The sequence below is a fragment of the Tamandua tetradactyla genome, chromosome 12 (assembly GCF_023851605.1).
Source record: "Tamandua tetradactyla isolate mTamTet1 chromosome 12, mTamTet1.pri, whole genome shotgun sequence".
NCBI classification, from domain to species: domain Eukaryota; kingdom Metazoa; phylum Chordata; class Mammalia; order Pilosa; family Myrmecophagidae; genus Tamandua; species Tamandua tetradactyla.
In genome coordinates, this window is record NC_135338.1 from 15,661,441 (window position 1) to 15,733,529 (window position 72,089).

Sequence of the window (72,089 nt, forward strand, 5' to 3'; positions counted from 1 at the left end):
TAGGCAAGAAAAAGAAATACAAGGCATCAAAATTGGAAAGGAAGAAGTAAAACTATCACTGTTTGCAGACAATATGATACTATACGTAGAAAACCCAGAAAAATCCACAACAAAATTACTAGAGCTAATAAATGAGTACAGCAAAGTAGCAGGCTACAAGATCAACATTCAAAAATCTGTAGCATTTCTATACACTAGTAATGAACAAGCTGAGGCGGAAATCAAGAAACGAATCCCATTTACAATCGCAACTAAAAGAATAAAATACCTAGGAATAAATTTAACCAAAGAGACAAAAAACCTATATAAAGAAAACTACAAAAAATGGCTAAAAGAAATCACAGAAGACCTAAATAGATGGAAGGGCATACCGTGTTCATGGATTGGAAGACTAAATATAATTAAGATGTCAATCCTACCTAAACTCATCTACAGATTCAATGCAATACCAATCAAAATCCCAACAACTTATTTTTCAGAATTAGAAAAACCAATAAGCAAATTTATCTGGAAGGGCAGGTTGCCCCGAATTGCTAAAAACATCTTGAGGGAAAAAAAACGAAGCTCGAGGTCTAGCGATGCCGGACTTTAAGGCATATTATGAAGCCACAGTGGTCAAAACAGCATGGTATTGGCATAAAGATAGATATATCGACCAATGGAATCGAATAGAGTGCTCAGATATAGACCCTCTCATCTATGGACATTTGATCTTTGATAAGGCAGTCAAGCCAACTCACCTGGGACAGAACAGTCTCTTCAATAAATGGTGCCTAGAGAACTGGATATCCATAAGTAAAAGAATGAAAGAAGACCCGTATCTCACACCTTATACAAAAATTAACTCAAAATGGATCAAAGATCTAAACATTAGGTCTAAGACCATAGAACAGTTAGAGGAAAATGTAGGGAGATATCTTACGAATCTTACAACTGGAGGCGGTTTTATGGACCTTAAACCTAAAGCAAGAGCACTGAAGAGAGAAATAAATAAATGGGAGCTCCTCAAAATTAAACACTTTTGTGCATCAAAGAACTTCATCAAGAAAGTAGAAAGACAGCCTACACAATGGGAGACAATATTTGGAAACGACATATCAGATAAAGGTCTAGTATCCAGAATTTATAAAGAGATTGTTCAACTCAACAACAAAAAGACAGCCAACCCAATTACAAAATGGGAAAAAGACTTGAACAGACACCTACCAGAAGAAGAAATACGGATGGCCACGAGGCACATGAAGAGATGCTCAATGTCCCTGGCCATTAGAGAAATGCAAATCAAAACCACAATGAGATATCATCTCACACCCACCAGAATGGCCATTATCAGTGGAGCGGAAAATGACAAGTGCTGGAGAGGATGCGGAGAAAGAGGCACACTTGTCCACTGTTGGTGGGAATGTCAAAGGGTGCAACCACTGTGGAAGGCAGTTTGGCGGTTCCTCAAAAAGCTGAATATAGAATTGCCATACAACCCAGCAATACCATTGCTAGGTATCTACTCAAAGGACTTAAGGGCAAAGACACAAACGGACATTTGCACACCAATGTTTATAGCAGCATTATTTACAATTGCAAAGAGATGGAAACAGCCAAAATCTCCATCAACAGAAGAGTGGCTAAACAAACTGTGGTATATACATATGATGGAATATTATGCAGCTTTAAGACAAGATAAACTTATGAAGCATGTAATAACATGGATGGACCTAGAGAATATTATGCTGAGTGAATCCAGCCAAAAACTAAAGGACAAATACTGTATGGTCCCACTGATGTGAACGGACATTCGAGAATAAACTTGAAATATGTCATTGGTAACAGAGTTCAGCAGGAGTTAGAAACAGGGTAAGACAATGGGTAATGAAGCTGAAGGGATACAGACTGTGCAACAGGACTAGATACAAAAACTCAAAAATGGACAGCACAATAATACCTAATTGTAAAGTAATCATGTTAAAATACTGAATGAAGCTGCATCTGAGCTATAGGGTTTTTTTTGTTTTTGTTTGCTTGTTGGTTTGTTTGTTGTTGTTGTTTTTACTATTACTACTACTTTTATTTCTTTTCTTTATATTAACATTTTATATCTCTTTCTGTTGTGTTGCTAGTTCCTCTAAACCGAAGCAAATGTACTAAGAAACAATGATCATGCATCTATGTGATGATGTTAAGAATTACTGAGTGCATATGTAGAATGGTATGATTTCTAAATGTTGTGTTAATTTCTTTGTTTTTTTTCTTTCCGTTAATAAAAAAAAAGAAAAAACAAACAAACAAACAAAAAAAGAATCAACAAAACGAAAAGTTGGTTATTTGAGAAAATTGATAAAATTGATAGACACCTACTTAGACTAACAAAGAAAAACAGAGAGGATGCAAAACAAAATCAGTAATGAAAAGGGGGTCATAACCACAGATCCTGAAGAAATTTTTAAAATTATAAGAGAATCCCTATGAGTACCTCCATGCCAACAAACTGGACATCTGAAATGAAATTGGAAAATTCCTAGAAACACATGAATTACCTATACAGACTTGAGAAGAAATAGAAGATCCCAACGAACCAATTACAAGAAAAGAGATTCAGCCAGTCATTAAACACTCTTTCCACAAAGAAAAGCCCAGACCAGATGGGTTTCCCTGAAGAATTTTAACAAGCATTCCAAAAAGAACTAATGCCAATCCTACTCAAACTCTTCCAAACAACTGAAGAAAAGGAACACTGACTAACTCATTTTATGAAGATACCATCACTGTTATACAAAATCAGACAAAGATGATACAAGAACAGAATGCAAAATTTCTTAGCAAAATACTAGCAAATCAAATACAATGCCACATCAAAAGAATTATAGTGGCCAAGTGGGATTCACACCAGGAATGCAAGGATGGTTCAACATAAGGAAACTGAGCAATGTAATATAGAACATTAACAAAAAAAAATAGGAAAAAAATCACAGGATCAGTTCAATTCACGTGGAAAAAGCACTGGACAAAATCCAGCATACTTTCCTGATAAAAACATTTCACAAGTTAGGAATTGAAGGAAACTTTCTGAAAATCATAGAAGGCATATATGAAAACCCCATAACCAGCATCATACTTAATGGTGAGAAGCTGAAAGCATTCACCCTAAGATAAGGAAAAAGATGAGGATGTCCATTGTCACCAGTTACTCAATACTGTATTAGAAGTCCTAGCTGGAGCATCTAGACAGGAGAAAGAAATAAAATGTATCTAAATAGGGATGGAAGAAGTATAAATTTCACTCTTTGCAGATGACATGATCCTATACTTAGAACACCCTGAGAAATTTACAGCAAAGCTACACGAGCTAAAAACAAATTCAACAAAGTGGTAGGAAACAAGATGACTTACAAAAGTCAGTAATGTTTCTACACGCAAGTAGAGACCTATCTGACGTGACAACTAAGGAAAAAATTCCATTCAGAAAACTGACCACAAGAATCGGTGGCTCAGTGACAGAGTTCTCTTCTGCCATGCCGGAGACCAGGGTTCAATTCCTGGGGCCTGCCCATGTGATAAAAATATATAACAAAATGGGCAAAGGACTTGAATAGACATATCTCTTAAAAAGGTAGACAAACACACAAGACACCCATGAAAAGATTGGCGCACCATGGTCATCTAGGGAACGCAAGCCAAACCCAGAATAGGATGCCACCTCACACACACTAGGATGGCGAGGATGGAAAAGAAGGGCAGGAGCATGTAGTGGAGAGGGTGAGAGGAAGCCGGGGCCCCCAGGCTTTGCTGGGGGGAGAGGAAAACCAAGCAGCCACTGGAGGACAGTGTGACCATTCTTCAAAAAGTGAACAGAGTTACACATGACACGGCACTCCCAGTCCTGCGGAAAACCTACATCCACACAAAGCGTTCGCAGCACAAATCTCTGTAGCAGCATTACTCAGACAGCCAAATGTCCTCTGACAGACAAACGGATAAACAAACTGTGTGTCTCTGTGCGATGGAATATTACTCAGCCCAAAGAAGGAACGCCACTCTGAGGCATGCTACAGCCTGGATAGACCCTGAAACTGTTAGGCTGTGTGAAAGGAACCAGCACAAAGGGCCACATACTGGATGTCCATGGAGACGGAAGGCATGTGAGTGGGTGCCGGGGGCTGGTGTGGGTGGGGAGAGGGGCAGATACTACTATTGGGTCTGGGGTGCTAAAAACATCTGGAACCAAAACCAGGCCTTGTGAACATCCTGAAAACCAGTGAACTGTGCACTGAAATGGGTGAATGCCACGGCCTCCGAACTCTGTCCCATTTAAACTAGCAATGGCACTTCATCCCAAGTGAAACGGCTGACCCCTGATGGACTGCAGCACGTGTGCCAGCCGGGCATAGGCCAGCTGGTGGAAGCAGTGCCTGCGGGAGGATGCAGGTGAGAGGCCACGCACAGCCCACAGCAGGGGTGCCTGCATCCAGATGCATACTCAGAGCTATCCACCGGAGGTCACGCGCATTGTGCCATCCCCCAGGACCCACGAGATGGACACTGGGGGCTCAAGGGCACCGGCCCCACAGCAGCTCAGAGCTCAACGGGAGGACAGGGACTTACTAGGAAGTATGAGGGCCAAATACTTGGGTGGCTCCCGGGTCTGGTAGGGTGGGGCGGAGTGGGGCGGAAAGCACCCGAGGAGGATCTGGAAAAGAGCCAGGAGCTCAGCTGTGCCCAGCAGATACCCAAAAGCCCTGGGAGAAATGGGAGCCCACTCACAGGGGAAATTAAGGCCACCTCTGCATGTTTCAGTCCCATCCTGAAGAAGAAGCCCAGGCAGAGAAGGCCGGGAGGCTTTGGGGACAGCAGGCACACAGAGTCCCTGAGACTGAATTCACCTACCTCATCCTTCCCTTGCTGCAGTCCTTTCTCATGTCCTTTCCCCACCCTCCCCACACTGGGCGGCTGCCATACTGTTCACTGCTGAGGAGCTGACACCAGAGCCGGGAGCTGATAGCAAAGGCAGAGGGGCCCCACACATGACACCCCCCCCCACAGAGTGGCCAGGCCAAACACCGGCTCCTGAGTCGGGGCACATACGTCAGGAATCAGGTCTCGGGGACCCTAGGAGACCACTGGGATGACAGGCAGGGGACACCACAGGGGACTGAGAGCCTTAGCCAGTCTCGTGCGGGCGGCAACAGGGGCGACAATGGGGCCGATGTCACGGGGCGTCCGAGAGCCCGAGAACACCCCCGGGGATGCATGGGGCACGTGAAAGCTCTGCTGAGGCCTCTGGCCCCACAGCCATCCATCACCGGGCTACAAGGACAGTGTAGCGAGGGCTCACAGATGTTCCTTTCCCGGGACACCAGCAGAGCCTCCTACCTGCTGAAGAAATGCATCCAACACAGCCCCGCCTCTTGGCCACAGCATCTCACATAAGCCACCACGTTGGCTCCACGTTTGCTTAAGTGGTGGCAACAGCAGAGCTCACGGCTGTGGTGAGGAAACAGCACTTTTGCCAGTACCAACCAATAAGTGAGAGAGGAGACAAGACTCCCAGACAGGAAGCTGCCTGCACAGGGATGCAACAGGGCTGTGCTGGACATCAAGGGACACAGCGGGGCCAAGGCAAACGCCGAGGGGATACCCTGGGGCTGTGCTGGACACCGAGGGAGACGATGGGGCTGTGCTGAACACCAAAGAACCATAACAAGGCCGTGCTGGACAGCAAAGGGACATGACGGGACTGTGCTGGACACCAAGGGACGATGGGGCCATGCCACACACCAAAGGACACAACAAGGTCATACCAGGCACCAAAGGGCATGATGGCACGATGCCAGACACAGACAGAGATGAGGGATGGATGCTGAGGGACCTGAGAGATGGACACCAAGGGACATGGGGCTGTGTTGGACGCTGAGGCAACAGACACGTGGCGGGGAGCATGCTACCACATCTAGGAACTGAAGTTTCCCCATGAAAGCATCAGGCTGCTGGCAGGAGGTGCTTAGTCTCTTACACACGTTTGAAACTGTTCTCCGTAGCACAGCTTGTATAGTAAAAGTGTAGTAAAACCTCCTGTGATATACTCAGAGCTGCTGAGGAATGCACCCGAACAAACCCATCCCTGCAAAAGGATGAGATGGAGGCAGGAAGGAGGGCGGAGAGAAAGGAATTTGAAAAAATGGGACAGAAAATATCAAAGAACAAAGCCAGGATTTCCAGAAAGATAAACAAATAGGGTAGGTCGAGTTCACTCCTGCTCCATGGAAAAGTTAGAGAACGGACAGGAGGGCGGCTGAGGTGGCGAGTCAAGAGTACAACTGAAAACATATGGAACAAAAATAAATAACACGGGGAACAAATGTTAAAATAAATTTAGATTGAAATGCTAATAATCAGTGAAAGGGAGGGATAAGGTGTATGATATGTATGAATTTTTTTCTGTTGTCCTTTTACTTCTTTTTCTGAATTGATGCAAATGTTCTAAGAAATGATCATGATGATGAGTATGCAATTACTGATTATATATGCAGAATGCAATGATCATTAAAAAAAAAGAAAGGGAGTGCAACTGACATGGGAGAGCCTTTTGCACCACCTATGGAGGACCCTGGTTGCAGAGGCCGAGGAGCTGAGCGGCAGAAAGCTGGAGCATGGCAAAGTGGCATGGAGCCCACAGGAGTGCATGGAAGGGAGCGAGGGAGAAGGAAGTAAGCTGGGGATTTTGCTCGGATGCGTTACCCTCACCAGAACAGCCCGTGACCCCATGACTCATGCCACACCCCATGCGTGAGAACCCCATCACCGCCTCCCATTCCCCACACTCCAAGCAACCCCTCTCCAGCAAGCCCCAGCACCTTCATACCAGGGCTACACCTGCCTCCCTGCCCATTGTGTTGCAGAGCCTCACCCCACAGCCCCTGAGCTCTGCGCATCAGTTTACGGCTCTCCTATACCTGTGCACGCACACAGCCCTCTGTCATGCTCCCCAGCTCTGTGAAAGCACAGACAGCACAGCCTGGTCGCACCTACACTCAGCCCACAAAAGCATAATGCAGTCCTTGTGCCACAGCTCTACACATGCACGCAAATGGCACCACGTCCTCGACAACTGCCCACCAGGGTATTGCCCCCCAGATCTGTGCACCCACACAGTTACATCTGCCCTGGATGCTGGGCACCCACGTTTGCAAGCATCAGCTGAACATCCACACACTGTACCTATACCTGCCCTGAAACAAATCACCACACTGACTGCTCCACCCCATACCCTGCTCCCTGCTCTACAACCATCCTGCAAACACAGACTACTGAAAAAATTCAAGTCCCAAAGTAAATCAAGGTATCTACATGCAAGGAAAACAGCAGAGGGTCACTAAGAATACCACAAGGCAGACAGATACAGGCCAACCTGACGACCCGATGAAAACACCAGAAGAGACACAGACATTCGAACAACTAATCAGAGATGTTCATATGACTCTACTTAATAAATGCAACAGCGAATGACATAAAGGACAGCAAGAAGACAGTAGAAGACCATAGAGCGGAATCTGAAAGATACATACAAAAATAGCAGAGATGACAGAGATTAAAGGCTCTCTTGACCAAATAAAAAACATAGTAGAGGCACACAGCACCAGATCTGAAGAGACGGAAGAAGGGATAAGTCATCTAGAGGACAGGATAACTGATTTCAAACACTCAAAACAGCAAATGGCAAAACGATGGAAAAATCTGAATTGGATCACAGGAAAATGATGGACAAAACAAAGCACTCAAATATAAGAATCATTGCTTTCGAGAAGGAGAAGAGAGGGGTAAAGGGCTAGGAAGAGTAGCTGAGAACAGAATGGGGGAAAACCTCCCAACCCTTATAAATGACATAAATATAGAAGTCAAAGCAGCCCAATGAACTCCAAACAGAATTAATCCGAATAAGCCTTCCCCATGATATACACTAATCATGATATACACTGTCAAATGTGGAAGAGAAGCAGAAAATCCTGAAAGTCGCAAGAAACAATCTACTACATACGAGGGAAATCACTTAAGACTGAGTTCAGACTACTCAGCTAGCACCACGGAGGCAGGAACGCAGTGGTAGGATATACTTAAGATCCGGAAAGAGATCATTCAGGGGGCTGTGTCCTGCCTGGTGTGGGCAGGGGACTGTGTCCTACCGGGTGTGGGTAGGGGGCTGTATCTGGGGTTTCTGCACCTCCTCCCTGCCAGGAAAGCCAGCATCAGTGTGTAAGTCACAGGAGGAGGGCGGGGACGGTCCACCTTACCGTCCTGGGTGGCAGGACCAATGTCCACACCCAGCTGCCCATTCCCACCTCACCAGGATGGAGCCCGCGTGCCTAGAACTGTGTCTACTTGTCTGCACCCACATGCCCTGGAAAGCATCCCCGCCAGCTGTGCCGACCTGCTCCAGTCCACAGCATGAAAAGGTCAAACTCCTGTGCCGAGGTCATGGCAAACCATCCACACCCAACGCAGGGCCCACCAGGTCCCCACCTCCCAGACCTCGACGCCATTCAGGGAAGCCCAAGGCCACATGGCCGGCATGTGGAAGGCCACCCCTGCACTGGTCACCGCAGCAGGTCAGCCAGAGCTGGAGCCCAAAGACCTAGAACCATCAACAGTTTACTAACAGAAACAAGAGAATCAGTCTGCAGATACATAAATACAACATTAAATATGGGCTTTCATAACTGTTACGTACTTTTTTTTTTGAGAAAAAAGTAGCTGACATCCAGTGGGGGCGGAGCAGCCACAGGGCTGGGGAGGCTGCCCTTGGGTGCATCCCTGGCGCTCATTCTTTTCCAGCTGCTGCTTTCCAGCCACGACCCTGCACGGCTGGACACTGAGCACTGTGGGGTAACTGCGTGGCGGGGGATGCCGGGGGCTCCGACTCCCTCCAGTTCCAACAACCAGCCCTTTGTGGCAGTGAAAATATTTCTTTATTAGGGGTTCCTGCCTTAAGAAACAAACCAGCACAAATGCCAAGGCTGGGGTCGGCTTTGAAGGCCGGCCTTCCTCCTAGCACTTTTCCGTTAAGAAGCTAAACCCAGAGGTCTGCCCAGGCTGGGGCAGGAACAATGGGACCAGAAGCCACGGTGCACCCTGCACTCCTGCCTGCCCCCACACCTAGCTTGGGAGAATCCACAGCCACGAGCTCCCATGGGGAACCCAGAAGCCAGTCAACCTGTTCTCCCTGCACACAGAGGCCCCTGAGCTGGTTGGTGCCCAGAGCCTATCATGCCCCTCTGCCTACAGAGGCCCATAGGCCTAGGAGTGCCCAGATGGGGAGGCAGGGATGGGGCAGTGAGCAACGCTGAGCCACATCACAACCCACTGAGTGCCAGGCCCAGCCCCGCTAATGACATAAAGGAGAGCAAGAAGACACTAGAAGAGCATAAAGTAGAGTTTGAAAGAATAAATAGAAAAACAACAGCTCTCACAGAGATAAAAGATACTGTTGACTAAATTAAAAATATCCTGGAGACACACAACAGCAGCTTTGAAGAGGCAGAAGAAAAAGCCAGCTAGAAGAAAGGACCATTGACCTCAAATGCACAAAAGAACAAGTGGCCAAAAAGACGGAAACACTGGAACTGGATCGCAAGGAAATGAACAGCACAAAGCATGTAAATATAAGAATCACTGGTGTCCCAGAAGGAGAAGAGTTGAGTAAAGGGCTAGAGGATTTTGTTGAGGAGGTAATGGGGGAAAGCACTCCAGCCCTTATAAAGCACATACATATGCAAAGAAAAGAAGCCCAATGAACCACAAACAGGATAAATCCAAATAAGCCTACTCCAAGACATATATTAGCCAGACTGTCAAATGCTGAAGAGAGGCAGAAAGGCCTGAAAGCAGCAAGAGAAAAGTGACTTGTCACATAAACGTATGTGACAGTTGTCACATACAAGGGAAGACACAGAAGACTGAGTTCAGACTACTCAAGAGGCACCATGGAGGTGAGAAGGCAATGGTATAACATATTTATGATCCTAAAAGAGAAGGACTTTCCAGCCAAGAAGTCTTTACCCAGCTAAGCTGCACTTTAAAAGAAGAGCAGATAAACGAAACATGGTACATACATTTGATGGAATATTATGAAGCAGTTAGATAAAATGATGTCCCAAGACATACGACAGGGTAGGCCACGGTGACTCAGTGGCGGAGTTCTCATCAGCCATGCCAGAGACCCGGGTTGGATTCCCAGCGCCTGCCCCTGCAAAAAGGAAAAACAACAACATGAAAACATATGACAATGTGGATGAAACTTGAGGACATAATGTTGAGTGAAAGAAGTCTGAGACAAAAGGACAGATACCATATGATTTTCTCATTATGCCTTTCATAAAGCCACCAGTGTTTTGGAGCAGCTAGAAGGAAAACTCCGAGATGAGGGCATGGTGGCACATGACAAACTCTGGGATCTGTTCTACAGCTGCTTGTTGAAGGGAATAATCAAAGATGGGTTTGTTTGAAGCCCCCTGACCTAGAATTCCCCATTAATGGGGTATTACCGAAGTGTAATTGTACCACAATATATCCCTCTATTAATGCCCAATGCTATATGGCGTATTCACAGTGCATAGACAAAAGTAATAGCAAAACTTACTACTTTACTAAATTGGCTCGCACAGATTTAATGTTTAAGCCGCCTGAAAGCATAGGCAGCTCTAAGCTCCGACTAAGCAACTGTGGCGGCAGTGACGCCAAAATAGGGAAGGAGGTGTGCTGGCCACCTACACCTCCAATACACATGTCAGACGAAGGAGGTCCACAAGATCAGGCCAGAGAGCTCGTAGTCAAGAAAAAATTACAAATAATGATTGATCACTTGTATCCTCAGCTCCATTATCACCCACTAGCTAAAATAAAAATCCAAGATATAAATCTAGACCCCCAAATGTTTGACATTTTAACTGCCACTTGGAAGTTACTTAATATCTCCAACCCAGATTTGGCTTCTGATTGCTGGCTTTGCCTACGGATGGGAGGCCCCCTGCCCCTTGCCTTGCCACCACGCAATAATACCTATGGCAACCTCTCTAGCTCTTGCAGTATCTCCATACCTTTCCGAGTGCTGCCTAAGTTTGAGAACAGCACTCTTTGCTTCTCCTCACCATCCTCTAATGATAGTAATAAGATAGATCTCAGCATGCTCTCTATCGGTTGTCAGGAGACAATCAATATCTCTGATCCCCTCTGTCCCACTAACGGCACTGTATTCATATGCGGCGGTAACCTTGCTTATACTACACTCCCACAAAACTGGACTGGGTTGTGTGTCTTAGATATACTCCTTCCTAACATCAATGTCATCAGAGGGGAGAAGCCAGTACCTATCCCCAGACTAGACCTTATTGCTGGCTGCCACAAAAGGGCCATGCAGATGCTTCCCCTCCTAGCTACGATAGGTATTCTTTGAGCTTTAGGTACTGGATCTGCTGGTTTAGGGATTTCTATCACGCAATATACTAAATTATCCAAACAATTAATTGAGGATGTGCAAGCTTTATCAAGCACGTATTCAGGACGTTCAAGACCAGTTAGACTCCCTTGCCGAGGTAGTCCTACAAAATCGAAGACGGCTAGATTTATTAACTGCAGAACATGGGGAATATGCTTGGCTTTACAGGAATGCTACTGCTTCTATACCAATAAATCAGGCATCGTCAGAGACAAAATTAAGAAACTGCAAGAAGACTTGGTAAAAAGAAGAAAAGAACTGGCTGAAAATCCTCTGTGGAGCGGGTTTAATGGACTATTGCCTTATTTTCTCCCACTTCTAGGACCCTTGATTGGCTTACTAATACTAATTTCACTAGGACCTATCCTTTTCAATAAATTGATGGCTTTCTTGAGACAACAAATTGATGCCATAAAAATGCAGCCCCTTCAGGTCCACTATCATAGACTGGCCACGGCAGATTGCGATGGTAATGAATACCTATAAAAAACACTCCATCTGCGCATTCCAGAGTGCTGGACTGGGTAGCCAATGACGGGCAACTGGACACCTTAGTCTGAGCAATCTACCACCTAAGCCAGAGGCCTGGCCCTATGCTGCCCTAAGCCTCCATGACAGGTAAGGTTTCAGGTTGCCTACTTTGTGGCGTCCCGACCTAAGACAGGCACAGTCCCCTTGGGATAGGCCGTTGTGCAGTCTCCACCCTTTTTTGAAAATAATAAAAAAGAGGGACCTGTGGGAAACTGCTTATGGCACTGGTAGTGTGCCGGCTATCTTGTGGTCTGACGCCACCTTACGTATTATCTCAAGTTAAGTTCCTTCTTCTCTCACTTCTGCTCTGCCGATTCCCTGAAATCGGCTGATGAGCCTTGGCTAATCTGCCTTTCCCAACTGTCTTTCCCAGCTTGGCCTCTGCGGTTAAGTTGCTTAACCGCAGAATAACGCCCAACCTCTGCTAACACCCGATACAAGTCACTTCCCCTTTCTTGCTGTATAATTACCCCGGATTCGCCCTCAATAAACGAGACTTGATCAGAATCCTGTCTTGTCTCCATTCTCTGTGTCTCTTGTCCCCCCAATTCTCATTGGCCACTGACCAGAGGGAAGGCTGATGTGGTTGCCATTCTTGAGCTTCAGCCGGCTCTTCCTGAACTTGCCCATGCGTTTTTTCAGTCGGGGCTTCTCCTGGCACAGCTGGTGGAGGATGATGTTAAGCTCCCACTCCAGGATGTCAATCTCCCACTCAGCCAGCTCCTGCTCCCTGCACCGCAGCAGCTCTTCCAGGTTCTTCTGCTGGAGTGCAGCCCAAGTCAGCTCCTCCTCCCAGGTGCGGAGCTCCTGCAGGACAGGTGGGAACCATGAGAGAGAAGCAGGACACTGAGTGCACAGCAGTTAGGGGGGTAAGGCCAGAGACCCCAGAGGACAAGTGCTCATGGCAACCTGAGGGACTGGCCAGGCCCTGCAGAACTTGTACTTGTAGGTGTCCCATGCTCCAAGTCTCCAGTGGGGAGAGGAGGCTGGTAGTTAACTGATCAATGAGCCCCTAACCACCATGGATGGTGGGGAAAGGAAGGCATAACATAGGCATACTGAGGATGCATACTGAGTAGCTAAAGCCACAGGCCAACCCCTAGAGAGGGAAGCTGCGAGCTCCCAGCTACTCTTTGAACCTTGTTTAAAATTGTCTGTGGCTGAAAACTATAGTCATGTATTTGAACTCCGCAGTCTAAGTTCTATTTTATTTTTTTTCATTTTATAAAGGATTAAAAAAAAAGACAAACAGAACTAAATTAATGTGATTTAACTTTAAATATGCCCATTGCAAATGAATCACCCTCAAGGCATCACCTAACATTCAAATAAAAACAAATATATTTTTAGGATGACTGTTCAAGAAGTATGTCAGGCATGCCATCTAAATCTTTCTTTATTTGATGAATAAGTCCACTGAGGCACGTGGTTTTAACTCTCATCTGGTTCAAAAGGATAATAATTTGCTCTGGAAAGTTCTTGAGAGCACAGCAAGAAGAGAGAACATTCCCTGAAGTCTTTGCCAAAACCAAACTCGCCTGCTGTTCTGCCACACACCCCTGAAATGAACTTTTAGTGAACATGTAAGATGTCATCCCAGAGCAGGCTGTGCCTCTGCAGCAATTCAAGACAGCCAGACAGAGAATCTCAAAAAATGCAGACAGAGAACTCTCTTTTCCTTCTCAGAAGGAGAGCAGGAGACAGAAACCTGGAGGAGTAGAAGTGGGACAAAAATCCCATTTCGATTCCCATATCCTGAGCCAAGAATGGTCCTTTCCATTCTGCTCTGAGAATTAGGGTGGAAGCATACAGGTGGGCAGAACCTCTTTCAAGTTTCTCCTTTATCCTTCTGCATTAATTTATAAATGAACACAACACTGGTTCTCAGGAAGAAAGTGGGGGGTATGGAATCAGGAAACAGGAGAGAAAAGAGGAAAAAGAACAAAGGATGTGTAAAAAGTTTAAAACCTAGAAAAAATTAGAAAATTCAAAAATCACATATAGTTATCTGCTCCGACCACAATGGAATGAAGCTAGAAACCAGTAACAGAGGGAGAAATGGAAAACTCACAAATATGTGGAAATTAAACAACCTAATGTTAAACACCAATGGGTCTAAGAAGAAATCACGGAAAAATGAGGAAACATCTGGAGGTAAATGAAAATGAAAATACAACATACCAAAACTAAGGGACATGGCAAAGGCAGTGCTGAGAGGGCAGTTTATAGTTTTACTCACATTAAAAAAAGGAGGAAAATCCCAAATCGGAGACCTAACCTCAAAACTGGATAATCAAGAAAAAAAATAACTAAACCCAAAGTAAGCAGAAAGAAAGAAAAAAAAGAGGAGAGCAGAGATAAAGAAACAGAGACTAGAAAAACAGAGAATCAACAAAACCAAACACTGGTTCTTTGAGGAGAGCAATGAAATTGACAAACCTTTAGCTAGACTGAGAAAGAAAAAGTCAGAGACAAATTACTGAAATCAGAAATGAAAAGGGGAACATTACTACCAACCCCACAGAAATAAAAAGGACTACTGTGGACAACTGTACACCTAGAAATTAGATAACTTAGATGAAGAAGACAAATCCCTAGACACCTACAAACTTCCCTCACTGACTTGAGGAGAAGAAGCATAAGGTCTCAGCAAATCAGTAACTAGTGGGAAAGCAAGTGTGCCTTTACTTCCTTGGCTGGCCAAGCAAGCACCATGCAGTGGGTTGAAGTCAACAACAGGAATTCATTAATTCTTGGATTTGAGGCTAAAAGAAAGTCCAAATCAAGGCATCATCACAGTGATGCTTTCTTCCCAAAGACTGGTGCTCTGGGCTGGATGTTGGTGGCCCTTGGTCCTGGGCCCTGTGTCACCTGGCAGTGCACGAGGTAGCCTCTCTCTTCTATTCCAGGTTCTGGTGACCTTCAGCTGCTTGCTTCCTCGGGCTTTCTCTTTCTTCATCTGAATTTCATTCTGCTTATAAAGGACTCCAGTAAGAGAATTAAGACTCATACTGATCAAAGTGGGCCACACTCAAACCAAAATAATCTCATAAAAAGGACCTACTTACAACGAGTTCATAGATTAACAGATTCAAAATTTTAAGAATATGATTTTCTGGGTTAGATACAGCTCCAAGCCACCACAATCAGTAATCAAAAACCTCCCAACAAAGAAACCCAGGAGTAGATGGTTTCATAGTTGAATTTAAACAAATATCCAGGCAAAATATCATTAATACTACTCAAACGCTTCCGAAAACACTAAGTCATTCTATGAGACCAACATCACCCTTACACCAAAGCTAAAGCCTGATAAACGTATCAAAAGAAAAGAAAATTACAATTCCATATCCTTATAAATATATGCAAAAATTCACAACAAATTACTTGCAAATTGAATCCAACAGCACATGAAAAGAATTATACACTGTGATCAGGTGGGTTTTATCCCAGGTATGCAAGGGTGGTTTTACATAAGAAAATCAATTAGCATAATATACCACATTAGTAATACAAAGGGGAAAAATCAAATGATCATCTCGATTAATGCAGAAAAAGCATCTGACAAAATACAGCATCCTTTCTTGATAAAATCACTTAGAAAAAGAGGAATAGAAAGAAATGTCCTGAACATAATAAAGGGCATATATGAAAAACCCACAAGGAACATCATACTCACTAGTGAAAACAAAGCTACAAGAACTAAGTAGCGAATTCAGCAAAGTGGAAGGGTACACAGTCAACACCCCAAAATTAGTAGTGTTTCTCTACTAATTTTATGAATGAATGTCCAGTAATGAAAACTGGAAGAAAAAAATCTTGTTCATAATAGCAACAAAAGTAATCAAATATCTAGTAATAAATCTAACCAAGGATGTAAAGGACTTATACACAAAAAAACTATAAAACATTAAGAATTCAATGAAGACCTAAATAAATGGAAGGACATATGATGTTCACAGTTTAAAAGACTAAATATATTGTTAAGATGTCAATTCTACCCAAAGTCATCTGCAGAGTCAACACACTTCCAATCAAAATTACAACTGCATTATTTGAAGAAATGGAAAAGCCAATCATCAAATTAATATGGAAGGGTAAAGGGCTCTGAACAGTCAAAGCCATGTTGAAAAAGAAGAACAAAGTTGGAGGACTCACATTTCCTGATCTTAAAATTAATACAAAGTCACAACAATCAAACAGCATGGTACTGACACAAGGACAGACATAGAAACCAATGGTCTCAAACTGAGAGCTTGGAAATCATCCTTATATCTACAGTCAATGGATTTTTGACAAGGATGCCAGGTCCACTCAACTGGACTTCAACAAACAGTGTTGGGAAAACTGGATGTCCATATGCAAAAAAAGAAAAGGAGGGCCCCTACCTCACATCATATGCAAAAATCAACTAAAAAATGGATCAAAGACCTTAAAATAAAAGCTAGACCTTCCTGAAGAAAACATAAAGAAGCATCTTCATGGTCTTGTATTAGAAAAAAAGAAATTCTAAAATTCAACAACAAAAAGACATACAACCCAATTAAAGAATGGGCAAATGACTGGTTGGAATAGTGTCCGTCACTGAGGAATGAATAAACAAAATGTGATCTACACTTATGATGGAATATTATTCAGCTGTAAGAAGGAATAAAGACCTGATGCATGCGACAACATGAATGAACCCTGAGGACATTATGCTGAGTGAAATGAGCCAGGCACAAAAGGACAAAGAGTGTATGATATCACTAAAATGAAATCATTAGAATAAGCAAATTCCTAGAGTCAGACACTAGACTACAGGTTACCAGGGACCAGGGTGGGGATAAGGAAGGGGAACATAATGCTTAATTGCTACAGAGTTTCTGTTTGGGGTGACTGAGAATTTTTGGAAATGGATAGTGGTGACGGTAGCACAGCTTTGTGAATGTCATTAACATCACTGAAATATATATTTGAATGTGGTTCAAAGGAGAAATTTTAGGTTCCTAGAATAAAAATTTAGAAAATAAAGAGAAAGGACTGTAGCACATAAAAAACAATGAACCTTAATTACAAAAGTCTTCTCTCATCAATTGTAACAAATATACTACACCAATGCAAGGTGCTATGAAAATGGTGATATATGGAAACTCTGTATTTTATGCATTATTTTCTGTAAACCTACAATTTATCTTAATAAATAAAGAAAAAGTAAAGAAACAAATCCATACATTGACAGGAAAATGTGACCCACAGTCATACAAAAGTCCCAGCCTGACACCCCTGAAGGTCAGCACAGCCATATGCAATAAACAGTTAAAGCAACCGAAAAAGAGATCAGTCCTCAATGAGAGTTAAAAACAAAGCTGTTCTAGTTTGCTAGCTGACGGAATGCAACACACCAGACACAGATTGGCTTTTAATAAAAGGGGATTTATTTTGTTGGTTTTTCAGAGGAAAGACAGCTAACTTTCCACTGAGGTTCTTTATTACGTGGAAGGCACAAGATGGTCTCTGCTGGTCTTCTCTCCAGGCCCCTGGGTTCCAACAACTTTCCCAGGGGTGACTTCTTTCTGCATCTCCAAAGGCCTAGACTGAGCTGCTAGTGCTGAGATGAGGAATGCTGAGCTGCTAGGCTTTGCTACATTGTGTTCTCTCATTTAAGTACCAGCCAATTAAGTCAAACATCACTCATTGTAGCAGACAGGCCTCCTAGCCCACTGCAGATGTAATTAGCAACAGACGAGATTCACGTTACCATTGGTTTGTGCCCCCAGCAACAAAACTAGGTATGCTCACCTGACCAAGTTGACAACTGAATCTAACTAACACAAAAGCCAATCTGGCTAGGTCTAAGGTAAATCAGAATACAAGGTAAAAGATATGTATGTATTCTAGACCTTCAGCTAACATATGAGACAAAAGGCAGAGTTTATAATGTCTAGAACCTAAATTATCTGTGACACATAGTCTGAATCAACCTGTCTGGAAAGCTCATTTAATCACTCCAAACTCCTGGAGTCCAGAATGGAAATAAGTCCCTGTAATTCTGTGTAGTTTACTATAATACTAGGATACATCTCAGACTGTGGTGGGCTGATAATCAGAGTACTAGTCGAGTCCTTTAAGGGTCCAAATGGGGAAAAAATACCTACATATATATGCATATATATGTGTACTGTTTAGAAAGAATACACCCTCTGTCCTTTTTCACTATGTCTGTCATCAAATTCACCCCATTGCCCTGATTTTTTTTATTTCTAAGCAAATTAAATTTTAACTCAAGACACTATTTAAAAAGAAAAAGAGGTAAAACAGATATTAATAAATGAGATAAATCTATGAACTGCTTCTTTAAAGAGATAACTAGACAAATCATGTTAATAAAAATGAGGCTCATTAAAATAAAATGAGGAGTGAATACAAAAATGAATATAAGTATAATAATAAGTGCGATATACTAAGTATAATAATATAAGTATAACGCAATTAAGCATTGTTGGTATGAAATTAAATATAAGCACTCAAGAATACAATGGAGAGATGAATTTATTTCTCCCTGAAGACAGCATCTTCCATCAGGAAAGGGAAGCAGAGGCAATTTTCCAACAAGTGAAGGACAGAGCCCAGGGATGAGCAAACCTGTGGGACACCCGGAAGCAGCACGGCGAGAGCATGGAGGCCTGCCAGAGGACACCTGCCAGCTGCCAGTGCAGACCTGCCACCACCCCGGGGACATGCCCCAGGACGCAGGAGCCCTGTGGAAAAAGCACTGTGCTTTTCGCCTGTGAGAGTGGAAGTGCGATTTTCAGGACGTCGCCACAAGTTCCCTCATTTGAAGTTACCCCGATCACTCCTTCTAATTCCCCACCAGGCCTTTCTTTTACTGAACATACACAGTGAGGGATAACACAAGAACCCGAGTTTCTGCAAAGGAGCCCCTACTCTAAGGGACCCTTGTGAACTGATGCAAACCAACACAGACTTGATTGTCCGTCAAGCTTGTTCTACTTTAATTTAATCACTTCATTCCTACTAAATGTAAAGAGAATTGAGGGGAAAAAAAGAAAGAAATACAAGCCTCTAATCTCAATTAAACGGATGATATTTTGGATCACAAAACTAATTCAAGAAGCTGGAAAAGCTAAAGGATTAATAAGCATGGATGCATGGATGGAACTGAATATATTTAAGAATTGTATACAAGAAAGAACTAGGCTTTAAAAGTTTATGAATACTCTCAAAAATTCAGGAAACAGATAATTATTAATTTCTCCTTCTGTTTTGGAAACAACAAAAAAGAGGTGAAGGAAGGAAGGGAGGGGAGGAAGGGGACATAAAGGTTACTCAATTTATTATATGAAGGAAGCATATCCGATACCAAAATTGACAGTAACGAAAAAAAGTTATATTCAGAGGTAAAAGTCCTCAAAAATATAAACAGAGGTCCAGATTCCAGACTCCCACAGTGCCTGCCCCTCCTGGATCCTCCCAGCCACCGCCCACTGCCCAGTTCCAGCTGTCCCCTGCGTCTGGGGGTCAGGAATAGCAGCACCCCATCCCCAGGTGCTAACACCTGCAACTGCTTTACATCTCTACAGTAACAAGTTACCATGTCATGGAAGTACAGTTAGGGGAACTACTTAACTTGCCCTAACAGAAGAAAAGATGTCTGCATTTATTCATTCTCTTGTCCTTATTCTTTCCTTCGGGCCCTAGCTCACTCTGCTCCTGGCAGAGATCCAAGCGGTCTCTGGACTCCTGAGAAGCTGGTATACGGCTACACCAGACTCCTCAAACGTCCCTTCCTATGCTCAGGTCAGAATTTCTTAGTTACTGCTCACAATTTCATGCCAGGAAGTTATCCATCTTTTACACTTTCTCAGGGGCATCAAATTATAACTACCATTCCTGTGGACATTCAGAGAATAATTTTTTCTTTTGAAATTTTGTCTACGTACCTAGTTCTCAACCTGGAACCTCCAGGCTGCTGGTCATTTCCTTTGTGGACAATGATAAGGTCAAGGGTAGAGGAACCTCAGGAGGTCTGGGTACTGGGGTGGGGCTGGGGATTGGGGGAAGGGGCCGCCCACCAAGGCTCCCCTCCCATCGATGCCTGTGCACGGCTCCTTAGCCAGCTTCCAGAGAAAAGCATTTAGCCAAGATGATGTAACTACACAGAAACTCGGATGTTAGCTCTAATTTGTTCCAATATTATGACTGATTTTGTTTAATATGTGCAGTGAATTAATTTAGAACCTTTGGGGAAACGATATTTGGCCAAGTCCTTTTACATTGGCTAACCAAGTCTGTGTCCAGTCCCTGTATCCCTGTATATAAACACTGAGCAGATTATAAGCCTTATATGCAAAACACAACATTTCAGTAATAGTCTAAGTCTATGTTACTCACAAACTAAGAGTATAATGGGCTAACTGAATTTTTGTTTCCACATTAATTGATTTATGTTACTGAGAACATCGGAGGCTAGGGCAGCAGGCACTTCCTACAGCACCTTTCGACACCAAGTTTCCCACTACCGGACTGGTTTCTGGATATATTACTCAATTTTTCAAACAGCTTTTTCCTTAAGGTCATTTTAGACATTAGTGCTCCACTGATAATTATGCTAGAATGACATTCTGATCATTAACGAATACCATATATTATACTTCATAACCACTACTTTAGAATGCACTCATGCTTATTTTATTCTCTAAATCATCAAATGAAGCAGCGACATATAAACTATAAATTGGATTGTTAGAATCAAGAAAAAATACATATCTTTAGAAATACATCGATTTTGACAAGGCTTAGCTATTCCGGTGTTTAACATACTCCTGGTGGGGGGAGGGGGCAGAATTTTTCTTGACCCCTAGGAATAAATAACATTTATGTAAAAGTGTTTTATAACCAATAGAGCTATACAATTAAGAAAGAGAATCATTACATAATACTGTTAGGTCCTAAATTAAGGATGCCTACACAAATAATTTATTTCCCAGTCTTTAAAATGCTTCAAGTATTATTCTTTAAAAACTGTCATTCAAAACTTTAAATGTTGAGAATCCTGGCTATGCTAACTCAGGGTGATGAAAAAGACTGGTGGGTAAGTGGAACTGGGAGGAACTCGGGGTGCCTGCAGGTGGCCTGGGGAATTCCTGGCAGGGACTCCCTGACAGCAGCCACATGCCAATCAAGAAGGGCACTTGGGGCATGTTTTCCCTCACCGTCAAGGTAGGCTCAGGACTGCTTCTGTTTCAGTCTGCTGGTTGGTTTTAGCCTATTTTATCTTCCTGTGGGCATAAAACTTCTTTGGTGCACTAATGTGCTCCCTAACAGCTCCCACACCCACCAAGTGTCAGAACGCAGGGCTGGGAGCTGGTGGAGCTGATGGGACGCCACACCGTGCAGTCTGGGGTGCACTGCTGCACTCCCTGACAGCTCCCTGCCCTCAGCTGGTGGACAGTCACACTCTGAGCTGCCCACAGTGTGAGCAGATTTGACCTAACAGTCAGTATCCCCGGCTCTAAGGAGGCTCCTTGTTCAATCAGTTCACTGCGGACACTGCTTAGGTCAATTCTCTGGCTCAGTCACTGTGGTATTGCAAGTTACAAAATCACTACTTAAAGAAAACCAATACTTTTAAAAACGAGACCCCCACCCCCACCAATGAGAGTTCTTCCTGCTATAACCTGTCCCAAGTGCTTTACATGCACTTATTTTATGCATATTAACTTTACCGTGTGCCCCCTGGGGTTTGATAAGATGAAGAATGTCCATCTTACAGGTGACCGCTCTGGAGTGGCTGCACTGTAGCCAAGGGCCTGCCTCCAGCCCGGCCCTCCAAGCCATTGACTCCTGGGGTGGAGAAAGGTCTTGTGGGCCTGGCTGCAGGCCAAGGAGGACACTCACCAGTTAGTGTTACCTTCCACTTAAATGCATGCTACAGAAAGGGAAGTGCGCATCTACTGAGAACAAACGCCTTCCGGGGATCTAGGGAGCTACCTGTCCAGGGCCCTAGTGAGCCCCTGAGCAGCCGTGACAGGCTGGCACACAAAGGTGTGCAACAATTACCTCCGTTCATTTTCACAGGTAAGATGAAGACCACAGCCCTCGGAGAGAAAAGAGTCTGTAGGTGGGGAGTGGGGAGCCAGCACACAAGGCCATGAAGTAACTCGTCCAAGGTCAGTGCTAATCCAAAACCTGAGGCTCCATTTTTTTCTTAAACATAGTGAAGGTGAAATCATATCAAAACATCCATACTACAAAGAGGTCCTACCCAATGGGAGAAAATGCTTGGAAACCACATACCCAATGAGAGTTTAGTATCCAGAATATATAAAGAAATCCTACAACATTAAAAAAACAAACAGCCTAATTAAAAAATGGACAAAATGCTCAAATAGACAGAGGATACATACAAATGTCAAAAAAGCACATGAGAAGATGCTCAACATCACCAGCTATTAGGGAAATGCAAATGAAAACCACAATTAGGTATCATTTCACACCCACTAGAATGGCTACCATGAAAAATCAGAGAACTTAAGTGTTGGGAAGAATGTGGAGAAATAGGAAAATTCATTTATTGCTGACGGGAATGTAAAAAAAATGGTGCTACTGCTGTAGAAGACAGTTGGGCAGTGGCTCAGAAGCTAAATACAGAATGATCCTATGATCTGGCAATCCCACTTCTTGGTATATACCAAGTACATACATCAATACTGGTATATACATCAATCAGAAGAACTGAAAACAGAGACTCAAACTGATATTTTCACACCAATGTTCACAGTGACATTATTCCCAACTGCCAAAAGATAGAAGCAACCCAAGTGTCCATCAACTGATGACTGGATAAATAAAATACGGTACATCATGTGATGGAATACTACCCAACCGTAAGAGGGAATGAAGTCCTGATGTGCAGACCCACACAGATGAAACTTGAGGACTTACTGTCTAGTGCAAGAAGCCAGGCACAAGAGGACAAACATTGTACAATCTCACTGATACGAACTAATTATAATAAGAAACTCAAAGATCTCCAATCCAGATTGGAGTGTACCAGGTGACTGTACAGAATTTCCACTTAGCTTGACTGCAATGGTTTGGAAACAGATGGCGATGATGGCAGCACATTATTGTGCATGTAATTAACAGCACTCCATACACAGGTGAATGTGGTTAAAACGGGAAACTTGAGGCCACATATGCTACTAGAGTAACGATTAAAAGTATAGGACTGTATAACACAGAAAGCCCAATTGTAGACAATGGACTACAGCTAAGAGTACAAGAATGCTGTTTGATTCATGAACTATAACAAATATACGACACTAATACAAGGTGTTAATAATAGGGTGGTAATACTGGAAACATACACCTAATATAAACTATGGAGGATAGTTAATAGTACTATTTTGGTAATTTTTCATCAATTATTAACAAAGGCAATTAAAGTATTTAAAAAATGAGCACAATTACAAAATAAATACTATCATCCATTGCAATAAATGTTCCACATCAATACAAGGGGTTGGTCGTGGGGTGGTTGGTGTCCAGTAACCCTGTAATTTTAGGCATGATCGGTCTGTAAAACCCCAACTTCTCTAACAAAAATTTTAAAGAAAGAGAGAGAGAGACAGAGGAGGGGCAGGGAAGAGAGAGTGATGGGAGAACAGGAGTGTAGGGGACTAAGACAAAGAATGGCAGCTGGAGAAGACAAGTGGTGGAGAGGGGTTTTGTTCTGCTTTAAGACAAGAAAAGGGGGTATTGCTGGAGGGAGGCCCAACTGTCGGAGACAAAACTCCCGGAAGACTGCACATTTCTGCACAGCAGGGGTCCCCCAAGCAAAGGCATTTACAGCAATTTAAAAATGTTTCTAGAGCAGACATTCCACAACATCCACAGAGAGACCAGCAGTGAAGATAAAGACCGTCCTGCTTCTCCCCAGAATTTGCTAATATTCTAAAATGAAGATAAGGTTCTCCCTCTCCTGAGGTCACTAGATCATCTACTTAAAATCAGAGTTCCCCAATTTGGGGTTCCTCTACTGTGAGGGGTCCCCCTGTACCTGCAGGCACCATCTGGGGCTCACCACACTACGCTGGGGTGCTGCACCTGCTTTGAGTAACAACATGTCTCTGTCTAACTCAGAGTTCTCGTGCATGCATGTGTGTGTGTGTGTGTGTGTGTGTACATGTGCATGCAGATGTGTGTACATGTGCACACGTGTAAAACTTTGGCAAACTAATTCAATTGTTAATTTGTAAGTAAGGTAATATCGCAGATCCTTGGTAGTTTCTGACTTAATCCATTTAAAACAAACAAGAACACAATCAAAAATGGTGAAATAAGTTGTTTCTGCAAACAATTAGCATGAATGAAAGAAAGGACTGCTGATCTTGATCTACACTGCATCTGACTTGCAGAGGTGGAAAGTTTCTTGCAGTGCACAAAAGGTTGACAAATTCAGAGAAGGAGCTGGAGTGAAACTCTGCAGTTGTAACTCCAATATATAGTCTTTGAATAAAAATATAAATGAATAAATAGGTAAAGAAATCATTTTTAAAAATCAGGAACTGAGACGCTTCAGGGCTCCGTTCCCCCAACAGAAGCTTTGAGCAACTAGCAAGAAGTGCAGAAAGACCTTTCTCCAGAAAACAGCTAAAAGACTGTGGTCACAGGATGAGCACTGAATTGAGAAGTCTACTTCAAACCAGGGGCTCTGGTGGTGGACTGGCCAGCCCCTCGACCCCCCTCCTCTGATCCTGGCTCCACAGGAGCAGAGAGACCACGGCATGCACTCTGGGAGAATGTACGTCTATCTGATGGTGGTCTGTGGGACTGGCCATCTGTCCCAGAACCTGCTCACCCAACTCTCTTACAGGATGCTGCAGGAAAGCAGTAAAGTGCTGCCTGTGGCAGGGGACTGCTGCTGTAGGACACAGACAGCAGGGCCCAGGACTGCTGGGAACTCTTTCCTAGGACAAAGGGGGCATTCGTGTCCCTGTAAACAGGGGACTTTCTAGTGCCATGTGTGCATGCAAGCCTGCGACTCATGCGCAGAAAGGACCAGGGAGGCCCTACAACTTGGCCTGGAGCTATATTCTAAACTCAGCATGAGGATAAGCCCTGAAGGACAGCACTCACAGGTCAACCTGCAAGGCTGGGGAATGTGTTACCTGTTTTTCCTTTTTTTTTCCGGGTTCACTACAGGCAATCAAGGAAAGCTCTGCCGTAACATTTGATGGGTACAAACTTAAGGAACAGAGATAATATTCAAAGAAATAAAGGCTGAAAACTTTGCAAATTTAACAAAAGACACGAATATGCATCTGCAAAATACTCAATGAATTCCAAACAGGATAAACCCAAACAGACCCATGGCACGACATATTAAAATTAAATTGTGAAATGTCAGACACAAAGTCAGAACTGTGAATGCCACAAGAGAGAAGCAACATGTCACATACAAGGGAGCCTCAAAAGATTGTGTTGATTTCTCATTGGAAGTCATGGAGGCAAGGAGGCAGTGGAATGATATATTTAAAGGGCAGAAAGCAAAAAATCAGCAAGCAAGAATTCTTTACCTCATAAAACCATCTTTCATAAATGAGGGTGACATAAAGAATACCTAGGGTTTTATATGAGATTCTAAAAGGTTCCATGCACTAGGATTACTTTCAGAAACCTACAACCTCCAGATGGGTCCCTAGGCCAGATAAGTCCTAAACTGCAGAGGAGCCAGCCTCTTCAGAGCATCAACTAGTTCCTTCCCTGTACCCTGTATTATCCACAGCCACTTCCAACATGAAAACGTTTCAGTGGGCATAGTCCAAATACCCCTAAAGACTGGGAGGAAGATCCAAAGAGAAGGTGGAGTTATTCAGAGAAGGTCAGATTTAACAAATGAGTATGACTCCTGAGTCATAATACTGATACTTCTTTTAGTCTCTAGTGTCTTGGAGCAGATGGCAGTAAAAACCTAAAATTATGACTTGTAGCCCATACTAAAATCTGAAATTCGTTCTACAACAAATTGTTGCAGTATGCGTTTAAGTTGATTGCATTCTCTGTCTATGTTATTCTTTACACAAAAAAGTCGACTGTGACGATGAATGCAGTTGCATGATGATACTCTGAGCACCGTGCACTTTGGATGATTACATGGTATGTGAATATATATCAACAAAATTGCATTAAAATTTTTGAAAAATGTGAGAGTGAGATTAAGACATTCCCAAATAAAGAAAAGCTGAAGAAGTTTGTCCCCACTACGCCAGCCCTACAAGAAATGCTCTTTTAGTTTCCTACCTGCCCAAACAAACACCATTTGGCTTACACACTGGGAACCTCTGGATCACATGTCCTCAAGACAATTCTGGCCCTGGGCCCTGGAATCCTCTGTCCCCAGGCTCCTCCCTGCCCAGGCTCCTCCTTCCTGGGGCTCCCCCATCCCCGGTAGCCTCCATTCCCAAGCTCCTCCCTCCTGGGTCTCCTCCATCCCCAGGCTCCTCCAACCCCGGAATCCTCCATCCCCGGGCACCTCTGTCCCCAGGCTCCTCCCTCCCTGGGCTCCCTCCTACCCAGGCTCCTTCCTCTCCAGTCTCCTCCCACCCTGGGCTCCTTCCTCCCTAGGCTCCTCCCTTTCTGGGCTCCTCTGTCCCCAGGCTCCTCCCTCCCTGGACAGTGTGCCCGGTGGCCTCCCCTGGCCGGCCCCTTCCCTTCAGTGTCCCACAGACTCTAGCCTCCGTGGGCACCCTCCTGCCTTCTCTCCCTGTGACCTTCCTTCCCCATGAGGCCTCTGGTCAAATTACAGGACCCATCCTGAGCCAGCTGGGCCACACCTTCATTGAGGTGGCCTCATCAGAAGCTCCTACTGACAATGGGCACACACCGCACGAGCAGACTACATTGGAGAACATGTTTTTCTTGGGTGCATAGGGCCTGAGCCACCCCATATGCTCAACAGGGCTCTACAGGCTGAAAGGAAAGGAAAACAGACAAGAGCTAGAAGCTGCCTGAAGAAGCAGAGATTTCTGGTGGGGCAACAATGTGGATACCTGTAATGATAGGACTATTGTAATTTTGGCTTGCAACTGCACTTTTTATCTCCCTCAGGATCTAAAAGGCAGGTGAATAGAATACAATGATAATTCAGTGGTTTGGGACTCAATCCACACGTTACATATAAATGTAACATGAGACAAGAACTACATAAAGATGGGGGGCTGGAGGGGTATAGCAACATAGTTTGCATTTACTACTGAAGTTGGTGTCAAAGTAAACAAGACTGTTATTGCTTAAGGACTTTAAAGTTAAGCCCCGGTAACTACAAACAAAGCATCAGAGAAAATCAAGCTCAGGGAGACAGAAATTAGAGTTCAGGTTGCAGGGGCAGGGGGTGGGGTGGAGGGTGGGATGGGGAGGTAAGGCACAGCATAAAGGCAGGGCAAGAAACAAGAAAAGAAAGACTGAAAAATTCTCCTCTGTTAAACAAAACCTAAGCCAGAGGTCCACAAAAAGCTGAACTGAATGTCAAAGAACAGACAGACAACAAAATTCATCCAGCAGGAAAACCCTAGGTAAAAGAAGTGAAAACAATCTCCAGAATAAACTAATTAAGGTAATGAAATGCCTAGACGCCAGGAAAAAATAAATCACACTAGGAAAACTGAACATATGGCCCAGTCAAAGGAACAAACCAACAATTCAAATGAGATACAGGAATTGAAACAATTAATTCAGAATATATGAACAGACATCGAAAACCTCATCAAAAATCAAATCAATGAATTGACGGAGGATATAAGAAAGGCAAGGAATGAACAAAAAGAAGAAATTGAAGTTCTGAAAAAACATATCACAGAACTTATGGGAATGAAAGGCACAGCAGAAGAGATGAAAAAATAATGGAAAACTACGATGGTAGATTTCGAGAGGCAGAACATAGGATTAGTGAACTGGAGGACAAAACATCTGAAATCTAACAAGCAAAAGAAAATATAGGGGAAAAAATGGAAAAATATGAGAAAGGACTCAGGGAATTGAATGACAATATGAAGTGCACGAATATATGTGTTGTGGGTGTCCCTGAAGGACAAGGGAAGGGGAAAGGAGGAGAAAAACTAATGGAGGAAACGATCACTGAAAACTTCCCAACTCCTATGAAAGACTTAAAATTACAGATCCAAGAAGTGTAGCATACCCCAAAGAGAATAGATCCAAACAAACATACTCCAAGACACTTACTAATCAGAATGTCAGAGGTCAAAGAGAAAGAGAGAATCTTGAAAGGAGCAAGAGAAAAGGAATCCATCACAAATAAGGAAAGCCCAATAAGACTATGCGTAAATTTCTCAGTAGAAACCACGGTGGCAAGAAGACAGTGGGATGATATATTTAAATTACTAAGAGAAAAAGTACCAACCAAGAATTCTATATCCAGCAAAATTGTCCTTCAAAAATGAGGGAGAAATTAAAATATTTTCAGGCAAAATATCACTGAGAGAATTTGTGACCAAGAGACCAGCTCTGCAAGAAATACTAAAGGGAGCAGTAGAGATAGATATGAAAAGACAGGAGAGGTGTGGAGAAGAGTGAAGAAAGGAAGACCATGAGTAAAGGTAAAAAGAAGGAAAATTAGGTAGGACATATAAAATCCAAAAGGCAAAATGGTAGAAGAAAGGACTACCCGTACAGTAATAACACTAAATATCAATGGATTAAACTCCCCCAATGAAAACACATAGACTGGCAGAATGGATTAAAAAACTGGACCTATCTATATGCTGTCTACAGGAAACACATCTTAGACACAAGGATAAACATAGGTTGAAAGTGAAAGGTTGGGAAAAGGTATTTTATGCAAGTAACAATCAGAAAAGAGCAGCAGTAGCTATTCCAATATCCAACCAATTAGACTTCAAATGTAAAACAGTTAAAAGCATCAAAGAAGGAGACTATGTATTAATAAAAGGAACAATTCAGCAAGAAGACATAATAATCATAAGTATTTATGCACCGAGTCAGAATGTACCAAACATGTGAGACAAGCAATGAAAAGAGAAACAGACACATCTACCATAATAGTTGGAGACTTCAATTTACCACTCTGATCAATGGAGAGAACATCTAGACAGAGGATTAATAAAGAAAAAAGTGAATTTGAATAATACAATAAATGAGCTAGACTTAACAGACATTTATAAAACATTACACCCCACAAGGACAGACCATATGCTGGGTCACAAAGCAAGTCTCAATAAATTTAAAGAGATTGAAATCATACAAAACACTTTCTCAGATCATAAAGGAATCAAGTTGGAAATCAATAATAGGCACAGTGTCAGAAAATTCACAAATATGTGGAGGCTCAACAACATACTCTTAAACAACCAGTGGGTCAAGGAAGAAATTACAAGAGAAATCAGTGAATATCTCGAGGCAAATGAAAATGAAAACACAGCACATCAAAACTTATGGGACACAGCGAAGGCAGTGCTAAGAAGGAAGTTTATTGCCCTAAGTGCTTATATCAAAAAAGAAGAAAGGGCAAAAATCGAGGAACTAATTGTCCACTTGGAAGAAGTAGAGAAAGAGCAGCAAACTAACCCCAAAGCAAGCAAAAGGAATGAAATAATGAAGATCAGAGAGAAATAAAAGAAATTGAGAATGTGAAAACAATTGAGAAAATCAACAAAACCAGAAGCTGGTTCTATGAGAAAATCAATAAGATTGATGGACCCTTAGCAAGACTGACAAAAAGAAGAGAGAGGATACAAATAAATAAGATCAGAAATGGAAGAGGAGACATAACCACTGACCCCACAGAAATAAAGGAAGTAATGACAGGATACTACGAACAACTTTATGCTAATATATACAACAATGTAGACAAAATGGACAACTTTCTAGAAAGGCATGAACAACCAACATTGACTCAAGAAGAAATAGACAACCCCAACAAACCAATCACAAGAAACTGAATCAGTCATTAAGAAGCTCCCCAAAAAGAAAAGTCCAGGACCAGATGGCTTCACATGTGAATTTTACCAAACATTCCAGAATCTTTCTACGAAGCCAACATCACCCTCACACCAAAGTCAGACAAAGATATTACCAAAAAAAAGAAAGAAAAGAAAACCGCAGACCAATCTCTCTAATGAATATAGATGCAAAAATCCTCACCAAAAGTTTAGCAGATCAAATCCAGCAACACATTAGAAGAATTAATACATCATGATCAAGTAGGATTCATCTCAGGTATGCAAGGAGGGTTCAACATAAGAAAACCACATCAACAAATCAAAGCAGAAAAACCACATGATCAGCTGGATTGATGCAGAAAAGGCATTTGACAAAATTCAACATCCTTTTCTGTTCAAAACACTTCAAAGGACAGGAATAGAAGGGAACTTCCTCAAAATGATAACGGGAATATATGAAATACCCACAGCTAACAACATCCCTAATGGGGAAAAACTGAAAACTTCCCCCTAAGATTAGGAACAAGACAAGGATGTCCACTGTCCGCACTGTTATTCAGCACTGTTGGAAGTTCTAGCCAGAGCAATTAGACAAAAGAAAAAACACAAGGCATCAAAATTGGAAAGGAAGAAGTAAAATTCTCACTGTTTGCAGATGATATGATACCCTATGTCGAAAACCCCAAAAAATCCACAGCAAAACTACTGGAGCTAATAAATGAGTACAGCAAAGTGGCAGGTTACAACATTAACACTCAAAAATCTGTAGTATTTCTATACACTAGTAATGAACAGTCTAAGGGGGAAAATCAAGAAAAGAATTCCATTTACAACAGCAACCAAAAGAATAAAATGTTTAGGAATAAATTTAACTAAAGAGACATAAGGCCTATACAAAGAAAACTATAAGAAATTGTTAAATCACAGAAGACCTAAATAGATGGAAGGGCATACCGTGTTCATGGATCAGAAGACTAAGTATAGTTAAGATGTCAGTTCAACCTAAATTGATTTACAGATTCAATGCAATACCAATTAAAATCCCAAAAACTTACTTTTCAGAAACAGAAAAACCAATAACCAAATTTATCAGGAAAGGCAGCGTGTACCGAATAGCTAAAAGTATCCTGAGAGAAAAATGAAGTCAGAGGTCTCACGCTACCTGACTTTAAGGCATATTATGAAGCTACAATGATCAAAACAGCATGGTACTGGCATGAAGACAGATATATTGACCAATGGAATTGAATAGAGTATTGAGATATAGACCCTCTTAACTATGGACAATTGATCTTTGATAAGGCAGTCAAGCCAACTCACCTGGGACAGAAGAGTCTCTTCAATAAATGGTGCCTAGAGAACTGGATATCCATATGCAAAAGAATGAAAGAGGACAGGACTCAAATCTCACACCCTATACAAAAGTTAACTCAAAATGGATCAAAGATTTAAACATTAGATCTAAGACCATAAAACTGTTAAAAGAAAATGTACAGAAATATCTTATAAATCTTATACCTGGGGCCGGGTTTCTAGACCTTACATCCAAAGCAAGAGCATTGAAGAAAGAAATAAATAAATGGGAACTCCTCAAAAGTAAACACTTTTGTGCATCAAAGAGCTTCATCAAGAAAGTAAAAAGGGACTTCCTGGAAGATGGCGGCTTAGTAAGACGCGCGGATCTTAGTTTCTTCTCCAGGACACCTACTAGGGGAGTAGAAACGATACAGAAAGCGCCCAAAGCCACAACAGAGATAAAAAAGACAGCGTACCCCATCCTGGAACGGCTGGCTGGCTGAGAGAAGCAGCTCGGGTGAGATCGCCGAGGCGCGCGGGCCTTACCGGGCGGGGTGGCAAGCGGCCGGAGTTACTCCCTTCCCCCTTCCCGGGCCTGCTGGGAGAATTGGAGAGGTGGTCCCCTGAAACCAAGGCGACTGGCGCCCACACCACGCGCAGCCCCCGGACCAACTGAGAGAATTGGATCGGAAACCCCCAGGCCGCGGAGAACGGTGACCCCGTGACTCCCGGGGAACGTGCACTCTCTCGGGCGGGCCGCTGCCGCTGGCGCCCGCCCGCCACGCTTGTTGCCCAGGGCCGACTAGGAAATTCGGACGGGCTCTTTCCCTGGCTGCGGCGACCAGCAACCCTCCCTGCGTTCGGACACCCTCCCTGCGTTCGGACCCCGGGCCGGCTCAAGCCGCTTCGGCTAGCGAACCCCCAGGACGGCGAGAGTTTTCCAAAGTTTAAGGTCCCACAGCACCTTTTACTGGTGGGACCCGCAGACAAACGTGTGCCACGAGCGCCACCTACTGGGCAGGATAAGAAAAACAGAACCCAGAGATTTCACAGAAAAATATTACAACCTTGCTGGGTCCAACACCAAGAGAAAACTGAATAAATGCCCAGACGCCAGCAGCAGAAGATAACTGTCCACGCTCAAAAGATTGAGAATATGGCTCAGTCAAAGGAACAAACCAATAGCTCAAATGAGACACAAGAGCTGAGACAACTAATGCTGAATATACGAACAGAAATGGAAAACCTCTTCAAAAATGAAATCGATAAATTGAGGGAGGACATGAAGAGGACATGGGCTGAACATAAAGAAGAAATAGAAAAACTGAAAAAACAAATCGCAGAACTTATGGAAGTGAAGGATAAAGTAGCAAACATAGAAAAAATAATGGATAGCTACAATGATAGATTTAAAGAGACAGAAGATAGAATTAGTGATTTGGAGGATGGAACATCTGAATTCCAAAAAGAAACAGAAACTATAGGGAAAAGAATGGAAAAATTTGAACAGGGTATCAGGGAACTCAAGGACAATATGAACCGCACAAATATACGTGTTGTGGGTGTCCCAGAAGGAGAAGAGAAGGGAAAAGGAGGAGAAAAACTAATGGAAGAAATTATCACTGAAAATTTCCCAACTCTTATGAAAGACCTAAAATTACAGATCCAAGAAGTGCAGCGCACCCCAAAGAGATTAGACCCAAATAGGCGTTCTCCAAGACACTTACTAGTTAGAATGTCAGAGGTCAAAGAGAAAGAGAAGATCTTGAAAGCAGCAAGAGAAAAACAATCCATTACATACAAGGGAAACCCAATAAGATTTTGTGTAGATTTCTCAGCAGAAACCATGGAAGCTAGAAGACAGTGGGATGATATATTTAAAATACTAAAAGAGAAAAACTGCCAACCAAGACTCCTATATCCAGCAAAATTATCCTTCAAAAATGAGGGAGAAATTAAAACATTCTCAGACAAAAAGTCACTGAAAGAATTTGTGACCAAGAGACCAGCTCTGCAAGAAATACTAAAGGGAGCACTAGAGTCAGATACAAAAAGACAGAAGAGAGAGATATGGAGAAGAGTGTAGAAAGAAGAAAATCAGATATGATATATATAATACAAAAGGCAAAATGTTAGAGGAAAATATTATCCAAACAGTAATAACACTAAATGTCAATGGACTGAATTCCCCAATCAAAAGACATAGATTGGCAGAATGGATTAAAAAAGAGGATCCTTCTATATGCTGTCTACAGGAAACACATCTTAGACCCAAAGATAAACATAGGTTGAAAGTGAAAGGTTGGGAAAAGATATTTCATGCAAATAACAACCAGAAAAGAGCAGGAGTGGCTATACTAATATCCAACAAATTAGACTTCAAATGTAAAACAGTTAAAAGAGACAAAGAAGGACACTATATACTAATAAAAGGAACAATTAAACAAGAAGACATAACAATCATAAATATTTACGCACCGAATCAGAATGTCCCAAAATACGTGAGGAATATACTGCAAACACTGAAAAGGGAAATAGACTCATATACCATAATAGTTGGAGACTTCAACTCACCACTCTCATCAAGGGACAGAACATCTAGACAGAGGATCAACAAAGAAATAGAGAATCTGAATATTACTATAAATGAACTAGACTTAATAGACATTTATAGGACATTACATCCCACAACAGCAGGATACACCTTTTTCTCAAGTGCTCATGGATCATTCTCAAAGATAGACCATATGCTGGGTCACAAAGCAAGTCTCAACAAATTTAAAAAGATTGAAATCTTACACAACACTTTCTCGGACCATAAAGGAATGATGTTGGAAATCAATAATAGGCAGAGTGCCAGAAAATTCACAAATACGTGGAGGCTCAACAACACACTCCTAAACAACGACTGGGTCAAAGAAGAAATTGCAAGAGAAATTAGCAAATACCTCGAGGTGAATGAAAATGAAAACACAACATATCAAAACTTATGGGACGCAGCAAAGGCAGTGCTAAGAGGGAAATTTATTGCTCTAAATGCCTATATCAGAAAAGAAGAAAAGGCAAAAATTCAGGAATTAACTATCCATTTGGAAGAACTGGAGAAAGAACAGCAAGCTAACCCCAAAGCAAGCAAAAGGAAAGAAATAACAAAGATTAGAGCACAAATAAATGAAATTGAAAACATGAAAACAATAGAGAAAATCAATAAGGCCAGAAGTTGGTTCTATGAGAAAATCAATAAGATTGATGGGCCCTTAGCAAGATTGACAAAAAGAAGAAGAGAGAGGATGCAAATAAATAAGATCAGAAATGGAAGAGGAGACATAACTACTGACCTCACAGAAATAAAGGAGGTAATAACAGGATACTATGAACAACTTTACGCTAATAAATACAACAATTTAGAGGAAATGGACGGGTTCCTGGAAAGACATGAACAACCAACTTTGACTCAAGAAGACATAGATGACCTCAACAAACCAATCACAAGTAAAGAAATTGAATTAGTCATTCAAAAGCTTCCTAAAAAGAAAAGTCCAGGACCAGATGGCTTCACATGTGAATTCTACCAAACGTTCCAGAAAGAATTAGTACCAATTCTCTTCAAACTCTTCCAAAAAATCGAAGTGGAGGGAAAACTACCTAATTCATTCTATGAAGCTAACATCACCCTCATACCAAAACCAGGCAAAGATATTACAAAAAAAGAAAACTACAGACCAATCTCTCTAATGAATACAGATGCAAAAATCCTCAATAAAATTCTAGCAAATCGTATCCAACAACACATTAAAAGAATTATACATCATGACCAAGTAGGATTCATCCCAGGTATGCAAGGATGGTTCAACATAAGAAAATCAATTAATGTAATACACCATATCAACAAATCAAAGCAGAAAAATCACATGATCATCTCAATTGATGCAGAGAAGGCATTCGACAAGATTCAACATCCTTTCCTGTTGAAAACACTTCAAAAGATAGGAATACAAGGGAACTTCCTTAAAATGATAGAGGGAATATATGAAAAACCCACAGCTAATATCATCCTCAATGGGGAAAAATTGAAAACTTTCCCCCTAAGATCAGGAACAAGACAAGGATGTCCACTATCACCACTATTATTCAACATTGTGTTGGAGGTTCTAGCCAGAGCAATTAGACAAGAAAAAGAAATACAAGGCATCAAAATTGGAAAGGAAGAAGTAAAACTATCACTGTTTGCAGACGATATGATACTATACGTCGAAAACCCGGAAAAATCCACAACAAAACTACTAGAGCTAATAAATGAGTACAGCAAAGTAGCAGGTTACAAGATCAACATTCAAAAATCTGTAGCATTTCTATACACTAGTAATGAACAAGCTGAGGGGGAAATCAAGAAACGAATCCCATTTACAATTGCAACTAAAAGAATAAAATACCTAGGAATAAATTTAACTAAAGAGACAGAAAACCTATATAAAGAAAACTACAAAAAACTGCTAAAAGAAATCACAGAAGACCTAAATAGATGGAAGGGCATACCGTGTTCATGGATTGGAAGACTAAATATAGTTAAGATGTCAATCCTACCTAAATTGATTTACAGATTCAATGCAATACCAATCAAAATCCCAACAACTTATTTTTCAGAAATAGAAAAACCAATAAGCAAATTTATCTGGAAGGGCAGGGTGCCCCGAATTGCTAAAAACATCTTGAGGAAAAAAAACGAAGCTGGAGGTCTCGCGCTGCCTGACTTTAAGGCATATTATGAAGCCACAGTGGTCAAAACAGCATGGTATTGGCATAAAGATAGATATATCGACCAATGGAATCGAATAGAGTGCTCAGATATAGACCCTCTCATCTATGGACATTTGATCTTTGATAAGGCAGTCAAGCCAACTCACCTGGGACAGAGCAGTCTCTTCAATAAATGGTGCCTAGAAAACTGGATATCCATATGCAAAAGAATGAAAGAAGACCCATCTCTCACACCCTATACAAAAGTTAACTCAAAATGGATCAAAGATCTAAACATTAGGTCTAAGACCATAAAACAGTTAGAGGAAAATGTTGGGAGATATCTTATGGATCTTACAACTGGAGGCGGTTTTATGGACCTTAAACCTAAAGCAAGAACACTGAAGAAGGAAATAAATAAATGGGAACTCCTCAAAATTAAACACTTTTGTGCATCAAAGAACTTCATCAAGAAAGTAGAAAGACAGCCTTCACAATGGGAGACAATATTTGGAAATGATATATCAGATAAAGGTCTAGTATCCAGAATTTATAAAGAGATTGTTCATCTCAACAACAAAAAGACAGCCAACCCAATTACAAAATGGGAAAAAGACTTGAACAGACACCTCTCAGAAGAGGAAATACGGATGGCCAAGAGGCACATGAAGAGATGCTCAATGTCCCTGGCCATTAGAGAAATGCAAATCAAAACCACAATGAGATATCATCTCACACCCACCAGAATGGCCATTATCAACAAAACAGAAAATGACAAGTGCTGGAGAGGATGCGGAGAAAGAGGCACACTTATCCACTGTTGGTGGGAATGTCAAAGGGTGCAACCACTGTGGAAGGCAGTTTGGCGGTTCCTCAAAAAGCTGAATATAGAATTGCCATACGACCCAGCAATACCATTGCTAGGTATCTACTCAAAGGACTTAAGGGCAAAGACACAAACGGACATTTGCACACCAATGTTTATAGCAGCATTATTTACAATTGCAAAGAGATGGAAACAGCCAAAATCTCCATCAACAGAAGAGTGGCTAAACAAACTGTGGTATATACATACGATGGAATATTATGCAGCTTTAAGACAAGATAAACTTATGAACCATGTAATAACATGGATGGACCTAGAGAATATTATGCTGAGTGAATCCAGCCAAAAACTAAAGGACAAATACTGTATGGTCCCACTGATGTGAATGGACATTCGAGAATAAACTTGAAATATGTCATTGGTAACAGAGTTCAGCAGGAGTTAGAAACAGGGTAAGACAATGGGTAATTGAAGCTGAAGGGATACAGACTGTGCAACAGGACTAGATACAAAAACTCAAAAATGGACAGCACAATAATACCTAATTGTAAAGTAATCATGTTAAAACACTGAATGAAGCTGCATCTGAGCTATAGGTTTTTGTTTTGTTTTGTTCTGTTTTGTTTTGATTTTACTATTATTACTTTTATTTTTTTCTCTATATTAACATTCTATATCTTTTTCGGTTATGTTGCTAGTTCTTCTAAACCAATGCAAATGTACTAAGAAATGATGATCATGCATCTATGTGATGATGTTAAGAATTAATGATTGCATGTGTAGAATGGTATGATCTCTAAATGTTGGGTTAATTTCTTTTTTTCCGTTAATTAAAAAAAAAAAAAAAAGAGAAGGGATAATTGGAGATGAAGGGATACAGACTGTACAACGGGACTGGATATAAAAACTCAGAAATGGACAGCACAATACTACCCAATTGTAATGCAATTATGTTAAAACACTGAATGAAGCTGCATGTGAGGTATAGGTTTTTTGTTTTTGTTTTTTTTGTTTTTTTTTCTTTCTATTATTGTTTTAATTCTTATTCTGTTGTCTTTTTATTTCTTTTTCTAAATCGATCCAAATGTACTAAGAAATGATGAATATGCAACTATGTGATGTTATTAAGAATTACTGATTGTACATGTAGATTGGAATGATTTCTAATTGTTTTGTTAATTCTTTTTTTAATTAATAAAAAAAAAAAAAAAAGAAAGAAAGTAAAAAGACAGCCTGCCTAATGGGAGACAATATTTGAAAACGACATATCAGATAAAGTTCTAGTATCCAGAATTTATAAAGAGATTGTTCAACTCAACAACAAAATACAGCCAACTCAATTACAAAATGGGCAAAAGACTTGAACAGACACTTCTCAGAAGAGGAAAGACAAATGGCCAAAAGGCACATGAAGACATGCTCAACTTCCATGGCTGTTAGAGAAATGCAAATCAAAACCACAATGAGAAATCATCTCACACCCACCAGAATGGCCATTATCAATAAGATAGAAAACGATAAGTGCTGGAGAGGATGTGGAGAAAGAGGCACACTTACCTACTGTTGGTGGGGATGTCAAATGGTACAACCCCTGTGGAAGGCAGTTGGGTGTTTCCTCAAAAAGCTCAATATAGAACTGCCATATGATCCGGCAATACCATTGCTAGGTATCTACTCAGAGGATATGAGGGCAAGGACACATACAGACATTTGCACACCAATGTTTACAGCAGCATTATTTACAATTGTCAAGAGATGGAAACAGACAAAATGTCCATTAACTGGCAAGTGGCTAAACAAACTGTGGTATATACATACAATGGAATATTATGCAGCTGTAAGACAGAATAAAGTTATGAAGTATGTAACAACATGGATGGACCTTAAGGATATTATGCTGAGTGAGATTAGCCAGAAACAAAAGGACAACTATTGTATGGTCTCACTGATATGAACTGACATTCCTGAAAAAACTTGGAGAATTTGGTTGGCAAAAGAGACCATCAGGAGAGAGAAATTGGGTAATTGGAGCTGAAAGGACACAGATTGTGCAACAGGACTGAATGTAAAAACTCAGAAATGGACAGTACAATACTACCTAAGTGTAATATAATAATGTTAAAACATAATTATGAATGAATGAAGCCGAATGTGGGAATAATAGAGGGAGGAGAGCTGGGGGCACAAATGAAATGAGAAAGAAAGATAGACAATAAAGATTGAGGTGGTATAATCTAGGAATGTCTAGAATGTATAATGATAGTGACTACATGTACAAATTTTTAAACTGTTTCTGCATGAGGAAGAACAAAGGAATGTCATTACTGCAGGGTGCTGAAAATAGAAGGTAATTAATATTTAAAAATTTCAAATTATGTGTGAGACTAAAGCAAAAAAAATGTTCATTTGGTACAAAACTTATACTTTGACTACTGCATTTCCTAATATAACTTATGTAGACAGCTTAATTGAACACCATAAGTACATGGAACCTTGAGAAGGACAGGAGATTTTGTTGGTTAGTCCAGAGTGATGCCCCGATAAATCCCGAGTCATTTGAACAGTGAATAACAAAGTATTTGGAACGTCCACTTTGGGGAATGGTGAGAACGGGGGAAAATTCAACTTCCCCAAGTTGAATTCTTGATATTCTCACAAGCAGTCTGGATAACCAAAGCTACAGGCTGAGCCACTAGTTTGGGGGTTTGTTCATATGAAACTTAACCCCACAAAGGATAAGTCATGCCTACTTAAAATTAGGCCTAAGAGTCACCCCCACGAAAACCTCTTCTGTTGCTCAGATGTGGCCTCTCTCTCTCCAGCCAACACAACAAGCAAACTCACCACCCTCCCCCTGTCTACGTGGGACATGACTCCCAGGGGTGTGGACCTTCTGGCAATGTGGGACAGAAATCCTAGAATGAGCTGAGACTCAGCATCACGGAATTGAGAAAAACCCTAGAATGAGATGAGACTCAGCATCAAGGGATTGAGAAAACCTTCTCGACCAAAAGGGGGAAGAGTGAAATGAGACAAAGTGTCAATGGCTGACAGACTCCAAACAGAGTTGAGAGGTTATCCTGGAGGTTATTCTTATGCATTAAGTAGATATCACCTTGTTATTCAAGATGTAATGGAGAGGCTGGAGGGAACTGCCTGAAAATGTAGAGCTGTGTTCCAGTAGCCATGGTTCTTGAAGATGATTGTATAATGATATAGCTTTCACAATGTGACTGTGTCATTATGAAAACCTTGTGTCTGATGCTCCTTTTATCTACCTTGTCAACAGAGGAGTAGAACATATGGAATAAAAATAAATAACAGGGGGAATAAATGTTAAAATAAGTCTAGTTTGAAATGCTAGTGATCAATGAAGGGGAGGGGTAAGGGGTATGGCATTATAAATTTTGTTTCTGTTTTCATTTTATTTCTTTTTCTGAATAGATGAAATGTTTCAAGAAATGATCATGACGATGAATATGCAATTATGTGATGATATTGTGAGTTACTGATTATATATTTAGAACAGAATGATCAAAATAGGAATGTTTGCATTTGCTTGGTATTTTTTGGTATTTAAAAACATAAAATTAAAAAAAAAAAGGAAAATCATTTCCTATGAAGCACACAGAGCAAATCAAGGAGGAAAACAAAAAGAAAGGTTAGACAATGAACAGGAAAGACAAAGAAACAGAATAGTTGCAGAATACAGCCACTGAATAGAACTTCAACAAGAATTAAAAGGTCTACTAGAAATGATGCACCCTTGTGGAAAATTAGCATTGTAGGCAAATACACCTGAAATTCAGAGAAGCAGAACGTCAGCAACTGCAGCTATACATCAAAAACACCTCAATACCCCTGTGCATAGCTTCTATGTTTTCCCCACGCAGAGGTAGGTAGAGACTGCTTCCCAGCGTGAATTCATCAAGTGGTCCATGTCAGTCTTTAGCATCCCAGACCTTCTTCCCCACCTGCTTTCTCAGTCCTCAGGAGGCACGCCCCCCCCCCCCCCCGTTTCAGCCTCCTGTCACAGAGTCTCACCAGGGGTTTATTAGCTACTACTTTAACTGAAACCCACCCATTTACAGTTAGCATCATCACCCAACCTGGCCTTCGACTTCTTACTTTTTAATCTAGATTTGTAAGATAAAGGAAGACTTCCAGTTAAAAGAATTTTAGGCATCATGAAACAAGCAGGAAATTTTTGTTTCTTTTGGAAATGCAGTTCTATTTCTTAAGCCTTTAGAGTGACGAAGGGAAGTGTAAATACAGTCTAGGGTGTCTCTTCTCTGATACCCTGGGAAGGATACTGAGTTTCTTTTGGGGGGGCGGGGGTGGGTGGGCAGCCAGCAAGCATCAGCCTCTGAGTTTCCCCTTCCCTTCTCCTGTCTCAGCTGGAATAAAGTGTGGACTGAACCTGATACTAATTAGGTTAGTATATAGTAAGATTTCAAGCCATCAAGGTCCAAGACTGACTTGAACCACATCTGCAACCTCTGCATATCATTTCTAGCTATTGATATAAAGGTTCTGACAAAGCAGTTGCTTTTCATGCTTTCCATGGCTGCTCTGACCAAGCACTGCTATTAATCTTTGGCCGTCAGCATGCCAGTGCTGACCTAGCTGGTGGCTCCTAATGGTCACTGGGAATACTGGGATCATGTTTTCTGAGTCAAAACAAAGAAGACATGGTGTGAGAATAGGTCATAATATTTTAAGTCAGTGCTTGTTCCAGATAATCTAAGACATATGGTAACAGTACACAGAGAGGGTGGGAAAGTAGCCTTCCTCATGCTGACTTTTTGGTTTCTGAGGTCCAAAATCATAAGGATATTATATTAGGAAGGGATCAGACCACTTTCCTTTTCTTAACTTAGAATAGTGTCCAGGAAAACGTTTTCCTTTTCACACATACGCCATATTGAAAATATGACATGAAATATCCTTTCTACCATAGAATAAATTGTACTTCAAGAATTGTACCAAAATCTCACACCAAATTGAACAGTGTTCAACAAGAATGCTCTATTTTCGCAGTCCCAATGACATCTGTAAAAAAAACAGCTCAAGTTTTGCAAAGCCTAAAATTCTAGTCATTGATAAATAAATATTTCAATTTTTGTGCGTTTGGGTGAAGTAAATATTTCTTTCAACTCTTTTCAAATAATAAACTGTACCTCTTCCTCTGATCTGGTCTTGAAGAAGTCTCTTTCAAATACTCCTTTCTGGTTGAAGACGGTAGGATGCAGTAATGAGTAAGCATTGCCCTCTTCACCATAATTAGTCCTATCACTGATACGACAAATCCGGAGGGCAGGAATATCAGACAGAACAGTTGGAACACCAAAGATAGGATAACCTAGGTTATTAATGAAGGGAGAGAGCAAGTATTTTAAAATTGTGCTGTAAAATGTGGTAGCCACCAGTCATGTATGGCCACTGGGGATTTGAAATGGGGCTGGTCCAAACTGATTTGTACTATAAGGGTAACACATGCAACAAAATTTGAAGACTTTGTACAAAATAAATAACGCAAAGTATCTTGTTCATAATTTTATATTGATTACATATTGAAATGATAATGCCTTAGATATACTGGGTTATACAGAATACATAGACTATGTTATTACAATTAAATTTCATTTTGGAGTAATACAAATGTTCAAAAACTGATTGTGGTGATGAATGTATGACAATACTGTGAACCACTGACTGTACACTTTGGATGATTATATGCCAATAAAACTGTGTTTAAAACATTTAAATAAATAAATAAATAAATAAAAACATCTTACTGTTACTGAGCAGGTTCTGTTTCCCCTCCCCCAGCTCCACTGGAGTAGGCCCCATGGCCCCCACCCCAGCTCCACTGAAGCAGCACCCTCGGCCCCTCCCCCAGCTCTATTGGAACAGGCCCCTCGGCCTTTCCCCCAGGTCCAGGGGAAAACTTTTTGTAGCCCCTTTTCCCACCTCCAGTGGAGGGCTCTCCTGGTCCCTTATTCCAACTGTATTGTCAGAGAGTTTCCATGATAATTCTATACTTTAATAAAGAAATAATGAGCTGGAAAGCAAGTAGTTCTTGAGGCAAACAAATCAACTTTAGAAATTCAAAGGCAGAGTGAGAAGCATATACAGTTTTTATCATAATAAATGCATCTCCCAGGCTGAAGCAATGGTGTCTGCATCCTCACTCTTCCTTCATGCTAAAATGAGTCCAGAAAGATCAAAAAATGATACACAAAAAAATGAAACCTTAAGAGGACGAAAAAACATGGGAAAATACCACTGATGGGGTGAATGAGTAATTTATGGCACTTCTACAGAATGGAATACCAGTAAGTTTTTAAATGATCATGGAAGTTTCAAATGTGCCAATATCAATCAATCTATCACATATATTAAGTGGTGAATTCGAGAAACAGAACGTTCTTTTTGTACAAAAAAAGAAAAAGGGGGAATAATATGCAGAGATTTTTTGCTTGAGTGTTTCTAAAAGGACACAAAATAAATTTATTTGATTGCCTCTAGAGCAGAAGATGGGTCTGAAAAGGAAGGAAACTTGCTTTTTACTGAAAATCCTCTGGAGTTTTGAATTATTTGTTATACTGCACATCAAGTCCTTACCTTGCAAAGCAAAATCAAAGCATAAAACTCAAAGAAAATACATTTCAAAATAGAAGAGGATAACCAAGGCAATTCTTACCTTTCTCTGCAAAATTTAAGTGAATGGAGTATGGCAGATCTCTTTTGACGTAAATTCCACAAATGTAAGGTGTCATCAGCCAAGGTACTCATGAGAGCTCCCTGAGAAATGAGCCAAGATAGACTTCAGATATAACACACATAACTGATATTAGTACTACTAAACATGCCCAAAAGCCTTCCAGATTTCAAACCTTCTGCCAATAGATTTGGTTCTGGGAAACATCTGCCTTACCCAAATTCTAAAGAGCACACCTTTATGAGTGTTTAGGTATATAGGGGTGTGTGTGTGTGTGTGTGTGTGTAAATGCACACTCACACTTGAGAAATGCTGACAACACTGGAGGCCTACGTATAATTAAGCATTATATATAAAAGATTCATAATGTAATTTTCAGACTCCCTTTCTTCAAATCAATCATTTGTGAATTCCCTTGGTATCTTCTCACAGGTCTTATGTTCCAATCTGCAACTCCTCCCTGAACTAGCTTCTAACTGAATCAACAGGTACAGCTCAGAACAGCTTAACATCTTTATCAAAGTTTAATATCATGCAGGGCATTCCATTTTGTATATTACAACTTCTGAATATCTTTGCAATATAAAACCTTTGTCAGTAACAAGGTACACTGACAGAATTGAGAAATCATTCTATGATTTGACCTACTCAACAAATATCAATTTTAAAATCTCTTCTTGAAGATCATGTATTTTTTCCTGTAAAACAAAACAACCCCACAAACAACAGGTTAAGCCTACTTAAAATTAGGCCTAAGAGTCACTCCCAAGAGAACCTCTTTTGTTGCTCAGATGTGGCCTCTCTTTCTCAGCCAACACAACACAACTCACTGCCCTCCCCTTCCCTACATGGGACATGACCCCCAGGAGTGTGGACCTTCATGGCAACATGGGACAGAAATCCCAGAATGAGCTGGAACTCAGCATCAAGGGATTGCGAAAACCTTCTCCACTGAAAGGGTGAAGAGAGAAATGAGACAAAATAAAGCATCAGTGCCTGAGAGATTCCAAACAGAGCTGAGAGGTTATCCTGGAGGTTATTCTTATGCATTAAATAGATATCACCTTTTCAGTTCAGTGTAGCAGAGAGGCTGGAGGAAGTGCCTGAAAATGTAGACCTATGTTCCAACAGTCATGTTCCTTGAAGATGGTTGTATAAAGACAGAGCTTTTGCAATGTGACTGTGTGACTGTGAAAACCATGTGTCTGATGCTTCTTTTATCTACCTTATGGACAGATGAGTAAAACATATGGATTAAAAATAAATAAATAATAGGTGGAACAAAGATCAAAATAAATTTAGTAGACTGAAATGCTAGTGATCAATGAATGGGAGGGGTAAGGGGTATGGTATATATGAATGTTTTTTTTCTGTTGCCAACAAATGTTCTAAGAAACGATCATGATGATGAATACACAATTATGTGAGGAAAAAGAATGCTCATATTGTGTTGATTGATTCTATTAATAAATTTTTTAAATAAAAAAAACAGTCACACTTCATGGTTGTAACAGATTATACTTTGTTTTTGCTACTGATGCACAGTCTTAACATTCTGCTAGTCTACTCCCCTAGAACACTGTACTGCACTCTATTTCTACCGTGGAATTTAACAAAATGCTAAGAACAACTGAAAAATTCTTAGGTCGGCATTTAAAACTTCCTTAAGCAGAACTCTATTCTAACATTTACAATAAATGCCCAATAGTGTTTGAAAAACTATGTCAGTTAATTACTTCTTCTAATGTGACTGAAGCAAGCATCTAAATGAAAAAGAAACCGTGGCATGTACACTAATAACTAATTAGAGTAGTAAATGGGATGAACTAAGTTAAATCAAATTTTTATCCCAGCATCCATTCTCAGATGCCTAATGGTTATTTTCTCAAGTACAGCAAAGTGAATCATAAAGGAAAATAAAGCATTATGAAAAATATGGTACGAAGCCTAAATAGACGGAAAAATGTGTTTCAACACTTATTTTCCCTTGTCAAAAGACAAAAAGAAAACTCAAGCAGGAAGCGCTGCAGCAGCCGACGCCGCGGCTGCAGAGCCCTGTGGGAGGCAGGGACACCGCTCCTGAGGACACAAGGCGCACTTCCAAGAGGCCATGGGCGGGGTCGCCGCGCACCAGGAGCCTCAGCAGGGAGCCAACCCACACAAGTTCCAGAAGGCACTTATTCTGAAAGGAAAACAGGATCAAAAACTATTTTTAAAAATCCCTAATTTTAAGAAGGATAAAAAAACACAAAGCATTATTTCACTATAACAAGCACACAATTTCTAGGAATATTTATGTGTTTACAGAGAACATAGTGTATTAAGTAAACCTAAAGTTTTAAATAAAGATTACTGTAAAACCCAAAAAGTTATTTTCTATTTAAAACACACTGTATTCTCCCTCAAATAGGAGGCTCTAAATTGATTCTGGATTGATGCATTTTTGCATCATGGCACCAATAAATCCGATGCCATAAGCTCCCCATGTCACCACCCTCATCGTCTGCCTGTAAAACAACTTCCAAAAGGACTAATTGGGGGCCCAGAGAACAGAATCAAGAGGAAATTAGTCTTGTTCACTGAATAAAGTTATACCCATATCTGCTGATACTGAAAAACGATGCAAAGATGGACAACTATATTTTTTTCCTAGAAGTTTAAAGACAACACTTGCCATGAAGTTACACTACGCCTATCTGCCCAGAAGGGGCATGCGATAATCTAATTCCAAAGCAGACACCGTGCACATGGATTCGGCATTAAAGAGCCTGATGAGTTGTTTTTACCCATACAATTCATTTTTCAACTGTTTTTGTTCCATAAGTGAAAATGAGGTGGTTGTGTTTTTACCAAAATGTTCGCACATCTATGAAGTCACAATATTAAAAAAACAAACGCTCACTTTCACTTTTATCTTTAAAGATATCTATTGCATCAATCAAAATCATTAAGGAAAACATACAAATGCAAACTATTTTAAATAAAATAGGAAGTATAGGTCTCCAACAAGCTGATTGCTAAATTAATAGGTGTATCATCATGGAATAGACCCAAAGGTGCCTAATTAAGCACTTTCATTAACGTACTCATTATAATTCACCAGAAAGATAATGCTTCTTTCACAGGATCAAAAAGTACCCATGATGATAATCTGCCTTGGTACACAGGGGCTGCACTTGTGGAGCCTCTGACTTGGATAATGCAGGCAACAGTCAGAAAGCAAAGGGGTCAAAAAGGTGAAGATGCAGCCAACTCAATGGGAGAAAATATTTGGAAACCGTGTATCAGATAAAGGCTTGATATCCTGTGTAAGTAAAGAAAACATTCCACTCAACAAGAAAAGAACAAACAATCCAATTATAAAATAGGCAAAGAAGCAGTTGACCGACCGTGTTTTTCAAATACTGTTGGACATTTACTGTAAAATGACAGAATTCCAGTTAAGGAAGTTTCAAAGAAGACTGAGAGCAGTGGCACAGACAGATATTTGCACACTGATGTTCACAGCAGCATTATTCACAACTGTCAAAAGATAGAAACCATCCAAGTGTCCATCTACAGAGGAGTGGATGAACAAAATGTGGTACATACACATGATGGAATATTATGCAGCATAAGACAAAATGAGGTCCTGAAGCATATGACAACTTAGATGAACATTGAAGGCATAATGCTGAGTGAAATAAGCCATGCACAAAAGGATAGATACCTTATTATTCCACAATTATGACACCGGTAAAGATAAACTCAGAGGTTTATAATATAGAATATAGGGGACCTAGAGATACACGGAAGCTAGAGATGGGTGAATGGTCAGCTAATGAGGCTGAACTTAAATGTAAGGAACAGACAGAACTGAAGGCAGTTCATTAGTGGGTCTGTAAGTAATACTGCCATATTGAAGGTGAACATGATTGAAAGGGGTTGTATAGAGCCATGTATTCTAGTGATGAACACTATACATATAAATAAGTTCTTGCATGAACTACTTCAAAGGTATAAATCTCGTTCAAAGAAAAAATAACGTCCGAGTACAAGGAGAAAACAACTACTGCACACTGTGGTATATGTTTAACAGGAAGACATCACCAGTACCACAGCAATACCAGCGGTAAATAACTGGGGGGGGGGAGGGAAAAGAGTTAAGGGGAGGTTTGGAAATTCTATCGGTGAGGGTATGTTTATCTGTTATTTTTCTCTTTAGAGCAATGAACACTGTCGAAGCTTGAGAGTGTTGATGATTATACAACTAAGTGAGATAATGTGAGAGATGGATTGTTGACAGTGGACATTATACATGATGCCCCATGGAGGGAGCTGGGCAAAAGATACACTGAGAAGTAGAATGGCGAACTCTGGTATGTATTTAGGATGGAATATCGTGCTCTTACAGAAAGGAATGAAGTCGTGAGGCAACCAACGAGGTGAATAAACCTTGGGGACATTATGTTCTACAAAATAAGCCAGAAAAAAAAAGAATATTGTATGGTCTCTTATAGAAAATATTTATAAGAAAATTTGGGTATGGATTTTAAGGTCTTATAGTAGTCACACTTAGTCAGGAGCTATAAATGTTATACCTAGATTTCGAGATGCTGTGCTATATACGTAGAATCCAGTACCTCCCTGGAACTTCGGCTACCTGTGTGACACCTAAGACTCAGAGTTGGAGTTCTGTAGCTCGGAAAGTCAGCATTACTACATGCAACAACTGCTAAAGAAACTGAAAAAGAGATCAGGTTTGAATTAGAGATAAGAACGAAGCTGACCAGGTCAGGAGTAAGGTAGAGCAGAATATAGGGGTAAGGAGAGCACTGTATTCAGAACTTTACCAACTATATGAGATCAAATGAAGAGAAGTTTATTTTGTCCAAAACCTAAATTTTCTGCAACACATAATCTAATTCAACATGTACAGACAGCTCATTTAAACAACCCAAGCACACAGAATCCAGAACGGTAATGAGGCCTTGTGATTCTGTACAGCTTAATATAATGCCAGATATATTTCAGAGTATGTTGACCAGATAAGTAAAATGTATTGGCAAAGTCCCTCGAGGAACGGGAGATGAAAATATGGAACTATTAAGCTTTGCCATGAAGGAAACCCCTGATACTGTCTCAAACGTTAGGCACTATTAAGTCAATAGGCAAAGCTCTTGATCTTGAGGCTTGCTCTTATGAAGCTCATGCACGTAGCAGCCATACAAAGCCTACCTATAGGTATGCCGAAGAGTTACCTCCAGAGCACCTCTTTGACTGCTCAGATGTGGCCCCTCTCTCTCTAAGCCCAACATAACAAGTAAAATCATTACCTTTCCCTCCTCATAGGACATGACATCCAGCGGTGAAAGTCTCCCTGGGAAAATGGGACATGACTCCGAGAGATGAGTCTAACTCTGGCACCACGGGATCCACAATGCCTTCTGGATCAAAAGGGGATAAAGAAATGTAATCAAATAAGGTATCAGTGGCTAAGGGAGTTCAAGTAGAGTCAAGAGGCTGCTCTGGAGGCTACTCTTACACAAGCGTCAGCTAGATACTGCTAATTACCACGGTCTGCCAACCCCAACCAACACCATTCCTGTCAACCCTAAAGAATACCCACGGCTTTATCAGAGACTCTACACAAGCTTCACACACTAAGATACTTCTAGAAACCTACAAACTCCAGATGGTTCCTAGGCCAAGTAAGTCCTGAAACGCAGAGGGACCAGCCTCTCCAAGAACATCAACTAGTTCCATCCCCCTATCTTATATTGTGGATACCCCTTTGCAACATGAAAAAGTTAGAATGGGCAGAGTCCAAATATCCCTAAAGATTGGGAGAAGGGTCAAAGGAGAAGGAGGTGTTATAACAGAGAATTTAGAATGTAACAAGTGAGCATGACTGCTAAATCACTATATTGCTATTTCTATTATGTCGCTAGTGTCTTGGAGCAGCTAGAAAACCCAAAATTGTGGAACTGCAACCCATATCAAACTCTTGTTTGATAACTATTTCTTACAATGTACTTCAAAATATATTCCTTATTGTATAAATGTTATATTCACAGTAAAAAAATATCATAAAAAATAAAAAGAAGGCAAAGGGGCCCACATAGGTGAGGCCCGCACCCCCTCCTCTTTAAGGTGCTTGGAGGAACTCAGAAGACCCCGCCAGACAGATGGGGCCCACGCCCCCACGGAGAAATATCTAAAACCAACCACTACAGGGGACATTTGCACACCATGGCACCAACCTCCTTAACAAGCAACAATCACTGCACTAACTTCTTAACCCAACGTAATACAATTCAATATTTTCAGCCACTGATTGCACATTTTAGGAGAAAAGCCGCAATCAAGCATCCAGTTGGACAGGTTTGGCCTTTGGGTCAGCAATACTCATCAGACAGCGTTTCCAAAGGAAACTGAAGTCAGCGGGTTAAGCCAAAAACGCTCACAGGGAAGGCTTCCAGGCCACGCTGGCGGGGTCAGGGCTCGGCGAACAAGAACCCTAACCCTGAGGCCCGGCCAGCAGGCCCCTTCCCAGGCCGGAGCCCAGCTCCCGGCTCCCTGCTCCCTGACCCCGCTCCGCCGCCCCTCTCCTGCGCCCAGCCACCCCACTGCCGCGCCTACCGTCCCACTGCCGCGCCCGGCGCCCCACTCCCTGCACCCACCACCCCACTCCCAGGCCCGGAGCCCCACTACCCACGTGCGCTACTCCCCGTGCCCCACCGCGTGTCCAGCGCTACACCCCGCTGGGTGCTCCTGCTACTCCTCATGCTCCGCACCCGTTCCCGCTACCCCCCTCCGCCGCGCTCTGCCACCCTGCTCCGGCCCCGGCTCACCTTGCACAGCGGGAAGTGCTTGCCTGCAGCGTCTTGGCGATGTCTCCGGCTCGCGGCTCCTGTCCGGCTCCCGCTCCCGTCTGGCCTCCGCTCTTGGTCGCGGCCGCCTAGCTCCACGCAAACGCCCGTGACCCCGGGCCAGGCCGGACCGCCGCTAACCGGACCGCCGCGGCTCCCTGAGCGTCTGCAACGGGTGCCAACACCCGCCAAGCCGCGACTGATGCCAATGGCCCTGACCCGCATGCGCATATTCAAGTTCGCCAGCCGGGGTCCTCTCGATGCGCTTGCGCACGCCTGGCTGCAAGTTCAGTGGGAACGAACACCATGTGCCTGCGCACGCCCGGACGCCTGGTAGGTCGCGCCGCTCCTGCGCACACTGGCCGCCTGCTGCGTCGAGACCTGTTTGCGGCTCTGTGGCACATTGTGAGGGTCACGGCCGTTGGCGTCTGTTACGGTTTGGCTGGCGTTGGCACTCGTTGCTGACCCTCAGGGAGCCGCAGCGGTCCAGTCAGCGGCAGGCCGGCCTGGCTCGGGGTCCTGGGCATTTGCGTGGGGCCAGGTGGTGGCCACCGAGAGCGGAGGCCAGACAGGAGCCTGAGCTGGAGCGGGAGCGACGGGGGCGGTGGGGGGGGGGGGCGCCCGCGGCCGCAGTCTTGGTGTTTCCTGTGCGGGTTGCGCGCACACCCTGGGGTCGCAGGAACCCTTCGGAGGGGGCTTCGCCGAGACCATGCCGAATTCAACATCAGGAAAGGCTGGACGGCCTGACTGCCCTATCGTCCTCGGCCGCGCTGCCGCCGCCATCGCCGACTGCCCACCTGGCAGCCGTGAGCCGGAGACATCGCCAAGACGCTGCAGGCAAGCACTTCCCGCTGTGCAAGGTGAGCCGGGGCCGGAGCAGGGTGGCAGAGCGCGGCGGAGGGGGGTAGCGGGAACGGGTGCGGAGCATGAGGAGTAGCAGGAGCACCCAGCGGGGTGTAGCGCTGGACACGCGGTGGGGCACGGGGAGTAGCGCACGTGGGTAGTGGGGCTCCGGGCCTGGGAGTGGGGTGGTGGGTGCAGGGAGTGGGGCGCCGGGCGCGGCAGTGGGACGGTAGGCGCGGCAGTGGGGTGGCTGGGCGCAGGAGAGGGGCGGCGGAGCGGGGTCAGGGAGCAGGGAGCCGGGAGCTGGGCTCCGGCCTGGGAAGGGGCCTGCTGGCCGGGCCTCAGGGTTAGGGTCCTTGTTCGCCGAGCCCTGACCCCGCCAGCGTGGCCTGGAAGCCTTCCCTGTGAGCGTTTTTGGCTTAACCCGCTGACTTCAGTTTCCTTTGGAAACGCTGTCTGATGAGTATTGCTGACCCAAAGGCCAAACCTGTCCAACTGGATGCTTGATTGCGGCTTTTCTCCTAAAATGTGCAATCAGTGGCTGAAAATATTGAATTGTATTACGTTGGGTTAAGAAGTTAGTGCAGTGATTGTTGCTTGTTAAGGAGGTTGGTGCCATGGTGTGCAAATGTCCCCTGTAGTGGTTGGTTTTAGATATTTCTCCGTGGGGGCGTGGGCCCCATCTGTCTGGCGGGGTCTTCTGAGTTCCTCCAAGCACCTTAAAGAGGAGGGGGTGCGGGCCTCACCTATGTGGGCCCCTTTGCCTTCTTTTTATTTTTTATGATATTTTTTTACTGTGAATATAACATTTATACAATAAGGAATATATTTTGAAGTACATTGTAAGAAATAGTTATCAAACAAGAGTTTGATATGGGTTGCAGTTCCACAATTTTGGGTTTTCTAGCTGCTCCAAGACACTAGCGACATAATAGAAATAGCAATATAGTGATTTAGCAGTCATGCTCACTTGTTACATTCTAAATTCTCTGTTATAACACCTCCTTCTCCTTTGACCCTTCTCCCAATCTTTAGGGATATTTGGACTCTGCCCATTCTAACTTTTTCATGTTGCAAAGGGGTATCCACAATATAAGATAGGGGGATGGAACTAGTTGATGTTCTTGGAGAGGCTGGTCCCTCTGCGTTTCAGGACTTACTTGGCCTAGGAACCATCTGGAGTTTGTAGGTTTCTAGAAGTATCTTAGTGTGTGAAGCTTGTGTAGAGTCTCTGATAAAGCCGTGGGTATTCTTTAGGGTTGACAGGAATGGTGTTGGTTGGGGTTGGCAGACCGTGGTAATTAGCAGTATCTAGCTGACGCTTGTGTAAGAGTAGCCTCCAGAGCAGCCTCTTGACTCTACTTGAACTCCCTTAGCCACTGATACCTTATTTGATTACATTTCTTTATCCCCTTTTGATCCAGAAGGCATTGTGGATCCCGTGGTGCCAGAGTTAGACTCATCTCTCGGAGTCATGTCCCATTTTCCCAGGGAGACTTTCACCGCTGGATGTCATGTCCTATGAGGAGGGAAAGGTAATGATTTTACTTGTTATGTTGGGCTTAGAGAGAGAGGGGCCACATCTGAGCAGTCAAAGAGGTGCTCTGGAGGTAACTCTTCGGCATACCTATAGGTAGGCTTTGTATGGCTGCTACGTGCATGAGCTTCATAAGAGCAAGCCTCAAGATCAAGAGCTTTGCCTATTGACTTAATAGTGCCTAACGTTTGAGACAGTATCAGGGGTTTCCTTCATGGCAAAGCTTAATAGTTCCGTATTTTCATCTCCCGTTCCTCGAGGGACTTTGCCAATACATTTTACTTATCTGGTCAACATACTCTGAAATATATCTGGCATTATATTAAGCTGTACAGAATCACAAGGCCTCATTACCGTTCTGGATTCTGTGTGCTTGGGTTGTTTAAATGAGCTGTCTGTACATGTTGAATTAGATTATGTGTTGCAGAAAATTTAGGTTTTGGACAAAATAAACTTCTCTTCATTTGATCTCATATAGTTGGTAAAGTTCTGAATACAGTGCTCTCCTTACCCCTATATTCTGCTCTACCTTACTCCTGACCTGGTCAGCTTCGTTCTTATCTCTAATTCAAACCTGATCTCTTTTTCAGTTTCTTTAGCAGTTGTTGCATGTAGTAATGCTGACTTTCCGAGCTACAGAACTCCAACTCTGAGTCTTAGGTGTCACACAGGTAGCCGAAGTTCCAGGGAGGTACTGGATTCTACGTATATAGCACAGCATCTCGAAATCTAGGTATAACATTTATAGCTCCTGACTAAGTGTGACTACTATAAGACCTTAAAATCCATACCCAAATTTTCTTATAAATATTTTCTATAAGAGACCATACAATATTCTTTTTTTTTCTGGCTTATTTTGTAGAACATAATGTCCCCAAGGTTTATTCACCTCGTTGGTTGCCTCACGACTTCATTCCTTTCTGTAAGAGCACGATATTCCATCCTAAATACATACCAGAGTTCGCCATTCTACTTCTCAGTGTATCTTTTGCCCAGCTCCCTCCATGGGGCATCATGTATAATGTCCACTGTCAACAATCCATCTCTCACATTATCTCACTTAGTTGTATAATCATCAACACTCTCAAGCTTCGACAGTGTTCATTGCTCTAAAGAGAAAAATAACAGATAAACATACCCTCACCGATAGAATTTCCAAACCTCCCCTTAACTCTTTTCCCTCCCCCCCCCCAGTTATTTACCGCTGGTATTGCTGTGGTACTGGTGATGTCTTCCTGTTAAACATATACCACAGTGTGCAGTAGTTGTTTTCTCCTTGTACTCGGACGTTATTTTTTCTTTGAACGAGATTTATACCTTTGAAGTAGTTCATGCAAGAACTTATTTATATGTATAGTGTTCATCACTAGAATACATGGCTCTATACAACCCCTTTCGATCATGTTCACCTTCAATATGGCAGTATTACTTACAGACCCACTAATGAACTGCCTTCAGTTCTGTCTGTTCCTTACATTTAAGTTCAGCCTCATTAGCTGACCATTCACCCATCTCTAGCTTCCGTGTATCTCTAGGTCCCCTATATTCTATATTATAAACCTCTGAGTTTATCTTTACCGGTGTCATAATTGTGGAATAATAAGGTATCTATCCTTTTGTGCATGGCTTATTTCACTCAGCATTATGCCTTCAATGTTCATCTAAGTTGTCATATGCTTCAGGACCTCATTTTGTCTTATGCTGCATAATATTCCATCATGTGTATGTACCACATTTTGTTCATCCACTCCTCTGTAGATGGACACTTGGATGGTTTCTATCTTTTGACAGTTGTGAATAATGCTGCTGTGAACATCAGTGTGCAAATATCTGTCTGTGCCACTGCTCTCAGTCTTCTTTGAAACTTCCTTAACTGGAATTCTGTCATTTTACAGTAAATGTCCAACAGTATTTGAAAAACACGGTCGGTCAACTGCTTCTTTGCCTATTTTATAATTGGATTGTTTGTTCTTTTCTTGTTGAGTGGAATGTTTTCTTTACTTACACAGGATATCAAGCCTTCATCTGATACACGGTTTCCAAATATTTTCTCCCATTGAGTTGGCTGCATCTTCACCTTTTTGACCCCTTTGCTTTCTGACTGTTGCCTGCATTATCCAAGTCAGAGGCTCCACAAGTGCAGCCCCTGTGTACCAAGGCAGATTATCGTCATGGGTGCTTTTTGATCCTGTGAAAGAAGCATTATCTTTCTGGTGAATTATAATGAGTACGTTAATGAAAGTGCTTAATTAGGCACCTTTGGGTCTCTTCCATGATGATACACCTATTAATTTAGCAATCAGCTTGTTGGAGACCTATACTTCCTATTTTATTTAAAATAGTTTGCATTTGTATGTTTTCCTTAATGATTTTGATTGATGCAATAGATATCTTTAAAGATAAAAGTGAAAGTGAGCGTTTGTTTTTTTAATATTGTGACTTCATAGATGTGCGAACATTTTGGTAAAAACACAACCACCTCATTTTCACTTATGGAACAAAAACAGTTGAAAAATGAATTGTATGGGTAAAAACAACTCATCAGGCTCTTTAATGCCGAATCCATGTGCACGGTGTCTGCTTTGGAATTAGATTATCGCATGCCCCTTCTGGGCAGATAGGCGTAGTGTAACTTCATGGCAAGTGTTGTCTTTAAAACTTCTAGGAAAAAAATATAGTTGTCCATCTTTGCATCGTTTTTCAGTATCAGCAGATATGGGTATAACTTTATTCAGTGAACAAGACTAATTTCCTCTTGATTCTGTTCTCTGGGCCCCCAATTAGTCCTTTTGGAAGTTGTTTTACAGGCAGACGATGAGGGTGGTGACATGGGGAGCTTATGGCATCGGATTTATTGGTGCCATGATGCAAAAATGCATCAATCCAGAATCAATTTAGAGCCTCCTATTTGAGGGAGAATACAGTGTGTTTTAAATAGAAAATAACTTTTTGGGTTTTACAGTAATCTTTATTTAAAACTTTAGGTTTACTTAATACACTATGTTCTCTGTAAACACATAAATATTCCTAGAAATTGTGTGCTTGTTATAGTGAAATAATGCTTTGTGTTTTTTTATCCTTCTTAAAATTAGGGATTTTTAAAAATAGTTTTTGATCCTGTTTTCCTTTCAGAATAAGTGCCTTCTGGAACTTGTGTGGGTTGGCTCCCTGCTGAGGCTCCTGGTGCGCGGCGACCCCGCCCATGGCCTCTTGGAAGTGGGCCTTGTGTCCTCAGGAGCAGTGTCCCTGCCTCCCACAGGGCTCTGCAGCCGCGGCGTCGGCTGCTGCAGCGCTTCCTGCTTGAGTTTTCTTTTTGTCTTTTGAGAAGGGAAAATAAGTGTTGAAACACATTTTTCCGTCTATTTAGGCTTCGTACCATATTTTTCATAATGCTTTATTTTCCTTTATGATTCACTTTGCTGTACTTGAGAAAATAACCATTAGGCATCTGAGAATGGATGCTGGGATAAAAATTTGATTTAACTTAGTTCATCCCATTTACTACTCTAATTAGTTATTAGTGTACATGCCACGGTTTCTTTTTCATTTAGATGCTTGCTTCAGTCACATTAGAAGAAGTAATTAACTGACATAGTTTTTCAAACACTATTGGGCATTTATTGTAAATGTTAGAATAGAGTTCTGCTTAAGGAAGTTTTAAATGCCGACCTAAGAATTTTTCAGTTGTTCTTAGCATTTTGTTAAATTCCACGGTAGAAATAGAGTGCAGTACAGTGTTCTAGGGGAGTAGACTAGCAGAATGTTAAGACTGTGCATCAGTAGCAAAAACAAAGTATAATCTGTTACAACCATGAAGTGTGACTGTTTTTTTTATTTAAAAAATTTATTAATAGAATCAATCAACACAATATGAGCATTCTTTTTCCTCACATAATTGTGTATTCATCATCATGATCGTTTCTTAGAACATTTGTTGGCAACAGAAAAAAAACATTCATATATACCATACCCCTTACCCCTCCCATTCATTGATCACTAGCATTTCAGTCTACTAAATTTATTTTGATCTTTGTTCCACCTATTATTTATTTATTTTTAATCCATATGTTTTACTCATCTGTCCATAAGGTAGATAAAAGAAGCATCAGACACATGGTTTTCACAGTCACACAGTCACATTGCAAAAGCTCTGTCTTTATACAACCATCTTCAAGGAACATGGCTATTGGAACATAGGTCTACATTTTCAGGCACTTCCTTCCAGCCTCTCTGCTACACTGAACTGAAAAGGTGATATCTATTTAATGCATAAGAATAACCTCCAGGATAACCTCTCAGCTCTGTTTGGAATCTCTCAGGCACTGATGCTTTATTTTGTCTCATTTCTCTCTTCACCCTTTCAGTGGAGAAGGTTTTCGCAATCCCTTGATGCTGAGTTCCAGCTCATTCTGGGATTTCTGTCCCATGTTACCACGAAGGTCCACACTCCTGGGGGTCATGTCCCATGTAGGGAAGGGGAGGGCAGTGAGTTGTGTTGTGTTGGCTGAGAGAGAGGCCACATTTGAGCACCAATAGAGGTTCTCTTGGGGGTGCCTCTTAGGCCTAATTTTAAGTAGGCTTAGCCTGTCCTTTGTGGGGTTGTTTTGTTTTACAGGAAAAAATACATGATCTTCAAGAAGAGATTTTAAAATTGATATTTGTTGAGTAGGTCAAATCATAGAATGATTTCTTGATTCTGTCAGTGTACCTTGTTACTGACAAAGGTTTTATATTGCAAAGATATTCAGAAGTTGTAATATACAAAATGGAATGCCCTGCATGATATTAAACTTTGATAAAGATGTTAAGCTGTTCTGAGCTGTACCTGTTGATTCAGTTAGAAGCTAGTTCAGGGAGGAGTTGCAGATTGGAACATAAGACCTGTGAGAAGATACCAAGGGAATTCACAAATGATTGATTTGAAGAAAGGGAGTCTGAAAATTACATTATGAATCTTTTATATATAATGCTTAATTATACGTAGGCCTCCAGTGTTGTCAGCATTTCTCAAGTGTGAGTGTGCATTTACACACACACACACACACACACACCCCTATATACCTAAACACTCATAAAGGTGTGCTCTTTAGAATTTGGGTAAGGCAGATGTTTCCCAGAACCAAATCTATTGGCAGAAGGTTTGAAATCTGGAAGGCTTTTGGGCATGTTTAGTAGTACTAATATCAGTTATGTGTGTTATATCTGAAGTCTATCTTGGCTCATTTCTCAGGGAGCTCTCATGAGTACCTTGGCTGATGACACCTTACATTTGTGGAATTTACGTCAAAAGAGATCTGCCATACTCCATTCACTTAAATTTTGCAGAGAAAGGTAAGAATTGCCTTGGTTATCCTCTTCTATTTTGAAATGTATTTTCTTTGAGTTTTATGCTTTGATTTTGCTTTGCAAGGTAAGGACTTGATGTGCAGTATAACAAATAATTCAAAACTCCAGAGGATTTTCAGTAAAAAGCAAGTTTCCTTCCTTTTCAGACCCATCTTCTGCTCTAGAGGCAATCAAATAAATTTATTTTGTGTCCTTTTAGAAACACTCAAGCAAAAAATCTCTGCATATTATTCCCCCTTTTTCTTTTTTTTGTACAAAAAGAACGTTCTGTTTCTCGAATTCACCACTTAATATATGTGATAGATTGATTGATATTGGCACATTTGAAACTTCCATGATCATTTAAAAACTTACTGGTATTCCATTCTGTAGAAGTGCCATAAATTACTCATTCACCCCATCAGTGGTATTTTCCCATGTTTTTTCGTCCTCTTAAGGTTTCATTTTTTTGTGTATCATTTTTTGATCTTTCTGGACTCATTTTAGCATGAAGGAAGAGTGAGGATGCAGACACCATTGCTTCAGCCTGGGAGATGCATTTATTATGATAAAAACTGTATATGCTTCTCACTCTGCCTTTGAATTTCTAAAGTTGATTTGTTTGCCTCAAGAACTACTTGCTTTCCAGCTCATTATTTCTTTATTAAAGTATAGAATTATCATGGAAACTCTCTGACAATACAGTTGGAATAAGGGACCAGGAGAGCCCTCCACTGGAGGTGGGAAAAGGGGCTACAAAAAGTTTTCCCCTGGACCTGGGGGAAAGGCCGAGGGGCCTGTTCCAATAGAGCTGGGGGAGGGGCCGAGGGTGCTGCTTCAGTGGAGCTGGGGTGGGGGCCATGGGGCCTACTCCAGTGGAGCTGGGGGAGGGGAAACAGAACCTGCTCAGTAACAGTAAGATGTTTTTATTTATTTATTTATTTATTTAAATGTTTTAAACACAGTTTTATTGGCATATAATCATCCAAAGTGTACAGTCAGTGGTTCACAGTATTGTCATACATTCATCACCACAATCAGTTTTTGAACATTTGTATTACTCCAAAATGAAATTTAATTGTAATAACATAGTCTATGTATTCTGTATAACCCAGTATATCTAAGGCATTATCATTTCAATATGTAATCAATATAAAATTATGAACAAGATACTTTGCGTTATTTATTTTGTACAAAGTCTTCAAATTTTGTTGCATGTGTTACCCTTATAGTACAAATCAGTTTGGACCAGCCCCATTTCAAATCCCCAGTGGCCATACATGACTGGTGGCTACCACATTTTACAGCACAATTTTAAAATACTTGCTCTCTCCCTTCATTAATAACCTAGGTTATCCTATCTTTGGTGTTCCAACTGTTCTGTCTGATATTCCTGCCCTCCGGATTTGTCGTATCAGTGATAGGACTAATTATGGTGAAGAGGGCAATGCTTACTCATTACTGCATCCTACCGTCTTCAACCAGAAAGGAGTATTTGAAAGAGACTTCTTCAAGACCAGATCAGAGGAAGAGGTACAGTTTATTATTTGAAAAGAGTTGAAAGAAATATTTACTTCACCCAAACGCACAAAAATTGAAATATTTATTTATCAATGACTAGAATTTTAGGCTTTGCAAAACTTGAGCTGTTTTTTTTTACAGATGTCATTGGGACTGCGAAAATAGAGCATTCTTGTTGAACACTGTTCAATTTGGTGTGAGATTTTGGTACAATTCTTGAAGTACAATTTATTCTATGGTAGAAAGGATATTTCATGTCATATTTTCAATATGGCGTATGTGTGAAAAGGAAAACGTTTTCCTGGACACTATTCTAAGTTAAGAAAAGGAAAGTGGTCTGATCCCTTCCTAATATAATATCCTTATGATTTTGGACCTCAGAAACCAAAAAGTCAGCATGAGGAAGGCTACTTTCCCACCCTCTCTGTGTACTGTTACCATATGTCTTAGATTATCTGGAACAAGCACTGACTTAAAATATTATGACCTATTCTCACACCATGTCTTCTTTGTTTTGACTCAGAAAACATGATCCCAGTATTCCCAGTGACCATTAGGAGCCACCAGCTAGGTCAGCACTGGCATGCTGACGGCCAAAGATTAATAGCAGTGCTTGGTCAGAGCAGCCATGGAAAGCATGAAAAGCAACTGCTTTGTCAGAACCTTTATATCAATAGCTAGAAATGATATGCAGAGGTTGCAGATGTGATTCAAGTCAGTCTTGGACCTTGATGGCTTGAAATCTTACTATATACTAACCTAATTAGTATCAGGTTCATTCCACACTTTATTCCAGCTGAGACAGGAGAAGGGAAGGGGAAACTCAGAGGCTGATGCTTGCTGGCTGCCCACCCACCCCCGCCCCCCCCAAAAGAAACTCAGTATCCTTCCCAGGGTATCAGAGAAGAGACACCCTAGACTGTATTTACACTTCCCTTCGTCACTCTAAAGGCTTAAGAAATAGAACTGCATTTCCAAAAGAAACAAAAATTTCCTGCTTGTTTCATGATGCCTAAAATTCTTTTAACTGGAAGTCTTCCTTTATCTTACAAATCTAGATTAAAAAGTAAGAAGTCGAAGGCCAGGTTGGGTGATGATGCTAACTGTAAATGGGTGGGTTTCAGTTAAAGTAGTAGCTAATAAACCCCTGGTGAGACTCTGTGACAGGAGGCTGAAACGGGGGGGGGGGGGGCGTGCCTCCTGAGGACTGAGAAAGCAGGTGGGGAAGAAGGTCTGGGATGCTAAAGACTGACATGGACCACTTGATGAATTCACGCTGGGAAGCAGTCTCTACCTACCTCTGCGTGGGGAAAACATAGAAGCTATGCACAGGGGTATTGAGGTGTTTTTGATGTATAGCTGCAGTTGCTGACGTTCTGCTTCTCTGAATTTCAGGTGTATTTGCCTACAATGCTAATTTTCCACAAGGGTGCATCATTTCTAGTAGACCTTTTAATTCTTGTTGAAGTTCTATTCAGTGGCTGTATTCTGCAACTATTCTGTTTCTTTGTCTTTCCTGTTCATTGTCTAACCTTTCTTTTTGTTTTCCTCCTTGATTTGCTCTGTGTGCTTCATAGGAAATGATTTTCCTTTTTTTTTTAATTTTATGTTTTTAAATACCAAAAAATACCAAGCAAATGCAAACATTCCTATTTTGATCATTCTGTTCTAAATATATAATCAGTAACTCACAATATCATCACATAATTGCATATTCATCGTCATGATCATTTCTTGAAACATTTCATCTATTCAGAAAAAGAAATAAAATGAAAACAGAAACAAAATTTATAATGCCATACCCCTTACCCCTCCCCTTCATTGATCACTAGCATTTCAAACTAGACTTATTTTAACATTTATTCCCCCTGTTATTTATTTTTATTCCATATGTTCTACTCCTCTGTTGACAAGGTAGATAAAAGGAGCATCAGACACAAGGTTTTCATAATGACACAGTCACATTGTGAAAGCTATATCATTATACAATCATCTTCAAGAACCATGGCTACTGGAACACAGCTCTACATTTTCAGGCAGTTCCCTCCAGCCTCTCCATTACATCTTGAATAACAAGGTGATATCTACTTAATGCATAAGAATAACCTCCAGGATAACCTCTCAACTCTGTTTGGAGTCTGTCAGCCATTGACACTTTGTCTCATTTCACTCTTCCCCCTTTTGGTCGAGAAGGTTTTCTCAATCCCTTGATGCTGAGTCTCATCTCATTCTAGGGTTTTTCTCAATTCCGTGATGCTGAGTCTCAGCTCATTCTAGGATTTCTGTCCCACATTGCCAGAAGGTCCACACCCCTGGGAGTCATGTCCCACGTAGACAGGGGGAGGGTGGTGAGTTTGCTTGTTGTGTTGGCTGGAGAGAGAGAGGCCACATCTGAGCAACAGAAGAGGTTTTCGTGGGGGTGACTCTTAGGCCTAATTTTAAGTAGGCATGACTTATCCTTTGTGGGGTTAAGTTTCATATGAACAAACCCCCAAACTAGTGGCTCAGCCTGTAGCTTTGGTTATCCAGACTGCTTGTGAGAATATCAAGAATTCAACTTGGGGAAGTTGAATTTTCCCCCGTTCTCACCATTCCCCAAAGTGGGCATTCCAAATACTTTTTTATTCACTGTTCAAATGACTTGGGATTTATCGGGGCATCACTCTGGACTAACCAACAAAATCTCCTGTCCTTCTCAAGGTTCCATGTACTTATGGTGTTCAATTAAGCTGTCTACATAAGTTATATTAGGAAATGCAGTAGTCAAAGTATAAGTTTTGTACCAAATGAACATTTTTTTTGCTTTAGTCTCACACATAATTTGAAATTTTTAAATATTAATTACCTTCTATTTTCAGCACCCTGCAGTAATGACATTCCTTTGTTCTTCCTCATGCAGAAACAGTTTAAAAATTTGTACATGTAGTCACTATCATTATACATTCTAGACATTCCTAGATTATACCACCTCAATCTTTATTGTCTATCTTTCTTTCTCATTTCATTTGTGCCCCCAGCTCTCCTCCCTCTATTATTCCCACATTCGGCTTCATTCATTCATAATTATGTTTTAACATTATTATATTACACTTAGGTAGTATTGTACTGTCCATTTCTGAGTTTTTACATTCAGTCCTGTTGCACAATCTGTGTCCTTTCAGCTCCAATTACCCAATTTCTCTCTCCTGATGGTCTCTTTTGCCAACCAAATTCTCCAAGTTTTTTCAGGAATGTCAGTTCATATCAGTGAGACCATACAATAGTTGTCCTTTTGTTTCTGGCTAATCTCACTCAGCATAATATCCTTAAGGTCCATCCATGTTGTTACATACTTCATAACTTTATTCTGTCTTACAGCTGCATAATATTCCATTGTATGTATATACCACAGTTTGTTTAGCCACTTGCCAGTTAATGGACATTTTGTCTGTTTCCATCTCTTGACAATTGTAAATAATGCTGCTGTAAACATTGGTGTGCAAATGTCTGTATGTGTCCTTGCCCTCATATCCTCTGAGTAGATACCTAGCAATGGTATTGCCGGATCATATGGCAGTTCTATATTGAGCTTTTTGAGGAAACACCCAACTGCCTTCCACAGGGGTTGTACCATTTGACATCCCCACCAACAGTAGGTAAGTGTGCCTCTTTCTCCACATCCTCTCCAGCACTTATCGTTTTCTATCTTATTGATAATGGCCATTCTGGTGGGTGTGAGATGATTTCTCATTGTGGTTTTGATTTGCATTTCTCTAACAGCCATGGAAGTTGAGCATGTCTTCATGTGCCTTTTGGCCATTTGTCTTTCCTCTTCTGAGAAGTGTCTGTTCAAGTCTTTTGCCCACTTTGTAATTGGGTTGGCTGTCTTTCTGTTGTTGAGTTGAACAATCTCTTTATAAATTCTGGATACTAGAACTTTATCTGATATGTCGTTTTCAAATATTGTCTCCCATTAGGCAGGCTGTCTTTTTACTTTCTTTCTTTTTTTTTTTTTTATTAATTAAAAAAAGAATTAACAAAACAATTAGAAATCATTCCAATCTACATGTACAATCAGTAATTCTTAATAACATCACATAGTTGCATATTCATCATTTCTTAGTACATTTGGATCGATTTAGAAAAAGAAATAAAAAGACAACAGAATAAGAATTAAAACAATAATAGAAAGAAAAAAAAACAAAAAAAACAAAAACAAAAAACCTATACCTCACATGCAGCTTCATTCAGTGTTTTAACATAATTGCATTACAATTGGGTAGTATTGTGCTGTCCATTTCTGAGTTTTTATATCCAGTCCCGTTGTACAGTCTGTATCCCTTCATCTCCAATTATCCCTTCTCTTTTTTTTTTTTTTTTAATTAACGGAAAAAAAGAAATTAACCCAACATTTAGAGATCATACCATTCTACACATGCAATCATTAATTCTTAACATCATCACATAGATGCATGATCATCATTTCTTAGTACATTTGCATTGGTTTAGAAGAACTAGCAACATAACCGAAAAAGATATAGAATGTTAATATAGAGAAAAAAATAAAAGTAATAATAGTAAAATCAAAACAAAACAGAACAAAACAAAACAAAAACCTATAGCTCAGATGCAGCTTCATTCAGTGTTTTAACATGATTACTTTACAATTAGGTATTATTGTGCTGTCCATTTTTGAGTTTTTGTATCTAGTCCTGTTGCACAGTCTGTATCCCTTCAGCTTCAATTACCCATTGTCTTACCCTGTTTCTAACTCCTGCTGAACTCTGTTACCAATGACATATTTCAAGTTTATTCTCGAATGTCCGTTCACATCAGTGGGACCATACAGTATTTGTCCTTTAGTTTTTGGCTGGATTCACTCAGCATAATATTCTCTAGGTCCATCCATGTTATTACATGGTTCATAAGTTTATCTTGTCTTAAAGCTGCATAATATTCCATCGTATGTATATACCACAGTTTGTTTAGCCACTCTTCTGTTGATGGAGATTTTGGCTGTTTCCATCTCTTTGCAATTGTAAATAATGCTGCTATAAACATTGGTGTGCAAATGTCCGTTTGTGTCTTTGCCCTTAAGTCCTTTGAGTAGATACCTAGCAATGGTATTGCTGGGTCGTATGGCAATTCTATATTCAGCTTTTTGAGGAACCGCCAAACTGCCTTCCACAGTGGTTGCACCCTTTGACATTCCCACCAACAGTGGATAAGTGTGCCTCTTTCTCCGCATCCTCTCCAGCACTTGTCATTTTCTGTTTTGTTGATAATGGCCATTCTGGTGGGTGTGAGATGATATCTCATTGTGGTTTTGATTTGCATTTCTCTAATGGCCAGGGACATTGAGCATCTCTTCATGTGCCTCTTGGCCATCCGTATTTCCTCTTCTGAGAGGTGTCTGTTCAAGTCTTTTTCCCATTTTGTAATTGGGTTGGCTGTCTTTTTGTTGTTGAGATGAACAATCTCTTTATAAATTCTGGATACTAGACCTTTATCTGATATATCATTTCCAAATATTGTCTCCCATTGTGAAGGCTGTCTTTCTACTTTCTTGATGAAGTTCTTTGATGCACAAAAGTGTTTAATTTTGAGGAGTTCCCATTTATTTATTTCCTTCTTCAGTGTTCTTGCTTTAGGTTTAAGGTCCATAAAACCGCCTCCAGTTGTAAGATCCATAAGATATCTCCCAACATTTTCCTCTAACTGTTTTATGGTCTTAGACCTAATGTTTAGATCTTTGATCCATTTTGAGTTAACTTTTGTATAGGGTGTGAGAGATGGGTCTTCTTTCATTCTTTTGCATATGGATATCCAGTTTTCTAGGCACCATTTATTGAAGAGACTGCTCTGTCCCAGGTGAGTTGGCTTGACTGCCTTATCAAAGATCAAATGTCCATAGATGAGAGGGTCTATATCTGAGCACTCTATTCGATTCCATTGGTCGATATATCTATCTTTATGCCAATACCATGCTGTTTTGACCACTGTGGCTTCATAATATGCCTTAAAGTCAGGCAGCGCGAGACCTCCAGCTTCGTTTTTTTTCCTCAAGATGTTTTTAGCAATTCGGGGCACCCTGCCCTTCCAGATAAATTTGCTTATTGGTTTTTCTATTTCTGAAAAATAAGTTGTTGGGATTTTGATTGGTATTGCATTGAATCTGTAAATCAATTTAGGTAGGATTGACATCTTAACTATATTTAGTCTTCCAATCCATGAACACGGTATGCCCTTCCATCTATTTAGGTCTTCTGTGATTTCTTTTAGCAGTTTTTTGTAGTTTTCTTTATATAGGTTTTCTGTCTCTTTAGTTAAATTTATTCCTAGGTATTTTATTCTTTTAGTTGCAATTGTAAATGGGATTCGTTTCTTGATTTCCCCCTCAGCTTGTTCATTACTAGTGTATAGAAATGCTACAGATTTTTGAATGTTGATCTTGTAACCTGCTACTTTGCTGTACTCATTTATTAGCTCTAGTAGTTTTGTTGTGGATTTTTCCGGGTTTTCGACGTATAGTATCATATCGTCTGCAAACAGTGATAGTTTTACTTCTTCCTTTCCAATTTTGATGCCTTGTATTTCTTTTTCTTGTCTAATTGCTCTGGCTAGAACCTCCAACACAATGTTGAATAATAGTGGTGATAGTGGACATCCTTGTCTTGTTCCTGATCTTAGGGGGAAAGTTTTCAATTTTTCCCCATTGAGGATGATATTAGCTGTGGGTTTTTCATATATTCCCTCTATCATTTTAAGGAAGTTCCCTTGTATTCCTATCTTTTGAAGTGTTTTCAACAGGAAAGGATGTTGAATCTTGACGAATGCCTTCTCTGCATCAATTGAGATGATCATGTGATTTTTCTGCTTTGATTTGTTGATATGGTGTATTACATTAATTGATTTTCTTATGTTGAACCATCCTTGCATACCTGGGATGAATCCTACTTGGTCATGATGTATAATTCTTTTAATGTGTTGTTGGATACGATTTGCTAGAATTTTATTGAGGATTTTTGCATCTGTATTCATTAGAGAGATTGGTCTGTAGTTTTCTTTTTTTGTAATATCTTTGCCTGGTTTTGGTATGAGGGTGATGTTAGCTTCATAGAATGAATTAGGTAGTTTTCCCTCCACTTCGATTTTTTGGAAGAGTTTGAAGAGAATTGGTACTAATTCTTTCTGGAACGTTTGGTAGAATTCACATGTGAAGCCATCTGGTCCTGGACTTTTCTTTTTAGGAAGCTTTTGAATGACTAATTCAATTTCTTTACTTGTGATTGGTTTGTTGAGGTCATCTATGTCTTCTTGAGTCAAAGTTGGTTGTTCATGTCTTTCCAGGAACCCGTCCATTTCCTCTAAATTGTTGTATTTATTAGCGTAAAGTTGTTCATAGTATCCTGTTATTACCTCCTTTATTTCTGTGAGGTCAGTAGTTATGTCTCCTCTTCCATTTCTGATCTTATTTATTTGCATCCTCTCTCTTCTTCTTTTTGTCAATCTTGCTAAGGGCCCATCAATCTTATTGATTTTCTCATAGAACCAACTTCTGGCCTTATTGATTTTCTCTATTGTTTTCATGTTTTCAATTTCATTTATTTGTGCTCTAATCTTTGTTATTTCTTTCCTTTTGCTTGCTTTGGGGTTAGCTTGCTGTTCTTTCTCCAGTTCTTCCAAATGGATAGTTAATTCCTGAATTTTTGCCTTTTCTTCTTTTCTGATATAGGCATTTAGAGCAATAAATTTCCCTCTTAGCACTGCCTTTGCTGCGTCCCATAAGTTTTGATATGTTGTGTTTTCATTTTCATTCACCTCGAGGTATTTGCTAATTTCTCTTGCAATTTCTTCTTTGACCCAGTCGTTGTTTAGGAGTGTGTTGTTGAGCCTCCACGTATTTGTGAATTTTCTGGCACTCTGCCTATTATTGATTTCCAACATCATTCCTTTATGGTCCGAGAAAGTGTTGTGTAAGATTTCAATCTTTTTAAATTTGTTGAGACTTGCTTTGTGACCCAGCATATGGTCTATCTTTGAGAATGATCCATGAGCACTTGAGAAAAAGGTGTATCCTGCTGTTGTGGGATGTAATGTCCTATAAATGTCTATTAAGTCTAGTTCATTTATAGTAATATTCAGATTCTCTATTTCTTTGTTGATCCTCTGTCTAGATGTTCTGTCCCTTGATGAGAGTGGTGAGTTGAAGTCTCCAACTATTATGGTATATGAGTCTATTTCCCTTTTCAGTGTTTGCAGTATATTCCTCACGTATTTTGGGACATTCTGATTGGTGCGTAAATATTTATGATTGTTATGTCTTCTTGTTTAATTGTTCCTTTTATTAGTATATAGTGTCCTTCTTTGTCTCTTTTAACTGTTTTACATTTGAAGTCTAATTTGTTGGATATTAGTATAGCCACTCCTGCTCTTTTCTGGTTGTTATTTGCATGAAATATCTTTTCCCAACCTTTCACTTTCAACCTATGTTTATCTTTGGGTCTAAGATGTGTTTCCTGTAGACAGCATATAGAAGGATCCTCTTTTTTAATCCATTCTGCCAATCTATGTCTTTTGATTGGGGAATTCAGTCCATTGACATTTAGTGTTATTACTGTTTGGATAATATTTTCCTCTAACATTTTGCCTTTTGTATTATATATATCATATCTGATTTTTCTTCTTTCTACACTCTTTTCCATATCTCTCTCTTCTGTCTTTTTGTATCTGACTCTAGTGCTCCCTTTAGTATTTCTTGCAGAGCTGGTCTCTTGGTCACAAATTCTTTCAGTGACTTTTTGTCTGAGAATGTTTTAATTTCTCCCTCATTTTTGAAGGATAATTTTGCTGGATATAGAAGTCTTGGTTGGCAGTTTTTCTCTTTTAGTATTTTAAATATATCATCCCACTGTCTTCTAGCTTCCATGGTTTCTGCTGAGAAATCTACACAAAGTCTTATTGGGTTTCCCTTGTATGTAATGGATTGTTTTTCTCTTGCTGCTTTCAAGATCTTCTCTTTCTCTTTGACCTCTGACATTCTAACTAGTAAGTGTCTTGGAGAACGCCTATTTGGGTCTAATCTCTTTGGGGTGCGCTGCACTTCTTGGATCTGTAATTTTAGGTCTTTCATAAGAGTTGGGAAATTTTCAGTGATAATTTCTTCCATTAGTTTTTCTCCTCCTTTTCCCTTCTCTTCTCCTTCTGGGACACCCACAACACGTATATTTGTGCGGTTCATATTGTCCTTGAGTTCCCTGATACCCTGTTCAAATTTTTCCATTCTTTTCCCTATAGTTTCTGTTTCTTTTTGGAATTCAGATGTTCCATCCTCCAAATCACTAATTCTATCTTCTGTCTCTTTAAATCTATCATTGTAGCTATCCATTATTTTTTCTATGTTTGCTACTTTATCCTTCACTTCCATAAGTTCTGCGATTTGTTTTTTCAGTTTTTCTATTTCTTCTTTATGTTCAGCCCATGTCCTCTTCATGTCCTCCCTCAATTTATCGATTTCATTTTTGAAGAGGTTTTCCATTTCTGTTCGTATATTCAGCATTAGTTGTCTCAGCTCTTGTGTCTCATTTGAGCTATTGGTTTGTTCCTTTGACTGAGCCATATTCTCAATCTTTTGAGCGTGGACAGTTATCTTCTGCTGCTGGCGTCTGGGCATTTATTCAGTTTTCTCTTGGTGTTGGACCCAGCAAGGTTGTAATATTTTTCTGTGAAATCTCTGGGTTCTGTTTTTCTTATCCTGCCCAGTAGGTGGCGCTCGTGGCACACGTTTGTCTGCGGGTCCCACCAGTAAAAGGTGCTGTGGGACCTTAAACTTTGGAAAACTCTCGCCGTCCTGGGGGTTCGCTAGCCGAAGCGGCTTGAGCCGGCCCGGGGTCCGAACGCAGGGAGGGTGTCCGAACGCAGGGAGGGTTGCTGGTCGCCGCAGCCAGGGAAAGAGCCCGTCCGAATTTCCTAGTCGGCCCTGGGCAACAAGCGTGGCGGGCGGGCGCCAGCGGCAGCGGCCCGCCCGAGAGAGTGCACGTTCCCCGGGAGTCACGGGGTCACCGTTCTCCGCGGCCTGGGGGTTTCCGATCCAATTCTCTCAGTTGGTCCGGGGGCTGCGCGTGGTGTGGGCGCCAGTCGCCTTGGTTTCAGGGGACCACCTCTCCAATTCTCCCAGCCGGCCCGGGAAGGTGGAAGGGAGTAACTCCGGCCGCTTGCCACCCCGCCCGGTAAGGCCCGCGCGCCTCGGCGATCTCACCCGAGCTGCTTCTCTCAGCCAGCCAGCCATTCCAGGATGGGGTACGCTCTCTTTTTTATCTCTGTTGTGGCTTTGGGCGCTTTCTGTATCGTTTCTACTCCCCTAGTAGGTGTCCTGGAGAAGAAACTAAGATCCGCGCGTCTTACTAAGCCGCCATCTTCCAGGAAGTCCACTGACACTGTATTTTGTCTCATTTCTCTCTGCCCCCTTTCAGTCGAGAAGTATTTCTCAATCCCTTGATCCTGAGTCCCAGCTCATTCTAGGATTTCTGTCCCACGTTGCCAGGAAGGTCCACACTCCTGGGAGTCATGTCCCACATAGAGAAGGGGAGGGCAATGAGTTGTGTTGTGTTGGCTGAGAGACAGAGAGGCCACATCTGAACAACAATAGAGGTTCTCTTGGGGGTGACTCTTAGGACTAATTTTAAGTAGGCTTAACCTGTTGTTCGTTGGGTTAAGTTTTGTTCTATAGGCAAAAAATACATGATCTTTAAGAAGAGGTTTTAAATTGATATTTGTTGAGTAGGTGAAATCACAGAATAGTTTCCCGATTCTGTCAGTGTACTTTGTTACTGACAAAAGTTTTATATTGCAAAGATATTCATAAGTCATAATATACAAAATGGAATATCCTGCATGATATTAAACTTTGGTAAAGATGTTACAATATTTTTTGCTATACCTGTTGATTCGGTTAGAAGCTAGTTCAGAGAGGAGTTGCAGATTGGAATGTAAGACCTGTGAGGAGATATCAAGAGAATTCACAAATGATTGATTTGAAGAAAGGGAGTCTGAAAATTACATTATGAATCTTTTATATATAATGCTTAATTATACATAGGCCTCCAGTGTTGTCAGCATTTCTCACCTGTGTTAGAATCTTTTCTGGAGCTGAAAAAACAAAACACACGCACAGTGTCTGCACATGAGCTGGGTTTCTTCTCTGAAGGTTGTGGCTCAGCCAGCCTGGCAGGACCAACGTCTGCCTTTTTGTTGCCAAACCTCCATGGATGCTTCTGACTCAGAGCACGGGGTTCTCACGGGTGGGTGGTGGGTCTGAAACATGGTGGTGCAGTGTGTTTAGAAGGAGGGGTCCTTTGTAAGCAAGCCTGAGACTGCACATCTCAAGGACATGGCTACAGGGAGGGCCTGATGCTGTGCACTGTGCCCCACTGGGGAGCGCGGCCCATGCAACTGGCAGCCTGGGACCTGCTGGCACTGGGGGCGCCAGGCCTGTGTCACAGTGCCCCTTCCAGCAGAGTGCAGTGATAGTGGGGAGAGTGTGTGCTTCATTCATTACTGGTCTTTTGGGAAATATCACCCTTATTTTCTTCTTCAACCCTGGCAGCATATTACTGTATTTTTAGAACCTGTGCAAGATATCAGAGTTTTAAGTCACTTCTCATTTTATATATATTCCAGCCTCCCAATCCGAGGCTGGAAAACCGAGTTTATCACTTCTTTAGAGGTTGGAAAAATATCATTACTTTCTTTGTCTTCATCCTCATTGACAGGAATTGACGAGAGGATTCTCTGAGGAGATGCATAATCTTTAAAAACTTTAAGAATTCAGTTAGTACATACTGAGACTGTGATCTGATAGCATCGCATTTCCCACAACTGCAGAGGTTTCCAGTGCATGTGTCACATTTCAGGCGTGCAGTGGTGCAGATAGCCAGGTGTCTAGGAACCGCAGCCCACTGGGGACAGCTGCCCTCTTTACTGTCACTGCTGCCCTACAGGGCAGCGTTCCGGCCAGAAGGGAGGATGAGCGGTGAGGCACTGTTGATGTGCTCGACTGGCCTGGGGGTGTAGATCCCTGGGACAGCAGGGCTTCCAGAGACCCTCCAAGGATCTCGTGCAGCCCCCCGGAGAGTCTGAGAGCAGGGCCTTCTGCTGCCCTCTCGCGTTGGCTTTTAGGAGAGTAGGTGGCATTACCTGAGGATGGCCCTGTGCACTCACGTGCGGCTCAAGTGCGCAGCGCACAGGGGCCCTCCTGTGCGGTGCTGAGTGGTCCCACCAAGGCGCTGCTCTTCGAAGTTGCATGGCGTCCATTTCCTTCTGTTATTTCTTGGCTTTTTTCTCTTTGCACTGTCGTTTCTCTTTCACAATGCTATAAAATAATACATATACAAATAATGATACTAAGAGTACGACATAACCTGGCAGTGAATGAAAAGACAGTGGCCAAAAAGAGGTTTA

The 72,089-nt window shown here is 41.4% G+C and overlaps 1 protein-coding gene across 1 annotated transcript; it reads right to left on the reverse strand.

Moving 5' to 3' along the window:
* Positions 1 to 11,548: 11,548 nt before the first annotated feature.
* On the reverse strand, positions 11,549 to 50,490 carry LOC143651233 (mitogen-activated protein kinase kinase kinase 9-like). The gene is made up of 5 exons (XM_077122249.1): positions 50,408 to 50,490; positions 48,890 to 49,000; positions 43,557 to 43,657; positions 42,031 to 42,212; positions 11,549 to 12,817 (listed from the first exon to the last, which is right to left on the reverse strand). Exons 3-5 carry the CDS (start codon positions 43,630 to 43,632, stop codon positions 12,512 to 12,514), a joined length of 564 nt encoding a protein of 187 aa, XP_076978364.1. The 5' UTR covers positions 43,633 to 43,657; positions 48,890 to 49,000; positions 50,408 to 50,490; the 3' UTR covers positions 11,549 to 12,511.
* Between the last annotated feature and the right edge of the window lie 21,599 nt (positions 50,491 to 72,089).

Excerpts from the sequence above, each read along its gene's own strand:
- LOC143651233 (XM_077122249.1), bottom strand. The coding sequence starts at position 43,632 with ATGACACCTTACATTTGTGGAATTTACGTCAAAAGAGATCTGCCATAC. Across the intron at positions 42,213-43,556 it reads CTTAAATTTTGCAGAGAAAG|GTTATCCTATCTTTGGTGTT; the intron begins GTAAGAATTGCC and ends TTAATAACCTAG. Across the intron at positions 12,818-42,030 it reads AGACCAGATCAGAGGAAGAG|GAGCTCCGCACCTGGGAGGA; the intron begins GTACAGTTTATT and ends CCTGTCCTGCAG.